At 42.3% G+C, this 72,089-nt stretch overlaps 1 long non-coding RNA gene across 2 annotated transcripts; it reads right to left on the bottom strand.

The window, feature by feature from the left end:
* Positions 1-19,445: 19,445 nt before the first annotated feature.
* Positions 19,446-70,119, bottom strand: LOC132813219 (uncharacterized). 2 transcript variants are annotated; one of them, XR_009644009.1, is made up of 6 exons: positions 70,024-70,119; positions 66,842-66,950; positions 61,693-61,799; positions 59,180-59,269; positions 20,612-20,681; positions 19,446-19,525 (listed from the first exon to the last, which is right to left on the bottom strand). It is a non-coding gene; the product is annotated as an uncharacterized LOC132813219 (long non-coding RNA). The 2 variants fall into 2 exon arrangements; XR_009644008.1 differs by having other exon boundaries at positions 19,449-19,557.
* Between the last annotated feature and the right edge of the window lie 1,970 nt (positions 70,120-72,089).

Here is a 72,089-nt window from a genome sequence, read left to right as displayed (position 1 = left end):
TGTAATTCCACATTTACAGCAAATACTGGATTGAATGATTATTAGGTATGAGCAACAACTGAATTATAAAATTCGATCAATGAATTTAGAAATAATGATAAATCTCGTTTTGCTATGTGACTGAGGAATATGTGCAAACAAACAGGAATTATTGCAGTAAAAAGTAATTGCAGGTCTGTGAATTTAAAGTCTGTGATTATGGAGTTCATTCAAAAAAGCAAACATCAGACATTCACAATTAATGTTGGATGGGAAGTCCTTGGATCCATCGTGGGAAACTTGACCTGAAAATGAAGTTTCATATTGCAGTGTTGGTACTCGGAAACAATTGGTTAAATTAAAATGTGAATTTCACTTTACTTGTTTAAAAGACTTTCTTAAATAATTGTGCAATTATTATCATGACAATGACTTGATAATGTTGTTATATGAGCAATAAAATGATTCAATATTTCAAAAACACTTTGCTGTTATGTTGATTGAATATTTATTAAAAGTGGTAAATTGTGGAATACAATATAGTAACTAGCTTTATGAATTGATGAAAAAATGAGCCATTCAGTGATTATAGAACTTTTTTTTCTTTACTAAATACAGGTAACACAATAAGTATGAATTTCTATCAAATGGTTTCCACATAGAGACATGTTATTTTAATTCAGACAATTAATATTATGATCAGATTTCAGACATTTGTGTCAAAATTTGAAAGAAAGTTAATAGATAATGAAAGTGAACATGAAAGTGAACAAATGATGCAGACATTTGGTACATAAAGGAATTATAATAATTGTGTCATTATTGTACAATGATGGAATAGAAAAGACATAAAGAATCAAGGTGTTCAAAGCAGTCCTTTTCTTACAATTAACTGAAAACAATAATCATTTTGTATAGCACGTGATTTGGAAAAAAAAGTCATTTAAAGTGTTATATAAACTGAAAACGAATTCCATTTTGCAAAAATGGAGACTTTCCCAAATTCAAAGTTTAGGTCTGCTGAATTATACAACAAAAATTGTTGTCATTTGAAATATCTCTTGCACACAAATGTAAAATAAGTAAACTTAAAGATTTTTAGAATGACAAAACGTTTGTTGTTTGCATGATTGTATTACAGTCAATATCTTGATAAAGTAGAAGCATTGTTTTAAGCAACATAAATTATCTTTAACTACTGAACTGAAATAGAAGGTATCAATTGCACTTGTTGCATGGAATAGTAAATAAATGCTCACTGTTGTCATTGGTTTCAGGAACAATAAGGTTCTCAGGTTACTCAGGTTATCCTACTGAACAATAATCAGATGGTGATGGAAGTCTTTGTGTAGCTCTATGTGTACTGTTTAGCGTGGACATTGGTTTCAATAAAATTTAGATATTTTCATGAATTAGGAACAGATTGATAATTGGATGCGAATGATCTGATTTAAAATCTGACAGTTTTTTTTATATTTACTACGATTGCTGAGTGAAACGTTCTTAAACCATCATGCAATCAATGGGATAAGTGAGAGTTGGCAAATCCAACTTTCAAATGAACACAACCTGATATTTTCACACCATTTCAATGTCACATTCAATCTAAATAAATGACTGGAAAGCTAAAATCAAATCTCACACAATTCATAAACTGACCAGTAATTTAAAAATGATAAATAATATCATGTGACATTTGTTTATTTTACTAAAGAATTAATTGATCTTTTCTCATATTTATAGAACTGGAACATAAAATTCTATGTGTCGTTTTAACTAAGATCTACGGAACAAGAGAAAATTAATGACTATCATGATTTTGTATATTTCAGCTTTATGACTGCAACATTCTCAAATATTTTCCGAGGAATGTTGATTGAGTGGAATTAGATACATCTTGCTATTAGTGACCAGAATAAAGTATATAGCAGATACTGTAATTTTTTGGAATGAACAATGATATCTCCTTATAATCTACTGATATTGTGATTGGATATACAGTAAATGTCAGCATCGAAGTAAATTATAATCAAATCAATTCAAAAATGTTTCCAAGTTTAAAATAAATACAATATTCACAATGATTGAGAGATTTCACTTTGCAATGTCCTTGCAGTATTTATTGTACAGAAGCATAATTCCACATTGATACCCCTTACTGGATTGCACAATTATTATATATAAGATATATTAGCAACAAAGGGATTTTAAACATCATATTTGTGAATTTGAGAATAATGAGATATCTCATCTTGATATTAGACTGAGATAATATATAGAAATGAAGAATAATATTGCAGGGAAACATAATTGGAGCTCTCTGAATTTCAAAGGCTGATGTAATTGTAATCTTTCAAATGAGCAAAAATCAGATATTTACAAAGAATTTTGCAAGGGATATTATTGGTCGTTTTGTATTTGGATTGGCCTGAACAAATAGGTATTAATATAACAGCATTGACAATAAGAAATAATGAAAGAAATTTTAAAAAAACACTACAAAGTCTAAGTTAAATTGCTGTGTAATTATTGTAATTGATAAATGCCTTTGTAATCCTGACAGATAAATTAACTTAATATTTTGAAAGCACTTTGCTCTGATGTTGATTGGATATTCATTAAGGGTAAGAAACTGAAAATTAAAGCATAAAACTTAGCTGGATGGTGTGAAAAAATCATTCATCAACAATTGAAAAAAAAACAGATTTTGTTCAAAAATGCGGGCAATGCAAGAGTTATATGCTTTCTTGAAGAGCCATGTTAATTTTGTTAATATAATTTGTATCACAATAAAGATTTCAATATTTATTTCAGAATTAAGAGGAAAAGTTTTAGGCCATGAAAATGACTATTATTGTGAACAAACTGTAGCGTCAATGACATTTGGTACGGAAAGGAATTCTCATAATTGTGTGATTATTATTCACTGCCTAATAACATGGAAGGAAAAGGGAAATTGTCAACATTTCCAAACATTTTTTTTTCTTGTAATGAAACGAAATTAAAAATCATTTTGGAGGGCACATGGTTTGAAAAAAAAGAAAAAGTCACATCACTTGACATTTGAGCGGAAGACTCGTTCCCGTTTCCTCCATTGTAGTCTTCACAATAATTTAAAACTTAGTGTTGGTTGAACTAAAGATCAAATGGATATAATCAAATTGTTTTCTTGTACTCCAAAAAAGCAAATGCAAAGCAATTTTATCATGAAAATTAATCATTTCACACACAATAAATGTTTGTATTGAATTGAAATGTCATCAAAGCTGTAGAAGTGTTTCCCCCTGACAGGGAATGAGGACTCAGGAGGGAGGCTGAGCTCAGGCATGTGGAAGATGTTTACTCATGCAGCAACCAGTTAATGAAGGGATCATCCCCCAAGGCCAATCTCGGAAGGGAGATCCATGACACACTGTAACATGGACATTAAAAATCAGCATTTTTATGGACTTTCTGCATCACAATGACCACATGCAATGTGGTTACAGCTCTCTCCTCCTCATCCCGACACCCCATTCAAACACATAATCGCAGATCGACATTCTAATGGACATTCCCAAATTCCTTTCATGTTGTTTAACAGGTACAATAATCTCCAGGCTTTGCGATCTTTCCACGCATCTTATTAATTCAGATTCCAAAGTTATTCCTGCACTCCCTCGGGCCTCTCAGGATGCCTCATCAGTTGGGACATTTTGAATTCTGCTATTCATTATATTTTATTTTATCAAAGTCAATTACTTCTCATATTGCTCACTGTACTAATTATATATGTACAAAGAAATACAAAAGACAGTTAGTTTTAACTTACTTGCTATAAGATTAGTAATATGACTTGTGTTATAATGTTCATTACATTGTGTGAAATTATCCAGCTACTCTTACTGTCTGGACTTTATAATTAATGGGCAGTCAACATCATACCTTGACGTTAATTCCTAAAACTAGCTAACTGCACATCTAACTCTAAATGCTTTTCTATAATGTTTTTTTTTATAGGCATTGGTTACATGTATCTAATTATGTTACAAATTACCCCTATGATTCTCAGAAATTTGTAATTAGAACCTTTGTTTAATATTCTTAGTAACTTTAAAATAATAACTATTTCTGACAAACGAACTCTTCTATTGTCGCACCAGCTGATTAGAAATCTCATATAGCTGCCCGTCATATGTAAAAATGAACAGCATTTGTTGGAGTGTAATGGATGGCACGGTGGCACAGCGGTTAGCACTGCTGCCTCACAGCACCAAAGACTCGGCTTCAATTCCCGCCTCAGGCGACTGACTGTGTGGAATTTGCACATTCTCCCCGTGTCTGCGTGGGTTTCCTCCCACAGTCCAAAAATGTGCAGATTAGGTGAATGGGCTATGCTAAATTGCCCGTAGTGTTAGAGGCAGGGGTAAATGTAGGGGAATGGGTCTGGGTGTATTGCAGTTCGGCGGGTCGGTGTGGACTTGTTGGGCCGAAGAGCCTGTTTCCACACTGTAAGTAATCTAAACTCAAAAAAAATCAGACGTCACTTAATATGTAAGGCCGAATATTAATCCAATGATTTCTGTGAACATTCAAATTAGAAAGGAACAGATACTACCTGTGAGTGTTGGATGGGGAATCATTAGTTAGTTTGTGTTTGTGCTGACCTGGAATGAGAGAACTATTATTCCTTTTTAATATTGGCACTAAGAAATAATGGATTAAATTAAAATGGCAATTAGACGATGTTTGTACAAAACCTAAACTGAATTACTGTGAGCTTTTTGGAGAGACAATGAATTGATAATTAATTTTAGAACTTTGGCAAAAGTAAATGATTCAATATTTCCATAATGGTTTGCTCTGATGTTGACTAGATATTTCTTAATCTGTCAGCTGAGAATACAAATTCTGGCATGATGATGTGGCAAGACATTAGGCATTCAACGAACGTTGATCAGAAATGGTTTGTCATTCAAAATTCTCAGATCTTCAAGATTTCTGTACTTGGTTTCTTAGCTTTTCTTCTGGAGAAATATAATATATAAAAAGAACAAATACTGCATTGTATTTAATTTATGCAATTTTTCATATCATCAATATTTAGACATATGTGTCAGAATTATAAAGAAAATAAGTCAATAAGGAAGATTTATTTTCACAGAAACATACAGTCAACAGCATTTATAATTTATTTGTTTCAATATTGTCTCGGAATAAACAGATAAATACGTTTAATGGGGATCTGTTGACAATGTAATGAGCCACAATTACATTTTTATCATACTTTTTGGATGGAAACTATCAGAAAAAGATTCCTATATTTAAGACTTGCTTCATCTCGATACATGTTACGAGTAATTTCCTCAGTCAGAAGTAATAAGGTGTCATCACGGGTCTGGGAAAGATGTAACGTGTAAATTATAATAATGTGTCTGTTACATATCTTTGGCTCCGGTGAGACTGTGATGTTTGCTGTGATTATTCATCCTGAGAACAATAAAGCACGTACAAAGTGTTTTTCACAGAACAGTAATTAGGTGGTCTTGAAGAACATTAAGAGTACTTTGATTTCAATAATGTTGAGCTGATTTCCATGATCTGGGAAATGTTTCACAACATTTTACCGAAATTCTGGATTCTAAGAATTCTATGGGTTTCGTGCAAACACCCTTCACTTTACGTCATTCTCAAGCGAGGTGTATAACGCTCAGGCACTGGCTGCAAGTTAAGGTGCCAGGAAGTCTGCTTAAAACTCTCCAAAGCTCAACTCTCGGTCTGGTTGTGACTGGATCTCCAGAAACGTTGTGAGCTCTTTAACCGGGCTTTCCACTGTTTATTGGAACTGGTTATTTTGTCTAATGCTTGCTTTAGTTCGATGTTTTTAGCTCTGATTTCTCAAGCTTTAGGAATATTTAGAATGTTCAATTATGGGCCACAGGTCACTTGACCTTAGTGGAGAGGTAAAATATGTTTCCCTTATTGTTTTAATAACGAATTGAGAATGAATCGTTGCATTTTAACAAATAAAAGTTTCAATTTTTTCAGTGGTTTACAATGACAATGATTAGATACTCATTAAGAGAGATCAACTGACAATTATAAGCTATTTGCAGGATTATTGAATTGAAAAAGGAGACTGACGTGCAGGGATTTTTTATTTGGAAGGCATTGCTTTTTCATTCAAATATCTCGGATGTTCAATAGGTCTATGTAGCTGTTCATTGGTTCTCTTGTCCAGATGCTAATTTATAATTCATATCGCTTTTATTGTGCCCGGAGTTTTGAGATTTGTATCAGATTAAGAAGAAAACGTGGAGCTATTAAAATGAGAACTTGAGTGAATAGAAAGCACAGTAAATTTATATTACCGAGGAAAAAGAGAGTATTTGCTCCAAATAAGCAGACAAATATTTTTTATGTCAAAAGTGCGCTGGTGGAAAAGCACAGCCGACCAGGCAGCATCCATGGAGCCGGAGATTCACGATAGAACAAAGAACATAGAACAATACAGCACAGAACAGGCCCTTCAGCCCACGATGTTGTGCTAAACATTTCTCCTAGCTTAAGCACCTATCCATGTACCTATCCAATTGCCGCTTTAAGGTCACCAATGATTCTGACTCTGCCGCTCCCACAGGCAGCGCATTCCATGCCCCCACCACTCTCTGTGTAAAGAACCCACCCCTGACATCCCCCCTATACCTTCCCCCCTGCACCTTAAATTTATGTCCCCTTATAACACTCTGTTGTACCCAGGGAAAAAGTCTCTGACTGTCTACTCTATCTATTCCTCTGATCATCTTATAAACCTCTATCAAGTCACCCCTCATCCTTTGCCGTTCTAATGAGAAAAGCCTTAGCACTCTCAACCAATCCTCGTATGACCTATTCTCCATTCCAGCAACATCTGGTAAATCTTCTCTGCACCCTCTCCAAAGCTTCCACATCTTTGCTAAAGTGAGGCGATCGGAACTGCACACAGTACTCCAAATGTGGCCTAACCAAGGTCCTGTACAGCTACAACATCACTTCACGACTCTTGAATTCAAGCCCTCTGCTAATGCACGCTATTGCACCATAGGCCTTCTTACAAGCTCTACCCACCTGAGTGGCAACTTTCAAAGATCTATGAACATAGACCCCAAGATCCCTCTGCTCCTCCACCTTACTAAGAACCCTACTGTTAACCCTGTATACCGCATTCTTATTTGTCCTTCCAAAATGGACAACCTCACACTTGACAAGGTTGAACTCCACCTGCCACTCCTCAGCCCAACTCTGCATCATATCTAAGTCCCTTTGCAGCCGACAACAGCCCTCCTCACTATCCACAACTCCACCAATCTTCGTATCATCTGCAAATTGACTGACTCACCTTTCGACTCCCTCTTCCAAGTCATTAATAAAAATTACAAACAGCAGAGGACCCAGAACTGATCCCTGCGGAACTCCACTTGTAACTGGGCTCCAGGCTGAATATTTACCATCTACCACCACTCTCTGACTTTGACCAGTTAGCCAGTTTTCTATCCAACTGGCCAAATTTCCCTCTATCCCATGCCTCCTGACTTTCTGCATAAGCCTACCATGGGGAACCTTATCAAATGTCTTATTAAAATCCATGTGCACTACATCCACTGCTCTACCCTCATCCACATGCTTGGTCACCACCTCAAAGAATTCAATAAGGTGATGAAGGCTTATGCCTGAAACGTGGTTTCTGCTGCTCCTCAGATGCTGCCTGACATACTTTGCTATTCCAGCACCACCAAAGACATATTTCAAATGAACACACTCCGATATTGTCAAAGCATGTCAAATTTACATTCAATATGAATAGGTGAATGGAAAACAAAAAAAAAGAAAATTCACGAATGAACATTAATTAGAAATTTAATTTGATCAAAGGTCATAACAATATTTAGACGAATTGCAATTTTTAATAACAAACGTAGGTAATTAGCTGACTAATGAATAATTGGAAGTGGCATATTTTTTTTACAAATGAAGAAAGTGACTTGTTTTACACGTTTGAAATACTGCAGAATGACAATGTATGTGTTCGAAATGTTTGAATCAAGCTCTTTTGAACAAAATAAAACTGACCATTTACGATCACTTCGCCTTTTCACCTTTAAGACCACAACATTCTCAAATATTTTCCACGGATTTAGAACCAGCAGAACTAGTTAATTTCTTTTGTTGAGAACTGTAAGAGAATAAACAGCAGATACTGTGAATTAGTGATTCCATGCAAGCATTCGACTGAAGACAACATTCCTTCTTTCCAAAAATATATAACTTACAAAAATCCAAAATGTACTGTTATTTTTGAATGAAACAATAAAGAGATGTTAATTCTTTATCATTTGACTTTGTTGTATGAAAAATCCTTAAGTCCTATTGTGCTCCAAACATGATAAATCTTAGCATTGAAGTGAAATATAATTAAATGAATTCAACTATGTTTCCAAAGGTAAAATAAAAATTAATATTAACAATGATTGTGACATTGTACCCTGCAAAATCTTTACAGTAGTTCATGTACTGTGCCGTAATTCCACATTTGCACAATGTACTGGATTGAATGAGTATTAAAAATTATTAGATAATAACAATTAAATCGTCAAAGTCTATCAATGTATTAAGTAATAACGAGAAACCTCATTTTGCTATGGGACTGAGCGATGTCTGGAAATGAACTGGAATTAATTCAGTGAAAAGTAATTACAGTTCCCTGTATTTTAAGGCTGAGATTAAGGCTGATCATTCTAATGAGCAAACATCAGATATTTGCAATGATGTTGGATGGGAAGTCATTGGTTCTGTTGTGGGATAGGTGACCTGCAAAATAAATGCATTTTCACACTGGAGTATTAGTACTAAGCAACAATGGATTAAATTTAAATGTGAATCTTACTATATTTGTTCAAAAGGCTTTCTTAAAAATTGTGCCATTATTGTAATGACAATGTCTTGCTAATTAGTGTTGGACATGAAGAATTAAAATGATTCAATATTTCAAAAGCACTTTGCTGTGATGTTGATTGAATATTTATTAAGATCAGTAACCTGAGGAATAGTACCTAGTTTTATGGATTGAAGATAAAAAATGAGGCCATGCAGTGATTATTGAACAAGATTCTTCTTTTTCAACACAAAAATATACATTATACAAGAATCGTGAATTTCCATCCACTGATCTCCTTGTAGAGATGTGTTACATTGATTTATATGATTAATATTATGATGAATGTTTAAACATTTGTGTCAGAATTAGGAAGAGAATTAGTAGATCATGAAAGTGAACAGGAAATTGAACAAACAATGTAGTCAACAACATGTGGTATATAAAGCAATTTTAATAATTTTGTCATTATTGTACAATGATGAATAACGTCGGAATAGAAACGGCAAAAAACAATCGACCTGATCAAAGCTGTTCTTTTCTTACAATGAAATGAAAGCAATAATCATTTTGTAGCACACATGATTTGAAAAAGCAGTCCTTTAATATGAAGCATACCTTTTTGCAAAAATGTAGGAATTCCACAAATTTGAAATGAAGCGTTTGTTGAATTTGCAACAAAAATGGCTATAATTTGAATTGTCTGTTGCACACAACAAAAAGCTTAAAAATTGTTAGAATGACAAAACGTTTGTTCCCAATGTTCTTGTATTACAGTCAATGTCCAGGATAAAGTAGAATTATTGGTTGAAACAATATAAATCATTGTTGACAACTGGACTGAAATATAAGGTATCAATTGCACTTACTGCAGGGATTGGTAGACAAATGCTTACTGTTGTTATTAGTCTCAGGAACAATAACGTATTTACTCAGTAATCAGGTGGTGATAAGGAACTTTGTGTTGCTTTATGTGCAGTGTTTTGTGTTAACATTGATTTCAATAAAATTAAGGTATTTACATGAATTAGGAACAGACTGATATTTGGGTGTGAAGGATCTTATTTAAGATTAGACATTTTTAAATATTTACTAGAATTGCTGAGCAAAACACACTTAAGACATCATGCAATAAATGAGGTAAGTGAGAAATATGTAAAGTCAATTTTCAAACGAACACACCCTGATATTTTCACAGCATTTCAATCTTGCATTCAACATAAATAGGTGAGTGGAAAACTAAACATTTCACACAATTCACAAACAGATCAATAACTAAAAATTGATAAATGATAGCAAGTGGCATTTGTTTATTTTACTGAAGAAGAACAATATTATTTTCTAATATTTGTAGCACTGGAGCATCAAGTTCTATGTGTTGTCCGAACTAAGCTCTTCAGAACAAAACAAAATCAATGAATATAATTACTTCGTATATTTCATCTTTATGACTGCAATATTCTCAAATATTTTCCAAGGAATATTGATTGAGAATTAGATACATTCTGTTATTAGTGACCTGAAAAAAGTAAATAACAAATACTGTGATTATTGGAATTAACAACAGATGGAAGCATATCGAATATTGATTTGGAAGGCAATTCAATTGATTTTTAGATATTTTCGAATCAGAAAATACCTACTGGTATACCTACTGGTATACCAGTATACCTACTGGTGTGGTAGCAGAGACAGTAACAGAGCTGCACAAGATTCCTTCATAACTTTCCCAACCATAATGGGCAAGGTGACAATCACACGCTTGTTACAAATTCTAAGCTAAAATGTTGTGTAATTACTGTAATTGATAATTGTTTCTAAAATCCTGATAGATAAGTTGACTTAATATTTTGAATGCACTTTGCTCTGATATCGATTGTATATTCATTAATACTAATAACCTCAAAATTAACACGTCAAAGGTGGCTTTAATAATTAAGAAACACTCACCAACAATTGATTTTTTTTTTGTAGAGTCATGTCTATTTAATTAATGCCATTTTTACCGTGACAAATGTTTAGACATTTATGTCAGAATTAGGAAGACAATAATCAGAGCTGAAAATGTGTTGCCAGTTAAAGCACAGCAGGTCAGACTAATTAGGCCAGGAAAGTGAGTATGATTGGGAAGGAAGGGTTTTGTTAATGACATTTGGTCCCAGGAGTCATTTCGTACCAAATGACTGATAATTGTGGGATTATTTTTCATTGACAACTAATGTCGGAAGAAAAAGAAACTATCTCAACATTTCAAAAGCAGTTTCTTTTTCTGCTTATGAAATTAAATAAATATTGTTTTGGAGGTCATAGGATTTGAAAAATAGAAACAGCCATTTAATGTGAGATTTGAGCTGAAGAATCGTTCTTTTCACCCCAGTGTAGTGTTTCCAATAAATTAAAATTTAGTGTTAGTTGAACTAAAGAACAAATGGATGTACCTACATTGTTTTCTTGCACACATAAAAAGTAAAACAATTTTAACATGGAAATTATTTTGCTCTGAAAGTAATAATTTGACAGAAAGTAAGTGCTGGTATTGAACTGAAATGTCAGCATAACTGTATGAGTGTTTTCCACTGAATGAAGACTCAGGAGGCAGACAGAACTCTGGGAAGTGGAAGATGTTTACCTATGCTGCAACAAGTTAACATAGAACATAGAATATTACATTGCAGTATAGGCCCTCCGGCCCTCGATGTTGTGCCGATCTGTCATACCAATCTGAAGCCCAACCAACCTACACTATTCCAGTAGGTCCATATGCTTGTCCAATGACAACTTAAATGTACTTAAAGTTGGCGAATCTACTACAGTTCCAGGCAAAGCATTCCATAGGAGTAAGTGAGGACTGCAGATACTGGAGATCAGAGCTGCAAATGTGTTGTTGGAGAAGCGCAGCAGGTCAGGCAGCATCCAAGGAACATGAGTATTGATGTTTTGGGCATAAGCCCTTCTTCAGGAATGAGGAAAGTGTGTCCAGCAGGCTAAGATAAAAGGTAGGGAGGAGGGACTTGGGGGAGGGGCATTGAAATTGCGCTAGGTGGAAGGAGGTCAAGTTGAGGGTATAAGGCTGGAATGGGGTGGGGAGGAGAGGTCAGGAAAAGATTGCAGATTAGGAAGGCGGTGCTGAGTTCGAGGGATTTGACTGAGACAAAGTGGGAGGAGGTGAAATGAGGAAACTGGAGAAATCTGAGTTCATCCCTTGTGGTTGGAGGGTTTCTAGGCGGGAGATGAGGCACTCTTCCTCCAACCGTCGTGTTGCTATGGTCTGGCGATGGAGGAATCAAAGGACCTGCATGTCCTTGGTGGAGTGGGAGGGGGAGTTGAAGTGTTGAGTCACGGGGTGGTTGGGTTGGTTGGTCCGGGTAGCCCAGAGGTGTTCTCTGAAACATTCCGCAAGTAGGTGGCCTGTCTCCCCAATATAGAGGAAGCCACATCGAGTGCAGCGGATGCAATAAATGATGTGTGTGGAGGTGCAGGTGAATTTGTGGCAGATATGGAAGGATCCCTTGGGGCCTTGGAGGGAAGTAAGGGGGGAGGTGTGGGCGCACGTTTTGCATTTCTTGCGGTTTCAGGGGATGGTGCCGGGAGTGGAGGTTGGGTTGGTGGGGGTCGTGGACCTGACGAGGGAGTCACGGAGGGAGTGGTCTTTTCGGAACGCTGATAGGGGAGGGGAGGGAAGTATATCCCCGGTGGTGGGGTCCATTTGGAGGTGGTGAAAAAGCATTCTATACCCTTACTACTCTCTGAGTAAAGAAACTACCTCTCACATCTGTCCTATATCTATCACCCCTCAATTTAAAGTTATGCCCCCTTGTGCTCCCCATCACTATACTTGGAAAACGCTCTACTTGTCCATCCTATGTAACCCTCCGATTATCATATATGTCTCTATTAAGTCACCTCTCCACCTTCTTCTCTCTCACGAAAACTGCCTCAAAACCCTCAGCCTTTCCTTGTAAGACCTTCCCTCCATACCAGGCAACATCCTAGTAAATCTCCTCTGCACCCTTTCCAAAGCTTCCACATCCTTCTTATAATATGGTGACCAGAACTGTACACAATACTCCAAGTGCGGCCGCACCAGAGCTTTGTACAGCTACAGCATAACCTCATGGTTCCAGAACTCGATCCCTCTATTAATAAAAGCTAAATCACTGCATGCCTTCTTAACAACCCTGTCAACCTAGGTGGCAAATTTCAAGGTTCTGTGTACCTGGACACTGAGATCTCTCTGCTCATCTACACTACCAAGAATCTTAGCATTAGCCCAGTACTTTGCATTACAGTTACTCCAACCGAAGTGAATCACCTCACACTTGTCCACATTAAATTCCATTTGCCACCTCTCAGCCCAGCTCTGCAGCTTATCTATGTCTCTCTGTAACCTACAACATCCTTCCTCATTATCCACAACTCCACCAACCTTATTTACTAACCCACCCTTCTAAGACCTCATCCAGGTCGTTTATAAAAATGACAAACAGCAGTGGACCCAACACCGACCCTTGCGGTACACCATTGGTAACTGGACTCCAGGATGAACATTTCCCATCAACCACCACCCTCTATCTTCTTTCATCAAGCCAATTACTGTTCCAAACTGCTGTATCTCCCACAATCCCATTCCTCTGCAGTTTGTGTAGCCTACTGTGGGGGAACTTTTTTGACTGCCTTGCAGGAATCATCCCCCAAGGCCAATCTCAGAATGTAGGTCCATGACACACTGTAACGTGTACAGTAAAAAGCAGTAATTGTACACACATGCAATGTGGTTACTGTCCTTCCCTCCTTATACAGACACCCGATCCTGTAGAACACCTAATCTCAGAAAGACATTGTTATGGATAGCCCCAGCTTCCTATTGTTTCATGATGTTTAAAAGGTCCTAAAATCTCCTGGCATTGGTATTTCTCAATTTATCTTATTTCTTCAGTTTACAAAGTTAATTATTACACTCCTTCCAGCCTCGCACTCTGCCTTGTCCACAATTCTCAAGAATCTGCAATTAGAAGTTTTTTTTTAATGTTTTGAGCAACTTTAAAATAGTAACTGTTTCTGACAAATGAACCCTGTCTGTTGCCCTGATAGCTGCTGTGAAAGTTAACTGGGCTGTACCCTGCAGCTGGTGTTTATTCATTCACTGGGACAATTATTCTTTCGTTAATGAAGGTCAGGGTTGGTCGTTTTTCTGTATCTGGCATGTTCTTATTACTGTCTGGAATATTACGGTCTGGACTGGCATACTGATGGACTTGGAGTAGGATTTTACAAAAGATTATTTTCTTTCATCAAGATTGGAACAAACTGTTAGTTTATCTCTCCTCCGCCATCTTGTGTTCTAATTCTAAAGCAGGTTGCGTCTTTTTGTGTGTCGGACATTTTGTATGAGCCAACATAGGCCATTCGATTCCAGATGGGGCAGGGCACCCCTCCAACAGCAAACCAACCAGGATTTCAGTATTAAAATACAAATCTGCATTCACTACCATTAGAGAACAATACCGTGCAATATGCCTACGTCACTGAGACTTAATTCCACACTTAAAGCCAAATATACTGGATTTTATCAGTGATTAAATATTAGATATAAGGAAAAATTTGTCTTAAAACAGGTCACTGCAAACTTAAAATAATTAGAAACTTCATATTGCGATCTGTAACATGTAGATATGAACATTAATTATTGGAGTCTAAAACAATTAGACGTATCTTCATTTTAATGCCAAATATTAATCCAATGATTTCTGTGAACATTCAAATGAGAAGGCATCAGATATTTCCTGTGAGTGTTGGATGAGGAATCATTGCTTGGTTCATGGATGTGTTGACCTGTAAAAAAGATCCATTTTCCTTTGTAAAATTGGCACGAAGAAATAATGGTTTAAATTGAAATGTGAATCTCATGATATTTGTTGCTAAACTTAAACAGAATTATTGTGTGATGTTGGTCTAACAATGAATTGGTAATTTATTTTAGAATGCTGACACATTAAATGATTCAATATTTCCAAACAAGTTTGCTCTGATATCGATGACACAGTAATTAGTATCAATGAGCTGAGAACTAGAATGCTGGCATGATGGTTTGGAAATTACATTCGATATGCAGTGATTATTGATCAGAACTGTTTTGTCATTCAACATTCTCAGATACTCCTGCAATCTGTACTTGCTGTCTCAGCTTTTCTTCTGTAGAAATACAATATATAATCCATTCAATTTTCCATGTCATCAATATTCAGACATTTGTGTCAGCATTACACAGAAAATAAATCGATAAGGAACATGGTTATTATAGCGAAATACAGTCAACAGCATTTATAGAGGAAATGTTTCAATCGTGTCTCTGAGTAAACACGTGAAAAGGTTTAATGGGGATCCGCTCACAATGTACTTAGCCACAATTACATTTTCTTAACATGATGACTGGAGGGAACTTATCAGAAAACTCGCCTATATTTAGGAATTCCTTTATCCCGATACATGTTACTATCAGCATCCTCAGTCACAAATAATGAAGTATGATTATTGGCATGGGAACATGTTGTGTGTAAATTATAAGAAGGTATCTATTGCATACCTTTGGGATGATGTGATAGCGTGATGTCTGATGTGTTTACTTATCCTGAGAACAATATGAAACTGACAAAAGGTTTTTCACTGAACAATTATCAGGTGGCCTTGAAGACCATCTTATGGCTTTATGTGCAGTGATTACTTTGAGTTCAAGACCATTGATATATTTTCCATGATTTGGAAAATGATTAGATTACTTACACTGTGGAAACAGGCCCTTTGGCCCAACATGTCCACACAGACCTACTGAAGCGCAACCCACCCAGACCCATTCCCCTACATTTACTCCTTCACCTAACACTACGGGCAATTTAACATGGCCAATTCACCTAACCTGCACATTTTTGGACTGTAGGAGGAAACTGGAGCACACCCACGCAGACACGGGGAGAATGTGCAAACTCCACACAGACAGTCACCTGAGGTGGGCACTGAACCCAGGTCTCTGGTACTGTGAGGCAGCAGTGCTAACCACTGTGCCACCGCGCCGCCTAATGATTAATAACTTTATGACAAATATCTACATGTGGTTATTAGCTGGATTCAAAGCATTCAATGTGTTGGTGCCAAAACCCTTCATTGTTGACATTTTCAAGAGAGATATATAATGCGCAGGCATTGGCTGGAAGTCAAGGTGTAAGAAAATTTGGGTCATCCTGGAACTGATTGATTCTCGCTGCTGTTTGACTTAGTTTGATTAATTTTGTGTTTGTCCCGATTTATCTGGCTGTAGGTGAATTTAGAATGTATAATTTCTGTCCAAGGGTCACTTCACATCACTGGAGAGTGAAAATATAGTTCACATACCGTGATAACAATGAAATGATAATTAAATTTTGTGTTTTAACAGATAAAATGATTTATGCTTTCCAGTAGTTGTTAGATATTGATTAGATATTTATTAAAATAGATAAACTGAGAATTGTAGTCCTGTTGCAGGATTGTTGAATTGTTAAAAGGTACATATGTAGAGTGTTTTTGGAATGATTTGGTGGGGCCAGTGTTGGATTGGGCTGCACAAAGTTAAAAAAAATCAAGCACCACCAGGTTATGAACCAACAGGTTTATTTTGAAGAACTAGCTTTCGGAGCGCTGCTCCTTCATCAGTTGGTTGAAGGAGCAGCACTCCGAAAGCTAGCGCTTCCAAATAAACCTGTTGGACTATAACCTGGTTTTGTGTGATTATTTAACTTTGTTTTTTTGGAAGGAATTGTTTTTTTCATTCAAATATACAGGCTGTTCAAGAATTCTATCTTGCCTTCCATGGCTTTCTTTTAGAGATCACACATTTATAGATTAGATTAGATTAGATTAGATTACTTAGTGTGGAAACGGGCCCTTTGGCTCAACAAGTCCACACTGACCCTCCGAAAAGCAACCCACCCAGACTCATTTCCCTACATTTACCCCTTCACTATGGTCAATTCACCTAACCTGTACATTTTTTGGACTGCGGGAGGAAACCGGAGCACCCTGAAGAAACCCACACAGACACGGGGGGGATGTGCAAATTTCACACAGACAGTTGCCTGAGGTGGAAATTGAACCAGGGCCCCTGGCGCTGTGAGGCAGCAGTGCCACCATGCCGCCCACAATTCATATAATCTTCACTGTAATCAGTATTTCAAATTTGCATCAGATTTAAGATGCAAATGAGGACCAGTTAACGAGTCCTTCCATGAATGGAAAACACAGTAAATTGAATTTACAGAAGCAAATTCAAGATTGGTCCAAATAAGCAAATAAATACTTTGAATGGAAATGATCCGAAAATGTTTACATCTACATTTGGACTAAGTCAAATGACTCTTTTTTTTGAAATGATTGGACTGAAAACCTGTTTGAAAACATGTACAAATCAGGACTATTGACAAGTCTTGCTGTTAGTGCTCTTGGCCAATCGTAATAAAGAATAAATACTACTTTGAGTAACAAGTATCATGTGTAATTGCAGGGCTGAAAAGTAAGAGGATAGCTCTTGTATTTATTGGCAAGAATTATAACCAAATGTTTACTGTGGTTACTGCACTCAGTAACAATAAGATCAAGATCAATGGCTGTTAGATCCCTGGCCACTCGTAATGAAGAATAAACACTGCTGTGAGCAATACGTATCTTGGATAATTACAGAACAGAAATTTCAGAACACACTCATTGTATTTACTGGAGGGAATGATAATCAGATGCTTACTGTGGTGATTGATCTCAGGAACAATAAGACAGTTACTCAGATTATTCCACTGAACAGTAATTAAATGATCATGAGACCATTGTCTGGCTTTATGAATAGTGTTTTGTGTGAGCATTGATATCAATAACAATGCCATAGTATACAAGTCTACAGGTTAGGTGAGTTGGCCATGCTAAATTGCCCATAGTGTTCACGGATGTGTAGGTTAGGTGCATTAGTCAGGGGAAACGTCGAGTAATAGAGTAAGGGAATGTGTCTGGGTGGGTTACTCTTCAGTGGGTCGGTGTGGACTTGTTGAGCCAAGTATCCTGTTACAACACTGTAGGGATTCTATGACTCTATGATTCTTTGATTTAGGAATAGATTGATAAGCGAGTGCTAAAGATACTATTTAAAGTCAATAAAATCTTTATGTTGAGTAGAATTGCTTAGCAAAATGCATTGAAGCCATCATACACAAAGTGAGATAAGTGGAAGTAGTAAGGTATTTTGATTAAATAAAATGAATGTCATTAGTTAGATATTTTAAATTTGAAAAACTACAGTGTCCTCAAATCTAAAATTTAGAGACAATGTAATGTGATACATACATTTATTAATGACCTGAAGATAATAAATTGCAGATTCTGTGATTATTGGAATGAACAACAGACAGAGCAAATCCAAAATTGGATTGAAAAGCAATTCAAAATCTGCCTAGATATTTTCTAATCACCATTCTAAGCTGTTTTGGTGCATCTCTGTTGAAGATGGGAACTCAACGCACACTTCCTGGTCTCGTGGGAGACACTCTACTGGAGCTCCATAGGTTCCTTTCATAATGTTCCCACCAAGGAAGGGTGGGATTATAATTAATTGTGATTACTTAAATGAAAACTAACCAGTGTTCACTCCGATAATTGGGCTGGGAATTAATTCGACTGTTTCGATGCAATGGACTGAGAATGAAATGGTCATTCACAATAATGATGGTACTAAGTATATAGGCTCTTACGTAACAATCAATATCGTGACAATTGAAGGAAAAATAAATAGACATAGAATGCGCTTATTGTAAATTCATGAAAAATACAACTGCTGAATATGTTTAAAGCAATTTTTCTGATAACGAAAAGATAATTAGAATGCTTATCACCAAAAAAAATTCTTTCACTGTGACTATTCAGCTGCAGGCAGCTCCTCTTCCTGACACAAATGTACAACTTCCAACAATTCAAAATGTACTCTGATTGATAAAGGGAAGAACAAACACATGTACGTTTTTTTCTCGTGTTTACGAAAAAAGTCACAAATTTGAATTTTTTTACCTTTAAAATATTTAACCCTTGCTGAGATCAGAAATACAATAAACCTTCACGTTGAAGAAAAATATAATCAAATCAAATCAAAATATACATCGATATTCACAATAATTGGGAGAGTGAACACTGCAATATCTTTCCATCAGTTGATGTACTGAGCTATAATTCCACTTTTATATCCCTTACTGATCAGTTATTAGATATTAGCAATATCTAAATTATTAATATGCTGTCAGTGAACTGAATATCAAAGAGAAATCTCACACTGCTGTTTGAACATACAATGTTCTGGAATAAACAGTAATTATTGGCTAAATGTCATTAGATATCTCTTAATCGATGAGGCTATGGTTAGTTTGATTGTTGAAATAAGTGGCATTCAGATATTCCAATGAGCATTGGATGGAAAGTCACTCTTTTTGGTATAGATGTGAAAAAAATGTTTTATTGGAGTATTGGCAATAAGAAATGTAGGACTAAATTATGATGTGCATCTCACCTTAATGAATATTTTCAAGTTTTCTCAAAGGTTTCTAGTCCAATCATCAGTTTAAAAGTGGTCATTTTCGTTCAGCAGATCAGTAACTGCAAACATTTTCAACACATCTTCATCAAATCTGATAATTCAGAAAAAATACCAAAGCATTACCTGTGTAAATGTCAAACTATATCTTTAGATTAGAGTCAAGTTCATTCTCTACTTATTTTATTCCTATTTTTGATACCAGTGACTAAATATTGATTAGATTATATGTCATATGTGTTAGACATGAGTTTTCTCTCAAAGATCTGTGCAACCCAGGAATGGGCCCTTTGGCCCATAACGTTGTGCGGAACATAATGCAAAATAAACTCACCCCTTCTGTCTACCCTTGGTCCATATCCTTCCAAATTATCTAAATGAACATTTAAAAAGCCCTAATGTATCTGCCTTTATCACCAACCCTGGAAGTTCATTCCAGACACCTACCACTCCCTTTGTAAAAAAAACAAATTACCCATCACATGCCCCTTGAACTGTCTTCCCTAACCTTAAACGCATGTCACATACTTTTGACGTTTCAACTCTGGGAAAACCATTTTGACTGTCAACCCTATTTATGTATCTCCTGATTGAATAGACTTGCATCAATTCTTCCTCCATCCTCCGCTACTCCACAAAAAAGCAACCTGAGTTTTTCTCACGTCTCCAAATCCAGGCAGCATCCTGGTAAATGCCTTCTGTACCCTCTCCAAAGCCACCATACCCGTCCTATAATGTGGCGAATAGGAGTGAATACAATACTTTAAGTATGCCTTAACCAAAGTCTTATAAAGTTGCAACATGCCATCCTGACTCTTGTAATCAGTTCCCTGACCAATAAAGGCAAGCATGCCATTTGCCTTCCTGACCACCGTATCTACTTGCATGGTCACGTTCAGGGAGCCATGGTCTTGAACGCCAAGATCCCTTTGAACAACAAAGCTGTTCAGGGTCCTGCCATTACCTACTTTTCCTTAATATTTGAGCTCCCAAAGTGAAACACCTCACAGTTGTATGGATTAAACTTTGCCTTTAATTTCTCTGCCCATATCTGCAATTTATCTTTTTCCTGCTTCATTCTTTGACAGCCCTCTACATTATCCACAACTGCACTGAACTTTGTATCATCTGCAAACTTACTAACTCACCAAATTAGATTTTAATTCATGTCACTTATATATATTTGTCCCGCAAACAGAAGGGTTCCAGTGCAGATCCCTGTGGGAAAAAGACAGAAAATGAGGAAAATGCAGAATTCTTCAATAAATGAGGTTTCTTTCAATGACAAAACTATTCTGATGAATAATCTCTGAAGGTGTGATTTTTGTTTTGAAATTAACCCAATATTTTAATTCTCAGTTTACTGATCTTATTGAATATCTAGTACAAACTGCTGTGAAAATATTGAATCGTTTTAAGTGTTTAGTTCCAACATTAATTATTCTTTAATTGTAATTTCAATTATCACACCATCATGAGAGTTGAATCTATTATTTCTTAGTGCCAGTATCATGATGAAATATTTACACTCGTTTCAGGTCAACACACCTGCAATCAAGCAAAGTTTTCTCACCCAACACTCATAGTAACTATCTCATTCTCTTTCATTTGAATTCTCATTTTAATTAAATGATCATTAATCAGTCTTATCAATTAAGAGATGACTAACTAGTTTTCACATCAATATTTCAGTTCTTTCCAACATATTGTACAATTACATTGCAGTAAGGGTTTCTCATCATTCTTAAATTTGTTATCAGCTATTTTTGTGTCTGATTTCCAGTATCCACAGTTTTTTGCGTCCTTGTATTAATTGTTTTTCATTTCAATGCTAACATTTCTATATTTCTAATTATTACAATAAGAGCTAAGTATTTTTCATGTTAAACATTGTATTAATTTCACGTGTTTCTTGTGTATACAAACCAGAATTAACAAATGTTTGCTCTATTCTTTTACAATAAATCTTGAATTCTTAGAAATCACAATTTTGTGAAAATGAGGGAAATTATCTTTCGATTAATAGTCACATTGAATGACTAATGCTTTACTTCCAAGTCATGAGCATTACAAAGCAGTTTAATTTTGAGTACATAAATGACTGCTTCAAACATATTTAATTACTTGATTATCATGAGATTTATATTTGTTTAAGATCATTGTCGCTTCGTTCCAACATTTTTATGAATTACTAATTCCTTTTATCAGTCCATTACACACTGGAATTGTCGAATACAACCCAGTCTGATTATCACAATAAATATTTCAGCAGTTTTCCCTGTGAGTAACCACCGTAAGTATGTGATTATAGTCCTGCCCTTCTTGCATAGGAACATTATGTAGGGCTCTGGTAATGTCTGTACTGAAAGACCAGGAGGTATGGATTCAATTCTAAACTTCAACAGAGATGTGTCAAAGCACATCAGAGTTGATTAGAAAATATCTAAGTGTCTACTGAATTATTTTTCAATCCAACATTTTCTCAACTTGTATCCGTTGTTCATTGTAATGTTCACAATATCTTGAATTTATTTGCTTCCGTTCACTGACTAAACTATGAATGTTATTATGCTGCTTCTAAGTACCTCTCAACTTTTAATAACTTTGCAGTCATAAAGATTCTACAGTGTAAATTACATTTAAGGTAAGGAGGAAAGATTTAAAAGGGATCTGAGGGGCAACTTTTTTCACAAAGTGTGTTTGGCTCACATGGAATGAGCTGTGAGAGGAAAGGCGGTGGCTGGTACAATTATAACATCTAAAAGACTTTTGGACAGTTACATGGATAGAAAACGTCCAGAAGGATATGGAACAAACACAGGAAAATGGGGCTAGTTTAGTTTAGGGAACCTGGCCGGGCTGCCTGAATGGCCTGTTTCCGTGCTGTACCAAGCTAGCATTGTACAATTCAAACTTGACTGCGATGGGTAAAGGAGAGAACAAACGGGTGTTGATTCGATTTTGCGTCCATAAAAAAGTGACATGAATTTTAAATAATTTTGTCACAAGAAATAGTTCACTCTTATTGTGATCAGAAATACAATGAATGTGAGCATTGAAGTCAAATATAATAAAAACAATTCAACTGTGTTTATATGGTTAAAATAAAAATTGATATTCACAATCATTGTGAGTTTGTACACTGCCATATCTTCACATTACTTCATGTACTGAGCCATTATTGCATTTACTGAGCATAAATATACCCCCGACTGAACGGAACAATAATTAGATGTTAGCAACACTTAGATTTTCAAAATCTATCAGTGCACCGTGAAGAAGGAGAAATTGATGTAATTTTATCCTGATCGATGATCCAACATTTGTGTCTGAATCAGGAAGAGAGTAAGGAGATAACCAAAGTGAATATCAGAGTGACCACAAGATACAGTCCATGACATTTGATAGAAAAAGGAATTTGCATAATTCCATGGTTATTGAACGTTAATAATTAATTCCCTCCGCAGGTACTGAAGCAGTCCAAGTCCAAGTACAACAAGATCTGGACAATATCCAGGTTTGGGCTGACAAGGGGCAAGTAACATACATCCCACACAAATGCAGGCAATGACCATCACGTATAAGAAATAATCTAACCACCATCCCTTGACATTCGCTGGTGTTGCCATCATTGAACACCCACGATCAACATCCTGGGAATAATCATTGATCAGAAACTGAATTGGTCTCAGCACATAAACACGGTGGCTACAAGAGTAATTCAACTGCTGTCTCCTGAAATCCTGTCCAACAGCTACCAGACACAACTCAGGAGTGTGATGGAATACTCCCCACTTGCCTGGATAGTGCTGCCCTAACAACACTCAAGAAACTTGATACCATACGAAACAAAGCAGCCCGCTTGATTGGCACAGCATCCACAAGTATCCACCCCCTCCCCCCCACCACCACTGATGCTCCGTAGCAGCATGTATACTATCTACAAGATGCACTGCAGGAAATCACTAACCAGTACCTTTCAAACCCATGACCACTTCCATCGAGAAGGACAAGAGCAGCAGCTAGATGGAAAGATAACTATCTTCAAGTTCCCCGATAAGGTACTAATCACCCTGAATTGGAAATATATAGCTGTTCCTTCACTGTCGCTGGGTCAAAATCCTGGAAATCCCCACCCCAAGGTATTACATAGAACATAGAAAAATACAGCACAGTACAGGCCCTTCGGCCCCTGATGTTGCGCCGACCAAAGCCTACCTAACCTACACTCGCCCAATAACCTCCATATGCTTATCCAATGCTCGCTTAAATGACCATAAAGAGGGAGAGTCCACCACTGCTACTGGCAGGGCATTCTATGAACTCACAACCCGCTGAGTAAAGAATCTCCCCCTAACATCTGTCCTATACCTACCACCCCTTAATTTAAAGCTGTGTCCCCTAGTAACAGCTGACTCCATTAGCGGAAAAAGGTTCTCACTGTCAACCCTATCTAAACCCCTAATCATCTTGTACACCTCTATCAAATCTCCCCTAAACCTTCTTTTCTCCAATGAGAACAGACCCAAGTGCCTCAGCCTTTCCTCACAGTTTTGTGCTGTATACCCACAGCAGGTAGAGTGCAGCGGCTCAAGAAGACAGCTCACCACCAATTTCTCAAGGGCAACTAGGGACGGGCAATAAATGCTGGGCCCAGCCAGTGACACCCACATCACATCAAATAAATATTATTATAATGTCTGCAAGATCAAAACAGCTCCACGCTGTCCTAGCTGCAATCTCTGCCCCTTATTGAAAAAGATAAAAGAATCTGACCTTGCTCAACTTTCTCATCAAAACCAAGTACAGTATTCACCCCAGCCCTCTCTTATATGAACCAGCAGCATTTCCACCACCAACAGTAGATCCTCTTAAAATATTTTGTCAGTAACTTTTAATTAACTGGTTACTACAATTACAATGCAATCTGTACAAACAGATTAAATACCTTTAATGCAACAACAAATTTTCTAACAACTTTTCTCGATCTCTGTCATTCTTTTTAGTTCGATGAGGTAGGGAGGGATGGAAACACGACAGTGATGTAAGATATATGTAATACAGTGAGACAGGGAAGCTAGTATGGCTCATGTTGACTCTTAGACCCCACACAGTGAAGCAACACATTCACTGCATAATAAACATAACATAACATTTCAACCCCACTCACACCCGGAGTGACAGAAATAAAATGTGGATCGGTTGGACAGGATAGGTTTGTTACAGTTAGAGTTTGGAAGGTGACTAAGGAAGTGGACGAGGGTAAAGCAGTAGATGTTGTGTATATGGATTTTAGTAAGGCGTTCGATAAGGTTCCCCATGGTAGGCTAATGCTAAAACTACGGAGGTATGGCATTGAGGATACATTAGAGGTTTGGATTAGGAATTGGCTGGCTGGAAGGAGACAGAGGGTAGTAGTTGATGGATTATGTTCATCTTGGAGCGCAGTTACTAGCGGTGTACCACAAGGATCTATTTTGGGACCATTGCTTTTTGTTATCTTTATAAATGATCTAGAGGAAGGACTTGAAAGCTGAGTAAGCAAGTTTGCGGATGACACAAAAGTCGGTGGAGTTGTGGATAGTGAGGAAGGAAGTGGTAGGTTACAGCGGGATATAGATAAGTTGCAGAGCTGGGCGGAAATGTGGCAAATGGAATTCAATGTAGCTAAGTGCGAAGTCGTTCACTTTGGTAGGAATAACAAGATGATGGATTACTGGGCTAATGGTAGGCTACTTGGTAGTGTGGATGAGCAGAGGGATCTTGGTGTCCATGTACACAGATATCTGAAAGTTGCCACCCAGGTAAATAGTGCTGTGAGGAAGGCATATGGTGTACTGGGCTTTATTGGCAGAGGAATTGAGTTCCGGAGTCCTGAGGTCATGTTGCAGTTGTATAAGACTCTGGTGAGGCCTCATCTGGAGTATTGTGTGCAGTTTTGGTTGCCATACTATAGGAAGGATGTGGAAGCTTTAGAACGAGTGCAGAGGAGGTTTACCAGGATGTTGCCTGGAATGGTAGGAAAATCTTATGAGGAAAGGCTGAGGCACTTGGGGCTGTTCTCATTGGAGAAGAGAAGGTTTAGGGGAAATCTGATAGAAGTGTATAAGATGATTAGGGGTTTAGATAGGGTAGATACTAAGAACCTTTTACCGCTAATGGAGTCAGGTGTTACTAGGGGACATAGCTTTAAATTAAGGGGTGGTAGGTATAGGACAGATGTTAGGGGTAGATTCTTCACACAGCGGGTTGTGAGTTCATGGAATGCCCTGCCCGTATCAGTGGTGAACTCTCCTTCTTTATGGTCATTTAAGCGGGCATTGGATAGGCATTTGGAAGTTATTGGGCTAGTATAGGTTAGGTAGGATTCGGTCGGCGCAACATCGAGGGCCGAAGGGCCTGTACTGCGCTGTATCCTTCTATGTTCTATATTCTAAGAGTGAGGGGTGACATGACTGAAGTATCTAACATCCTGAATGGTTTGATAAGGTGGATGTGGAAAGGATGTTTCCACTTGTGGGTCGTTCCTGAACTAGAGGGAACTGCTTTAAAATTGGGTTCACCCTTTCAGGACAGCGATGATGATATTTGTTTCCCATCAGAGGGCTGTGCAAATTTGCAACTCTCTGCCCCAGAAGGTGGGCTCACTGAGTATTTTTAAGACACAAGTTGATAGATTCTTGTTAAGGGACGTTGGCAGAAGATGGAATACAAATCACTAACAGATCAGGCCTGGCCTTATTGAATGGTGGAGCAGGCTCGAGGGGCCGAATGGTCACCTTCTGCTTCTCTCACACATGATCCCCGGACTGAGAGCTTTGTTTCAAATTCATTCACTGGGATGTAAGTGCCACTGGCTGAGGGCAGCATTATTCCCCAGAGGGCAAATAAGAGCCAACCACATTGCTGTGGGTCAGGAGTCACATGTAGGCCAGACCAGGTCAGGATGGCAGCTTCCTTCCCTAAAGGACACCAGTGATCCAGATGGGTTTTTCCTGACAATCGAGAATAATTTCATCAATAGACTCATAATTCTAGATGATTATTAAATTGAAGTTCCACATCTGTCGTGGTGGGATTCGAATGAGGGACCCCAGAATATTCACTGGGTCTCTGCATTAACAGTTCAGCAATGATACCACAGGACTGTTCCCGAGCTACAAAGGGTGGGAACCAAAACCTTGATCAAACTGGGAGAATTAAGGAGCGTTGAAGGGAATGGGGGAAGAGAATGACCAAGTTTAGGTTCAAGGCAACTGAAACTAAAGCCACCAACAGGGAGGAGAACAAAGTAAGAAACCCTCACACAGCTGGAATTGGATAAGTGCAGATACCCCAGGGAGGTGTGGGACTACACAGGGAGGACAGGGTGAAGGCACGGGTAGGTTTAAAAGCAGTGAACCAAATTTTGAAATTTTCTTCATGAACATAATGTAGATCGGGTTAAAACTGAGGTAGGTGTCTGACACAACTTGCTGCAAGGACACAGACAGCAGAATCTGAGGTGACCATGAGGTAATGGAGGTAGAATGTGGGAGACAAGCTGGGACTGTATTGGAATAGTCACGGTGAGAGAGAACAAATACTGGATACAGGGTTTCAGCAGCTGACGGACTGACGCTGAGGTGAGCCATCGGAAACTGAGCAAGTGAGCCTCACAGCGCCTGTAGACCCGGGTTCAATTCCCGACTCAGGCGACTGACTGTGTGGAGTTTGCACGTTCTCCACGTGTCTGCGTGGGTTTCCTCCGGGTGCTCCGGTTTCCTCCCACAGTCACAAAGATGTGCGGGTCAGGTGAATTGGCCAAGCTAAATTACCCATAGTGTTAGGTAAGGGGTAAATGTAGGGGTTTGGGTGGGTTGCGCTTCGGCGGGTCGGTGTGGACTTGTTGGGCCGAAGGGCCTGTTTCCACACTGTAAATCTAATCTAATCTAATCTAATAGGACAGAGAAACTGATCCATCAGCCTGAAACTGACTGACCACGTGGCTGTCAGTGACTCCAACACAAGTGAATGGAAACATTGCTCAGAGCCTGTTTCTGTAACATTCAACACAACCAGGAAATACAAAAAATGAATAATTAGCTGAAAACAAGGCAACTGCTCTGTTAGAGTCTAAACTATTCAATGTTCAGTTATTGAACATTATTGATTCACAGAATATTCTAACCTGCACAATCACAGTAAAAGGGGAAAGTAAACAACATTCTTGGCAAAGACATAATGAAGCTACTGCTTGTATAAAACAGCTGAGAACAAAGGGGCTGAATTCTCCACAAACTGACAAACACAGGTACCATCGGTTTATAGATAGACAATGAAATTCTTCAGAAAAACACTTCCCTGCCGATGGTGTGTGAACTGCCACTTATTTCCTTTGAAAAGAGTCTCTGTTTCCCCTCAGAAAAGCAGGTATGTCGCGCACTTACAGACTGACTTACAGACAAAGGAAACCTGATCTGAGATTCGCAGGTTAATGAAGCTATTAGTGACAGCCCATTGCACACAACAAGAGCTTAGACCACAACAGATTCTAGTGAAACCAACAATGCAATGAAAAAGGTGAATTAGTCTTTATAATCATGCAGCCTCTCTCAATCAAATAATCCTAGTCAACCTCCAAACATTTTTAAACTATTAATCCCTAATTTCCTCCAAAAATATATCTAATTATTCTCTTCAAAGTACATTTTAAATGGTCAATTCATAATCACATTTCATTTCCAGTTATTCTTAGAGCCAAACAACTTGCAAACTAAAATAGTTTTCATGTTAATAATGACACTGGAAACTTTGTTATGTAGTTTAACCATATTTCCAAATATTGTTTTGGTTCATTATTGCAGTGAAGCTAAAATTAAAGTCTTATTTATTTTCTCTGATATCCTTCCATTACTTTATTCCCTAATAACAATGCCCATGGTGTAATGGGTGACAAGCATTAAAATAAAATCAAATTTTCATTGCAAGAACTGGTACAAATGATCACATATTATTCAGTTCATTCATTGTCGTTGACGTTAAGAGTTATTTTCACTGTATGATCATGTTAAATTCACTTAAATAATCACAGTACAATTCTCACCTCTATAGATCTGTAAAGTGAATGTCAAGTTATAAATATTTCAAGTAAAACCAAATTCACATTTTGTTCTGTGTTATTCCTGGAAGGACAGAATGTGTTCCATTATTATGGGGAACAGGAACAAGTGAAGGTGGTGCCTCTCAGACGTGAGGCCTTAAAGCCAAAGGGCCAGCTGGCAGTCACAGTGGGGGATGTACCCAGTGCCCCGCTCTCCTCAGAAGGCAGTGAGGATGGTGACACTGGGTAGAACAGGTTAGATGGTGAAGCGCCCACGTATGGACAGAGGGACGGCAATGGGTGGGATGACCCACTGCCCTGTAAGGCCCAGAAGGCCGTGTCCATGGCACCGCTCGGCATCAAAGCTCAACGTGGCTAGACAGTAGGGAGCAACAAAGGGAACTGACAGAAACCAAACCTGAACCGTTTACCCGGCTGAACGACAGGTGTTGGTGAATGACCACCCAGCCTGATAGAGAAATGGTATTAATGGGCCTTATTGAGACAATATGGATTATTTAATTGAGGTACACAGTCTCACCGATGATGGTGTCAGCCAAGATCTCTCAGGCCAAGATGCCCTGACGTGTACATCAGAAGCTGTCCCTGCAATGAGAGGGTGAGGGTGTGAGCCGGTTCCCCCCAGTGCACAGCTGACCAGTGCCTCCAGGCATTTACAGATATTGCAGGGACACACTGGGGAGGGGACAGGCTGAATGGTCTAAAATAACCTTGGTGACTCATGGAGCCAAGGGTAATATCAAGAATCATACAGAGAGGAAGCCTGAGGTGTGTAAGGAACACGGGGGATTACCAAACCCCAAACTGTGATGATGAAATAGGTTTGATGTGTTTAAAAGATGACATGGGACCCCATTTAACTGTAATTATAAACATGGGACTCCCAGTGGGAGATAATTCTAACCAAATGCTGAATTGGTCATGAGAACTGAGGCAAACGCAGAAACACAGAAGAATAGCTTCAATACAGGGAGGGTAATCAGACCCACAATGTTACAAAGGAAGCAGGAAAGGGCACATAGCCAAGGAACGTAGGCAGAGAGAGGGAGATAGATGCTCACATTGTGTGTGGCCCATGTTCACGTAGGCACATGCATAGCCCATGAATATTTATTAATGCTGTGTTTGCTGTATTAATAAATATTAATACAGGAGCAGCTATATCAGTTACCGATATGGATTTGCCCCCACCCTGTCAATTCCTAAAATGAGAGCATTTGGAGAGGGAATCGAGGAAGCTGGATAAAATAATCCGATGCAGATCACTGATATGGCAAAATATACTCAGATATGGGAGTGTGAAACTGAGGAAGGGACCATTCTGGGAGTTGCCATTTTAGAACAGTTCGGAGCAACTATTGATGTAGAGACACAAACTGTAATATGGAACAACCTGGCCAGGCCCGGGACAGGAAGCAAAGGAGAGGCGACATCTCCAGGGTAGTTACCTTGCAGGGAGACTGGAACAGTCAGGGAATCTGGGGAGTTATAGCTAGGACCCAAACAGCAGTGTGGGGAACTCAAACAAGAATGTGCGTTATTATCTGTGGATCCTGTAAAGATCGAGGGCCCTCTCACTCCCCACACACACAGGATCCCATTAAAGCTGGGGCTGAGTAGGCAATAATTATGACAGTGACAGATTGAGAGAAGCAGGGAACAGTCAGACCGACAGTATCCCAGACTAATTCACTGAATCCAGACGGCTCATCCCACCTCACTATTGATTATACCTCCCTCAGTAAATCCGCCTCTAAAGAGTATCCTACAGTAGCAAACCACACCACTGTATTTAATGGATTGAAATCGCAACAGGATATAGTCTCAGCCCTTGATATTGTGAATGGGTTCTGGTTCATAATGGCAGAATAAGCTGATGTTTACTATCAAAGGAAAACAGTACACCTGGATCCAGTTACCTCAGGGATCCCATAATATTCCAGTATATCCCACCGATGTATGGCTGATGGAGTTAGTCTATTTAATCTTACCAACACCTCATTACCTCAGTTGGTGAGAAAGAACATATCCAAATATTAAACATAGTCAGTTCAGGCAGGCCGGGCTTAAAATTAACCCACAGAGAGTGCAACTGGGAAGGTAGGGAGAGGCGTACCTGGGACATCATATCAGGGAGATCAAATCAGGAAGGCAGAGGTGATAATCCCATTGGAACGAAAAACCATGATTTTAAAACTATCCATCTGCACATCGCGAAGGGGTAAGGCAAACTTTAGATTGTTTAATTATTGGAGGCCTTTTGTGGAGGCCAGAATTGGCAGAACCATCACAAGCCCTGACAGAAGCACGGACATTAGCCAGGGGTCAGGGAGTCAGCATATACACAGACAGTCAGCATGCCTTTGGTATTGTTCATGACCATGTGTTGGTCTGGGCTCGGTGAGGGTACATCACCCTGTCTGGGGGCCACATAGAGCATGAGGAACCGGTCAGAGAGTTAGTGGAAGCAGCTAACTTTCCCAATGAAGCAACAATAATAAAGATTAGAGCTCACAGGAAAGTCGAAACCCCACACCAACAGGGCAGTGAGTATGTGGATAAGGCAGGTAAAATACTGACTGAAACAGTGCAGACATTTGAGGAGATGGCAGTGGCAGGAGCTGCAGAAGTGAGAGAGGAAGATTTAAAGATAAATCCAGAAACAGTCCCACAACAGGAGAAAGAGGAATGGGAAAAGGGTGGGGCAGTAATTGGACAAGACAGAGTCTGGATGATCCAGCAGTGCCACCACACTGTATAAGACAAACATTATTAAAAACATATCATGGGTCAGCCTATATTGGACAGGATACAATGCAATATCAGATGCTCCACTACAGGGGAGGCCTGGAACAGGGAGAAATACAGCAAGGTTTTGTCGAAGGTGTGTAGTGTGTTCACAGTGTGAGCCAGTGAAAGCAATCAGGATAAACTGGAGGCAGCAGCAGGGACCCAGAGGCCCATGGGAACAATTACAGATGGATTTGACACAGACACCCATCCCAATCTCAGGGAAGGAAATCTTGCTGGGTCTTAATAAACAGGTTTACGCAGTGAGTGGAAGCATTCCCCTGCAGATTTTGACCAAGGGACACATGTTACAGGGAACGTAGTTAAACAGCTCTGTGGCCTGTTTGGTACTGAACAGAAACCCCATCTCCCATCCCACCCCCAGAGCTCAGGGACAGCAGAAGGAATGAAGCAGACACTGAAAGCTAGTCTGACTAAGGCCCTCCCAGAGACAGGCAGAGATGGGTTAGAGTACTCCCCACCATCCTAATTAAATTGACATCAACCCCAGCAAAGGGAACAAGGCAGTCCCCCTTTGTATTAGTGACCGGACGGACTACGCAGGTGCCACAGGGTGTGGCAGTGGGAGTGCCCGAGATGTCCAATGGCAAGGATAGGGTCAAACAATTCTTGAATGAACTGGCAAAGCAACTGCATGAGCTGAGAGGGGAAGTTGCAGAGGGACAGCGAATCAGAAACTGGGAAAGGGAGCACAGAAATATCCGAGCTAACATCCCAAACCCAGGAGATCAGGTCGAGTGAAAATATTAGCGGAAAGCATGAAGGAAACCCAGCTGTACTTGGCTGGGGAAGCCACAGAGTTCTCGAGAGGGAGCTCTCCCACCATGCTTAAATGAGGAGCGCTGAATAAAGGTCACACGCGCTGCTAAACTCAGGCTCCTCTTTGATACTTCTCCCAGCAACAGTTGTGCAGGGGCACGTTGCTGGCTGGAGGTCTGTGGCCAGTGCCTCTGTTCCACAAGGATCAGAACGGGGACATCTGTTGTTTGCAACATATATCAGTGATTAGCAAGAAAATGTAAACAACTGAATTAGCAAGTTTGTAGATGGTACAATTGATGAAGCTGTGAACAGTGAAGAATGTTGTCAAAGGACACAGCAAGAAAGATCAGTTAGAAGGTTATACGGAGAAAATACAGATATATCTGATTTGGACAAATGTCTGGTGATGCATTTTGGGAGGCACATTGCAAGAGGAATGTATACACTAAACGGAAGGGCCCTGAGCAGCATTGATATACAGAGGGATCTTTAGGTGTACGTTCACAGCTCCCTGAAAGTGGTGAAGGAGGTGGATGGCAGGTTCGCCTTCTTCTGTCAGGGGAGTGAATATAAAACTGTAATTAGGCCACCTTTGGGGTATTGTGTGCCGTTTTGATCACCACATAAGGAGGATGTGGAGGCTTTGGAGAGGTTGAAAACAGGTTTACCAGGATGTTGTCTGGATTGGGAGAGGTTGGAACATCTTGGGTTGTTGTCACTAGAAAGAGAGTGGCTGCGGGGTGAACCAAGAGGCACAGAGTGAATAATCTGACTCTTTTTCCAAGGTGGAAATGACAAATTCTAGAGGCCGTAGGTTTAAGGGGAGAGGGGGGACGTTTAAAGGAAATGAAAACCAAAACAAGTGCAGATGCTGTAAACCAAAAACAAAAACATTTTTGTGAAAAGTTCAGCAGGTCTAGCAGCATCTGTGAAGAGAAATCAGCGATAACGTTTCTGAGGAAGTGTGACCAGACCCGAAACATTAACTGATTTTTCTTCACAGATGCTGCATGACCTGCTGAGCATTTCCAACAATGTCTGTGCAGGTTTAAAGGAAGTTATGTCGGGCAAGTTTCTTCTCCAGGAGGTGGTCAGTGACTAGAATGTACTTGCCTGAGAGTTGGTAAAAGCAGAAACAATCACAATGTTTAAGAGGCATTTGGGCAGACACATAAGCAGACATGGGTTGGCAGGGATATGGACCATATACAGGCAGATGGAATTAGTTTGGAATGGTATCATGATCCGTACAGACATAATGGGCCGATTATCCCACTGCTGTCCTGTTCTGTTTTCCGGGGCGTGTAGAATGTGTCGAGCAAGAGATAATATTTTGAGTGGAATATGTCTCTTCATTAGAACACACAGTAAGTTGATGCATTTTGAGAGAAGCAGTGTAGAAAGGGAATATATATTTGATTGGAACAGACACAGGGAGCAGGACAGCAGGATGGGGGACAATGTGTACAAATCATTTAAGGAGAGAGAACATAAAGTGTTTTGAGTAAATGTATAGGATACTGGGCTTCATTAATAGAGGGAATGATAACAAACTCATGGAATAGATGCTGACCATTGACAAAGCTCTAGTTAGGTCACAGTCAATCATTGCATCCAATTCTGGTCACCAGATTCCTGGTCAGAATGGGGAATTTAAAATACCACAGAGGGGCCAGTTCCATACTTTGCTTTCTTTCAGGATGCATTGGCGACTCAAGGGTTAAACATTCTCCTGCCAAAAGCCTTACTGCTGCATTGTAACAGTACGAGGCCTGTACTCTTACAATACAGACAGAACACCTCAGTAGGGGGAGGCGGACTGTACCTTCAAAATAGAACGCATTGCAGCCACACATGTGGATTCCCCCGTAACCCCAGACAGAGGAATTTGCCCTTTCCAGACAAGACTGAGAGCCCTGGGCACAACCCTGTTAAACTGCCTCCGGCTCCCATTGTCTTACCTCCCCTCCATATTAGCATAGGTAAGTGAATCCCCCATTTACTGAAGGAAGAACCCTTCTGCCTTAATCTCTTCCCATCAACACATAATCATGAACAATACGATAATCAGTTTCTGTCATCCATTCACACTTTACCACAGGACATCGCCATTCATCAAGCTTTGTAAGGTCATAATTACCTGCTTTAAACTATGTAATGACAATCGCCCATGTGACTGATATGCCTTTGTCTAATTCCTATTAAATATACTGTCTCTGTGGGTAAGGCAGAGATTCACGAAGAACAGTCTCTGCAAGTAGACACTCGGCTACTTTAGAGACATTTTGAAACTCCCGCCAGCTGTCCAATAATAAAACTACTGCTGTTGTGCAGAAAACTTGTCTCGTCTGGATTTGTGGAACAAATTAGACATCAATATTGAATGATATGAGTGATCTTCAGAGTGTGGAGTACAGACTTACTGGTGTGGTTCACTGATGAAGAAAATGCACTCAGTGAATTGATTTGAAGAAATTTGTATTTTCTTTGAATTAAACAAGTTGAATATATTTTTGATAGAGCTATATAAGATTATAACACACCTAGATATAGCAGACAAAAAATATCTGTATTCAATAGGTGATCGCACAAGAATTAAGATCAGATGTAAAGTTTTGATACAGCGGGAGATGAGCAAGTGTTTCTGCTGACTGTATTGGCTGGAAATATGCAGAACATGCTGCCTATTATGGTAGTGCAAGCAGAGAAGATGAATGATTGATAAAAACAATTAGATCAGATCCGAGGGAAATAAAATTGCAGAGTTTGGGGGACGTATGGGGAATGAGAATATTGGATTCTGCTACAGAGAGCCAGCTTGGATTTGATGGGCCTCTCTCTGTGCTATAATGAATTTTATGTGGACTTGCTTAACTTGCTCTGGTCACCGATTAAATTGTCATTGAGGTAAATCTGCTCAGTGTTCCTACTCAGTCTAAACACAGGCTGTCCTTCCACAGCAGGAGATAAAGTTTTACTGCTTTATACTGGGTTCTGGGAGGGGGGAAGGGAGGGGGCGGTGGGTGGGGTGCGTAATGGTGTGTATAACAGTCTGCCAGCACTTATCTGAAATCAAAACACTAGTGCAGCCACACTAGGGACAGACTCTGGAAATGTGGGGAATGCCAGAAGGGAATTCTTTACCCATTCCCACCTGGAAACGGGCCAAACCAGTCAGACGGGGGAGAAGCTGTTCACCTGCTGTGTGTGTGTGCGTGTGTGTGTGTGTGTGGGGGGGGAGGGTAAGGGATTCACTCAGGCAGCCATCCTGCTGAGACACCAATGAATTTACTCATAAACACAACTTGAAGGACTTTTTTTTCTCTTTTCACACCAAGTAATGAACAATGGTATTGGCAGTCCTTCAAGTTATTTTGCGTATAGAGAACTTAGCTTTGGGAATGTTCACAGCATTGTGGAACATGTACACATTCACACTGGGTAGAGACTTTTATTTTCCTTTATTCATTCACAGGATGAGGGTATCGCTGGCCCGGCAGCATTTCCTGCCCATCCCTAATTGCCCAGAGGGCAGGTATGAATCAACCCATTGCTGTTTATATTGATATTAATCAACACGAATGTCAGACTAGATTAATTATCATCAAACTCAAATCCATTTGATATTCATATATTTACAATCAGTGTTCAATTCACCAAATGTAGCTGAAGATAATAATCTTCAAGTAATTCTAACAGAGAAGATACCTGAATACTTGTTCAGCAAATTAAAGCCTGTTGTGTTTAGATAGTAATAATTTTTAAAAAGTTACTTGAGAATAATGAAAGAAGTTGATTGTTGGGTAACTGATAATCTTGTTTTAATCTGAAGTTAATTTAGGATTAGTTAACAAATGGTAGGGAATCCCAGCCCCATGGAGTGCACATCCAGTTCCATGTGGGAAAACCAGGACACTTCTTGTATCAGCGACAACCACAAGAACACGGAGGTGACACTGGAAATGTCAGGAACACAAGTTAATCCATGGTTAAGGTACTGCACTCACTCCGAGTCCCCACGTTGATGTGTTCTCACCAGAGAGGGTACAGAGGAGATTGATCAGAATGTTTCCATGATTGGAGAATGTCTGCTCTGAGGAAAGGTTGGATAAGTTGGGCATGTTTTCCGAGGAGGATGAGCTGAGATTTAATTGAAGTGATAAGATGCTGAGGAATCCAGATCGAGTGAATAGGAAAGAGCTATTCATTAACAGAGAGGTCAGAAACTGGAGGTTTTAGATTGAAACTAATTCTCAGAAAGAAGGGGAGTGGATGGTGGGGGGCAGGAACTCACTGATGGGCTTGTAAAGGCAGTAGCCAGCATCACATTAGAATAAAAGGACATGGATGTAACTGAAACGCTGGAACATGCAGGGCTATGGACTAAAGTCTGCAGAATGGGATCATTGCGATTTATTTGACACTTCTCCAGAATATTAAACTCAAGTAAATTTGTCAGTAAGTTACAGCACAGATTGAGGCCACTTTGTCCATCCTGTATGTGTTGGCTGTAATAGAACGATCCAGGTTTTACAGCGTTCTGTACTCACCAATGACAGCAACAATTTCAGACTGTGTACTCTGCCCTCTATGTGATTATGATCTGTTTTTTCAATGTATTTCTTTGGCAGCTGCTCACCTTGCTTCCTTGTTTCTTTCCCAGCCCTAACTCCATTCCCCGTGGCCTTGAGGGATTACATTTCTGCTGCTTAATCTCTCCGGTCTTCCCCCGAGTGACAGACTGTCCTTTTGTCCTTGTCTCACCCCCACCTTGCTCACAACCTGTTACATTTCTGATGGTTCCCAGACCTCTAACTTTCACTGCGCCCCCTGGGTCAATGGCATGAGTTTTGAATTCTCTTCCTCATGAGATAATCAGAAATCTTTCCGGTTGCAGTTGCCCCCAGATTTTATTTTGGAAAAAAAAAGAGCATTTGTGTCAGAGTCAAGTGTTTGTGAGCCTTCATCCACAATCCTGAGCACTTAGACATAATATGTGACCCTCCCACAGATGTGCAGGTTTGCTGGATTGGCCATGCTAACACGGCCTGTAGCGTGTAGGTTAGGTGGGTTGGGCTAACCATGGAAAATGTGGGGTTATGGAGGTAGGGTCATTGCAGACTCGATGGACCAAATAGTTTCTTTGTGCGCCTCAGGGATTCTGTGATTCTAACTAGTTGTGATTGTCGACACGTTTTCCTCATGCCAGGTTCATTCAGCTCAGGTACACACGCTGCCTTTGTGTTTCTGTTGGTTCTCACTCAATCCTTTCCTTCTGGTTTACAGCAATTTCACACTGTATGTGAGGGTGAGAATGAATTTGTCAATACAAATACTCCAACCGAAACCCGCACAGGTCAGGACCTGTTTCTGCTGCTGATGTCGCTCACAGGGAACAGGAAAATAAAGGTTCAGTCATACATCTTACAAGGACACAGAGGTTACAATCACCAGGAACGGGTACACAGCTTAAACCTCTTTTCTCAAGAAATAAAGGACGCTGGAGAGACTGCCTGGTACAAGTAGGAAGCTTTGTGTCTGTATTTTCAGAGATTTGAGGTTGAAATCATTGGATTTGATTCATGTTTCATTGCCCCAGGTCATCAAAGGTGCGATCTAAATGTGCAGCTTTCTTTCTGTCTTTTTGTCTGAGTTAACAATCTGAACCATCTCCTGGGCAGTTAGAATGGATGACAAATGCTGCCCCAGCAAGTGATGCCGTGATCCCATGAACAAACAAAACAATCCAATCACTGTGGTTAGTTGTGAACTCGCTGGTGTTATTGGAATGTTTATGGGGTAAAGGGAGAAGAATGGCATTCAGTGAGGTGTTCCTTTGGAGAGCTGATCAGCCAATCAGCCTCCTTTTGTACAGTAACAATTCTGTGAATAATTAATTCTGAGCCCTCTAAGGAAATATCAGAGCAGGGTTTGTAAAGAGGTCAGATTGAATGAGTGTCTCGGTGAGCACAAGTGAGACACAGGTACAGAGAGGCTTTGGGATGGATTAAATTAAATTTTATACATTTGCACCGTCATCAACATTACAGCAGTGAAAAATGGGAGTGATGGAGAGAGTGGAATTAGAGCAGCAAATAAATCTTCAACATTTATGTAGCTAAAGGGGATGCTGGGGTAAAGATACTGTAGTTAGTGCTTATTTTATTCCAGGCACACCCGCCTAGGAGCACATCCTTCTTGTATCTAGCCTGTCGAGCTCTTGACGATTTTGTTCATTTGAAGTGTTTCATGTTTAGATACTTCAGAGAAGACAGCTTCAAGCTCCTCAATCTCTCCTACCAGGGCAATGCTGCTGTTAGAATTCAATTCACTGGGGCATGTAACTGGGTGCTTCATGGACTGGAACTGGCAATTGAGACTGAAAGGTAACTGAGTGGTGAGCACTGCTGCCACACAGCGTCAGGGACCCAGGTTTTATTTCAGCCATATGCGACTGTGTGGAGTTTACACGTTCTCACCATGTCTGCGTGGGTTTCCTAGGGTGCTCGAGCTTCCTCCCACAGTCCAAAGATGTATAGGTTAGGTGTATTGCCTATGCTAAATTGCCCACAGTGTCCATGTATGTGCCGGTTAGGCCATTAGCCATGGGAAATGCAGGGTTACAGGGACAGGGTGGGTCTGAATGGGATGCTCATCATAGGCTGGTGTGGACTCGATGGATGAATACCCTGTTTCTGCACTGTAGGGAATCTATTCTATTCTCATGAAGAAGAATGTACTTGTCTCAATGTGTTGCAAATTTGTGGCATTCCCTCTTCAAAATACGGTGGATGCCAGGACAATGAGCAGATTTAATGAAGAGATACAGATGTTGAATTTGCAATGAGATGAAGGGTGAGAGAGAGCAGGTGGGAAAACCCAGCTGAGACCGAGGTGAGCTCAATCATCACCGTATTAAATGGTGGGGCTGGTTCGAAGGGCTGCATTGCCTCTCCTGTGCCCAGTGCTCATCTTCTTACGGTAATAACTGGAAAGCTGCATCCAAAACTCACCACCTTCACCAAAGGAGATTTTGGAAAAAGCAGGCTAGTCAGGTGGATTAGCGTTCCAAACTTAGATAGTGAGGAAGCGTGTAGGAGATAATGATTTTGCAATTTTAAACTGAGGGGAGACAGTGATTTATGGTTTTAGACTGTGAGGACATTCACACCGTCCAGAACACTCTGTTGTGAACATCCATCCTATACTTTAATACGACAATGTAACACAAAACACCCAGGAAACTTCGCCTCACCTCGTAATCTGGTAAAAGACTTCTGATAAATCTGGTTGAACTTAGAACACAGCTGGAAAGCTGGAAGATTAAATCCAATCCCAAGATCCAGTGCTTAGACAAAGGAGACTACAATAGGATGAGGCAGGAGTTGGCTAATGTAGACTGAAAGCAAAGACTTTACCATGGGAAAGTTGATGGACAACGGGGAATTTTTCGAAGTGCTCAGCAAAAGTATATATCAGTGAAAAGGAAGGACTGTAGGAAAAAGGAGTAATCTGCCATGAGTGGCTCAGGAAATAAGGGAGTCTATCAAATTGTAATAGAAGGCATACAAATTGGCAAAGACTACGGAGAAACTAGGAGATTAGTAAAACTTTAAAGATCAACAGAAAGCTAGATGGGATTGGGGGAGAAAAGTGATGAGTAACTGTCCCCAGGGCCGGAATAGCAGTTTACACTGCTACAGAGGAACCTATTGTGTGGGGAACATATGGTCTCTGTAATTGTTGAAGCACTTAACTGTCACCATAGAGATAATCCTGATCAAGTTACAAATCACAGCACACTCCAAAAGCTTGTACTTCCAAATAAACTGTTGGACTATAACCTAGTGTTGTGTGATTTAGAAGTTTGTCCACCCCACCCCAACACCGGCTCCTCCATATCAGAATCCTGATAGACAGCCCCACTGAAACTGAAGTGCCTGTCAGATACTTGAGGGAGCCGCAGGGGTGTATGTTTTAACCACAAAGTGCGAAACTGAACTAGACTTTCTAACTGACCGTTGCCATGGAGATAATACTGAGAGAGACTCTCTATTCAAAGTCCCAAACCACAAAAGGTATAAAGAATGGGAGCTTTACATCGGACAGGTGGGGAGTTACCTGATGCTGCTTGGAGGTGTTCTGCATGTACACTATCCAGGTAACTGCCATATCTCATCAATAAAGACTCAAAGAAGACCTCTCAGAGTTCTGTACCAAGTTATTCTTATCCAGCAGGGTTTAGGAATGAGTACACCGCAGTCAGTCTTCACAGTGGAGGATACGAAGAACATGCCAGTAATTGATAAGGAGACTGAGGAAGGTGAGGACCATGAAACAACGATTATCACCAAAGCATTAGAGCTGGGCAAGCTAATGGAGCTAAAGCTAGATAAGTCTCTTTGCCCTGATGGAATACATCCCAGGGTGCTACCAGAGATAGCCGGAGAAATAGTAAATATACTTGGAGTCAGGGTCCTACAGCAGAGACAGGCCCTTTGGCCCAACTGGCCCATGCCGACCAGAATGTCCATCCACACTAACCCCATTTCCCTGCACTTGGCCCACCTGCTTCTGACCCTTTCCTATCCATGTATTTGTCCAAATGTCTTTTACCTGTTGTTAATGTACCCGCCTCAACCACTTCCACTGGCAGCTCATTCCATATACATACCACCCTCTGTGTAAAACAGTTACCCCTCAACTTCTCTTTTATTCTTTCCCCTCTAACCTTCAACTGATGCCCTCCAGTCCTTGATTCCCTGGGAAAAAGACTGAATGCATTCACCTTATCCATGCCTCTCATAGTCTTACACACTTCTAGAACAGTACCCACTCAGTTTCCTCTGCTCTAAACAAAACAATCCTCGCTTGTCCAACCTCTCCCTATAACTCAAACCCCTGAGCCCTGACAACATCCTTTAAATTGTTCTGCACTTTTTACAGTTTAATAACTGAAACCCTACACTGCATTCATCATATTTCCAGTATTTCCCCACGGCGCTGGAACCGACGTGACAACGCCAATGGATTACAGTCCATGATCGAGAATGAACTCCTTTACAACAATCCCATTTTCATAGTATTTCCCCTGGTGCAGATATCCTTGTGTCTTTCTGGTTGCATGGTTAATTAAAGTCTTGTCCTTCTACAAAGCAAAGCTGTGGCTTAATTTTTCCTGGGAAACATGCCATGATTTTTCAGACTTCTAAAAACAAATGAACTCTTTCTCCACAGTCACCACCCTAACATGGACTTGGCTGTGCCTCAGTAGTTTTTCCAGTCATACTGAGATTTGGAATATTCCCCCATGGACAGAATACACACCTTTCCTTCCACATGAAAGGCCAATGAATATTCAGATCGGCACGGATCAAGTAACTATCAGATCTGAACATGAAGTTCAATTTGAATTTCTCATCCACAAATCCACCCTTTCAGTATCCTACAACTGAGAAAACAACTCACCATATTAATACATGATGGATCTTTATAAGATAATTATAGTATTAAATTGTAGTTTCATGTTTCCCAAAGTTTTAACTCTCAATCTAACAATTTCTTTCTTCTGTGAACTGAAATCCAAACCAACCTCCTCACTCCTTTCCTCCACACCTGGTTCTCACACACTCTGTCCTCTCTTTGAATTCAGTTTCCTAGCTCTTGTCTACGGACTAAGAACCAAACCAATGAGTCTGATTCTGAGTCCACCGGGGGGGGGGTGGGGGGGGTGGTGAGGGGAGTTGTTGGTGAATCCTCTGATGACAGCCACCCTGCATACACTGCTTCCTGCACACTCTGGCCAAAACCCGTCTTACTAAAATGAACCATATAAGAACTCAAATTGCAGGTCCATCCTTGTCACTTTCTACAAAAACCCTGAATCTTCACAAAAAAGAGTTCTGATAACTTTCTGCAAAATGCTGCCCCACTGATAGTCTGATCACATGGCAGGATACCAGGAAACAGGCCATTCCCCTGGGTCCTGCTCCGGAAGATGCCAATGACAGATTAATCCGATACACCCAGAGCCTCCTTCCCAGGCACTGACCCGTACTGTGCATACTCCCACAATAGGCCAGCACTGTGCCCATACACTGGTCTCCCCTCCTACAGCACGTGCTCCCGATCATACAGGAGTCCGGGTGATTGACAGCAGCTGCTGCCCAATATATCAGAATCCCTACAGTATGGAAACTGGCCCTTCGGCCAAACAAGTCCATACCGACCCTCCAAACAGTAACTTGCACAGACCCATTCCCCTACCCTATATTTACCCCTGACTAATGTAACTAATATTATGGGCAATTTAAAATGGCCAATTCACCTGTCCTGCACATCTTTGGGATTGTGGGCAGAAACCGGAGCACCCAGAGGAAACCCGCTTAGACACGGGGAGAATGCACAAATTCCAGGTTTGGCTGGAATCAAAACCGGGTACCTGGTGCTGTGAGGCAGCAGTGCTAATCATTGAGCCGTCTCTATGGACAGGAAGGGGCGGAGCTGGAGAACTGGGGTAATGAGATTGTAAACAATGAATGAATGTGGAGGACACTGGGGGATGGACAGGTCAGTGAGGGACAGGAGCAGTGCAGCAGCAGGAGGGGATCCTGGACAAACTGAGCAATGGGAGAGACTGACAGGAGAGAAACTACAGGAAGGTTCTGTTTAGAGGCTGAGGCAGGGACAGCTGGGAGACAGTATGGCCTGGTGGCTTGGGCAGGTTTTCTAATCAGCCTCTTCAAAGATGCTGTTCCTCAACTCTGAGCTCGATCCTCCTGGTCCAGAGGTAAGGACACTGCCACCATTTCCTGGTGGGCAAGGGATACGGGGACCGCCTTTCAAAAAGGAACTCAATTGTGTTGGTGACATTAACAAGACTCAATACACAGTCACAGACAAAATGCTGCCGTACTTGAACTTCATCCCGAATATTAACACCTATAACTGGGTAACGCAGACCCCGATGTACAGAGTTAAATCCTGGATATTAATAACAGCTTTGTGCATGGGATATCATGTCTCATGAATCTGACTCAGTTTTTTTGAAGAAGTAACAAAGAGGATTGCTGAGGTCAGAGCATGGACATGATCTACATGGACTTCAGTAAGGCGTTCGACACGGTTCCTCACGGGAGACTGGTCAGCAAGGTTAGATCGTATGGAGTACAGAACTGGCCCAAAAGTAGAACGCAGAGGGTGCTTTTCAGGCTGGAGGCCTGTGACCAGTGGAGTGTCACAAGGATCGGTGCTGGATCCACTACTTTTCGCCATTTATATCCATGATTTGGATGTGAACATAAGTATTGTAAGTAAGTTTGCGGATGACACCAAAATGGGAGGTGTGGTAGACAGGGAAAAAGATTACCTCAGAGTGCAAGGGGATCTAGATCAGATGGGTGATGGGCTGAGGAGTTCAGTTTAGAAAAATGTGAGGTGCTGCATTTTGGAAAAGCAAACTTTAGCAGGCCTTTACAGTTAATAGTAAGTTCCTGGGGAGTGCTGCTAAACAAAGAGCCCTTGGGAGTGCAGGTTCATAGTTCCTTGACAGTAGAGTAGCAAGTAAATCGAATAGTGAAGGCGGTGGTTGGCCGGCTTGTCTTTATTGGTCAGAGCATTGAGTATAGGGGTTGGGAGGTCATATTGCGGCTGTACTGGACATTGATTCGGCAACTTTTGCAATATTCCATTGAATTCTGTTCTCCTTCCTATCATGTTTAAGAACATCCATCTGAAAGAGGTCAGAATAGAAGTATAGCATGTTGCCAGGGTTGGATAGGCTGTTTTCTCTGGAGCTTCAGAGGCTAGACAGTGATCTAAAAGAGATTTTAAAAATCAGGCCGGGCATGGATAGGGTAAATAGACAAGATATTTTCCCTCCAGTGGGGGAGTACAGAACTAGGGGTTTGGGAGGGAGGGTAGGCAGACAGGGAGTGGGTGGATTGACAGGGGTGGGACAGCAATGGGTAGGGAAAGAGAGGGGGGATAGAGAGGGGTGGCACAGAAACAGGTAGGGACAGAAAGTAGGATTAGAGAGGAGGGGAACAGAGGGGGCGACTGATGGTGGGGGGAAGAGAGAGACGCGGTGGGCGACTGACAGGAGGGGGCAACCGACCGAGGCGGGTGTGCGACCGACAGGGTGGGGGGCGCGACCGACAGGAGAGGGGGGAACGACCGACAGGAGAGGGGCAACCCACTGGAGGGGGCAAACGACAGAGAGGAGGGACAGACCGAGGGGGCGACAGATGGGGGATCAGACCGACAGAGGGGAGGACGACCCATGAGGGGGTGGGGCGACGACAAAGAGAGGGGGGAACAGACAGAGCGGGGGGGGGGGGGGAGACGGGGAGGAAGATGGAGAGTTATTTTATAGATCTACAACTCAACCCTGTTTGTGTTTTGTCCTCACCTTAATTCCCTCTGAAGGGCTCAGAACAACTGCATAGTTCCTGGAAAGTTTCAGGGAGATCAGGTGCTGAACATGGAATTTGGGACACTAACATTGAATGGAATGTGCTGGTCAATAAATGGACTCTGGTTCGACTCCACTGTCTGTGTGGTGTTTGCACATTCTCCCTGTGTGTCTGCGTGGGCTTCCTCTGGGTGCTCTTAATTTCCTCCCACAAATCCAAAGCCATGCAGGTTAGGTGGATTAGCTTTGGGTAATGGTAGGTTACAGAGTTAGGGTGGAATGCTGTTCCGATGGTTGGTATGGTCACATGGGGCGAAAGGCCTGCTTCCACACTGCGGGGATTCTGTCACTGAGTATAGGGATTAGGAGGTCACGTTGTGGCTGAGTAGGGCATTGGTCAGGCCAGTGTTAGAATACCGCATTCAATTGTAGTCTCCCTGATTTCAGAAAGATGTTACCAGTATATGACTCAACCTCTTAATGGCAAGTTCTTGGGAAGTATTGACAAACAAACAGACCGTGCAGTGTAGGTTAATAGTTCCTTGAAAGTGTAGTTGAAGGTAGACAGGTCAGTGAAGGTGGTGTGCGGTATGCTAGCTGTTATTGGGCAGTGCATTGAGTACAGGAGCTGGGAGATCATGTTTCGGTTGTACAGTTTATTGGCTTGGCCACTTTTGGAATGCCCGCTGCTTTCAATTCCAGTCTCCCTGCTATAGGAAAGATGTTGGGAAACTTGAAAGAGTTCAGAAAAGATTTACAAGGGTGTTGCCAGATTGGAACATTTGAACCATAGGGAGAGTGTGAATAAGCTGAGGCTATTTCCCTGCAGCACTGGACACGTTAGGTGGCTTTAATCGAACTTTATCAAATTATGAGGATCAATGATAGGGTGACTAGTCATGGTTTCTTTTTTCCCAGGGTAGGGGAATCCAAACGAAAACGTAAATCTTTTTTCCAAGGTGGAAATGACAAATTCTAGAGCCACACATTTAAGAGAGGGAGCAAGTTTAAAGGCTATGAAAACCGGAACTGCAGATGTTGTAAACCAGGAAGAGAAACAGAAGCTTCTGGAAACGCTCAGCAGGTCTAGCAGCATCTGTGAAGAGAAATCAGCGATAACGTTTCTGAGGGTGACCAGACCTGAAACTTTAACTGATTTTTTTCACAGATGCTGCATGACCTGCTGAGCATTTCCAACAATATCTGTGCAAGTTTAAAGGGAGTTGTGTCAGACAAGTGTCTTGTGCAGAAGGTGGTCAGTGACTAGAATGTATTCTCTTGGGAGATGGGAAAAGCAGAAACAATCACAGTTTAAGAGGCATTCGGACAGACACATAAGCAGGCATAGGTTATCAGGGATATGGATCATGTTACAGGCAGATGGAATTAGTTTGGGATGGCATTATGATCTGCACAGACACGATGGGCTGATTACTCTGGTGCTGTAACTGTTATGTTTTCCAGGGGTTAGAATGTTTTTTGAAGTAACAAAAATGATTGATGAGGGCAGACTGGTCGACATGATCAACGTGGACTTTAGTAAGGCATTCGGCAAGCTTTCTCATGGAGACTGGTTAGCAAGGTTAGGTCTCATGGAATGAAGCAGAAACCAGCTATTTGAGTACAGAACTGGCTCAAAAGTAGAAGACAGAGTGGTGGCGGAGGGATGCTTTTCAGACAGGAGGCCTGTGGAGTGTCACAAGGATTGGTGCTGTATCTATTATTTTCCGTCATTTATATCAATGATTTGAATGTAAACACAGGAGGTATTAGTAATTTTGCAGATGACGCCAAAATTGGAGGTTTAGTGGACAGTGAAAAAGATGACCAAGGCTGTAATGTTTCCTGCAGGTGTCACCGCTTCAGATGCTGCCCGACCTGCTGGGGATCTCCAGCACTTCTTGGGTTTGTTGCAGATTCCCACCATTTTGCTGAAGCACTGGAGACAGAGCTGTACAGCTCCAGATTTTGTCGACTCTGATTCCTGGGATGTCAGGACTGATGGATGAAGAGGGACTCAATCCTCGTTTAATCCTCCTTTCCTTTGGTTTTCGGAGCCGCTGACTACATCACTAATATTCTACCTCCCACTCTCTGTCCTGAATCTGACCCATCTAACCTGACACTTTAGCTCCCACCCCCCTGCCAGACTAGTTAATACCTCACCAATGGAACTGGCAATAGCACCCCCCCCCCCCAGGAGATTTGACCCAGCTCTGCCCAGGGGTAACCGGTCAGGCTGGTACAGTTCCCACCTAACCCAGAAACGCTCCCAATGCCTGAAGAATCTAAACCCTTCCATGGTACACCATTTCTCCAGCCACATATCTGGCTGATCTACCCTCTTATTCCTGCTCTCACTAGCACATGGCACTGGGAGCAAGTCTGACATCATTTCATTTCAGCAGCTGCATTATAATGTGTCCCTGCTCTCCCAATATCCAGCTTTCAAACACTCAGCCCTTTGTTTCATGCTGTCGTTGGTATTGATGTGTTCTCCAACCACGGGCTGTTTACCCTCCAGCTCCAGAATGTCCTGTAGCTGCACCATGATATCGCGGATCCTATCACCAGGGAGATAACATACCATCCTGGATTCATGGCTGTGGCCAGAGGAGTGCCTGTCTGTATCACTGACTATTGAATCCCCTGTCACTATCTTTCTTCCCGTTCTGGGCAGCAGAGCTATCTACGGTGTCATGAAATTGGCTGTTGCTGATTGCCTCTGAGACCAACACATATGCACACACACACACGAATCCCAAGCGGTATAAAGTATCTGTTTGGGAAGGGAATAACCACTGGGAACTCCTGCACTTCCTTCCTGAGCCTTTTACTTGATCTGATGGTCCCCCATTCCCTTTCTGCCTGTGTAACCCTCACCTGCAGTGTGACTAATTCACTGAACATGCTGTCCATAACATTCTCAGTATTGCAGATGCTCCACAGTGAGTCCACTCACAGCTCCAGGTCTGAAAAGCAGTTTCCCAGTAGCTGCTGATGGGCACATTTCCTGCACACATAGCCCGTCAGGGACACTGGAAACATCCCTAATTTTCCCACATTGTACAAGAGGAGCACACCATGGGTCTGAGGTCTCCTGTCACACAGGCTCTCTAGATTCAGCTAGTTACTCCCATTTAGAGAATTTAAATGAGCGAGCAATCTTCCTACCCTTCAAACATTGTAATCAAAATCCCGTATTCTTTACTTAAGTTGATACGTTATACCTTAAAAACTGTTACAAAATTTCCACAGGTATCGCTTACAAACTGGCTGTTACCTTTGGGACCATGTGAATTTCTGAATGGGCTGAAACAAAACGGAGTTTCAGCTTCACATTCTCCCTGTCCCACCTCGCTCTGTTTACACCCAACTCCAAAATACTCATTGAGCCAAGCAGCCCTCACAGTGCAGCCCTGTCATTTTCATTGTCTGCTCACCCCTACACTGCCCTCAGCCTCCTGTACTGTTCCAATACATCTCAATGGGAGCTCAGGAAAAGCATCTCATCTTTCAATTCAATCCTTTGTAGCCCCAGAGTCAACATGGACCTCAGCAGTTTCTGGGTGAACAGACAGTTGTTAGAATCTGGAACATTCCACCTAAAACGGTACTGGAATTTGTGTTTATAAGGAGCTGCAGGGAATTGAAAATAAGGAGTTTACAGGTTAGCATCATGAAGTGGGTGATTGGGACTAAATCTGACAGTCCCTACAAAGAGACGAAGTGCAATCTGGACAAATCTATGCTCCCCCTCAGACCAAAACAGACTCTGAGCTTCCAGTTGCCTGCCACTTTAACACACGAGCCTGTTCCCTGGCCAACATCTGTCTCATTCTTAATGCAGTGTTCCAGGGAAGCTTGATGCAGAACACTCCAGAACATACCAAATGGCCCTGTATTTCAAGGACAGCAATTTCCCCTCCCATGTGGTCAACAATACCCTTCAGTGTATCTCCACCACTTCCTGCACCTCTGCTCTTGAACCCCACCCCTCCAACCGCAGCAAGGATAGAACCCCCAAGTCCTCGCTTTTCAGCCAGATACAACACATCATCCTCTGCCATTTCCACCACCGACAATCAGACCCCACCAACAGAGATATCTTTCCCTCCACACCCCTTTCAGCATTCCTCAGAGACCATTCCCTGTGACTTCCGCATTAGATCCATGCTCCCCACCAACCCATCCTCCACTCCCAACACCTTTGCCTGCCATTGCAAGAGGTGTGAAACCTGTGCCCACACCTTCCCCTCACCTCCATCCAAGACACCAGAGGTCCCTTCCACATCCAGCAGAGATTTTCCTGTACATTGAATAACCTCATCTATTGTGTTCATTGCTCTCTACAATGGGGAGACAGGACGCCAACTTGCAGAATGTTTCAGGGAACCTTTCTGGGAGACGTGCACCAATCAACCCCACTGTCCTGTGGTCAACCATTTCTACAACCCACCCTCTCACTCTGCCAAGGACATGCATGTCCTGGGCCACCTCCACCACAAAATCCTAGCTACATGACTCCTGGAGCAAGAATACCTCATCTTCTACCTTGGGACCCTTTAAGTACAGAATCAATGTTTCATCATTTCCCCTCCCCCCACCATATCCCAGATCCAGCCCTCCAACTCAGCACCACCCTCTCGAACAGTCCCACCTGCCCATCTTCCTTCTTAATTACCCACTCCACCCTCTCACCATTACCCTCCACCAGCATCTTCCTATCGCCTTCCCAACTACCTTCTCGCCAGCCCCACACACACATCCTATTATCTGTCAACCCTCTTCCCCACTCAGAATCCTGCTGAAGGGCTCAGGCCCAATATGTCAATTCTCCTGCTCCTTGGATACTGTCTGACCGGCTGTACTTCTCCTGCGCCAAACTTTAACGTAAGCTGGAAGAACAAACCTCATTTTGTACTTGGGGGACCCTTCAGGCCTCTGACCTTAAAACTGAATTCATTAATTTTAGGTCCTAAGTCTCCCACGTCCTTGCGCCCTAGTGCCCCACCCCACACACCAGGCCTTGTTATTACATAGCCTGCCATTACACATTACCTATGGTTAGTCACTAACAGTCTCCATTAACATCTATTCACCCTCCACCAGCCAGATCATTATTCATTCCTTTGTCCAATTGCTGCTATATCTCTTTTTGGACTATATCACCACCTATCATTTACTCCTTAACCCCTACCTTCTGCATATAAACTGACATTTTTTCTCAGTGACATCAGTTCTGAGGAAGGGTCAGCGGATCCAAAATGTTAACTCTGATTTCTCTTCACAGATGCTGCCAGACCTGCTGAGCTTTTCCAGTACCTTCTGGTTGTTGTTTCTGATTTAAGCATCCACAGTTCTTTTGGTTTTCATTTACTGGGAGTTTCTAATTCAGGTCTAGCAGCCTACATCATGAGTTTATAAACCCTCCCAGTCCACACTAACTCCATTTCTCTCCCACTCCCTTCACACTCACTGGGTCTCTTCCCAACCCCTGCCCAGTGACACTGCACGTGCACAGCTCATGGTCACATGCTGGCCTGTTGGCAACACCCCTCATTCACTCCCATTGGCTGGAGGATTACACCTAGTCTCCTATTGTTCTGAAGCTGCCGTCAATCAGCCAGGCCCCTTTGTGACATGAGTGGTGGGATCCTCCCAGGAGTGTGGGAGGCTGAGGGGTAACCTCATAGAGAGGTTTATAAAATCATGGGAGGCATTGATGAGATAAATAGACAAGGTCTTTTCCCTGGGGTGGGGGAGTCCAGAACTAGAGAGCATAGGTTTAAGGTGAGAGGGGAAAGATATAAAAGGGACCCAAGAGACTACTTTTTTCATGTAGAGATGGTGCATGTATGGAAGCTACTGTCAGCGGAAGTGGTGGCAGCTAGTACAGTTACACCATTTGAAAGGCATCTGGATGGGTATGAATAGGAAGGGTGTAGAGGCATATGAGCCAACTGCTGCCATATCGTACTAGATTAGGATAGGATATCTGGTCGGCACGGACGAGTTCGACTGAAGGGTCTGTTTCCGTGCTGTATATGTCTGTGGCTCTGCCCTGGGATGAGCTTCATCATTCACAGTGAATGGGGCAGTATCACAGAGCACAGGGGTTGGGGGCTATTCAGCCCATTGCGGCTATACTCTCTCCCTCTGGACATGCTGCCAATCTGCCCTTCCTCCCCTCCCTCCCCTCCCATTTACCCGTAGCACTCCAAATTTATCCTCAAATAGTTAAATTCCGAGATGTACAGCACAGAAACAGACCATTCAATCCAACTCATCCATGCCACCCATTTATCCCAAATTAATCTTGTCCCATTTGCCAGCACTTTGCCCATATCCTTCTAAACTTTTCTTAATCACGTACCCAGTCAGATGCCTTTCAAATGTTGTAATTGTACCAGCCTCCACACTTCCTCTGGCAGCTCATTCCATATTCAGCTTGAAAACATTGCCCCTAAGATCCCTTTAAAATCTCTTGCCTCACACCTTAGGCTTGTGCCCTCTAGTTTTGTACTCACTTAACCTTGGGAAAAGACCCTGGTTGTTCACCCTATCCATGTCCTTCACGATTTTATGTACCTCGAAGGTCATCTCTCAGCATCCAATGATGCAGGGAAAACAGCCCCAGCCTATTCAGCCTCTCCCTATAGCTCAAATCCTCAACCCTGGCAACACTTTTGCACATCTTTTCAGAATCCTTTCATGTTCTGTAATATCACTCCTACAGCAGGGAGACCAGGACTGAAAGCAGAATTCCAGATGTGGCTGAATCAATGTCCTGTAGAGCTGCAAAACAATGTCCCAACTCCAATACTCAATGCACTGACCAAGTACACCAAACGCCTCCTTCACTACCCTGCCTATCCATGATTCCACTTTCAAAGAACTATCAACCTGCACGACAAGGTCTCTTTGTTCAACAACACTCCCCAGGACCTTCCCATTAAATGTATAAGTCCTGCCCTGATTTGTTTTTTCAAAATGCAGCACCTCACATTTATCTGAATTCACTCCAACTGCCACTCCCCAGCCCATTTGATTGAAGTCCCATTGTACTGAGGTAACCTTCTTCCCGATCCACTTCCTCCAGATCCAATTTGGTGTCTATGTAAAGTCACGAACCATAGGAATCATTGATATAAATGATGAAAAGCAGTGAACCCTGCACCGATCCTTACACCATATTGCTCATCACAGGCTTCCAGTCCGAAAGGCAACCCTTCACCACTCCCCTCTGTCTCCAACCTTACAGCCAATTTTATATCCAAATAGCTAGTTCTTCCACCTTGAATGTCTTTCTGAAGTCCAAGTTAGTGATTTCCATACACAAAGCCATGCTGACTGTCCCTAATCATTTCTTACCTTTCCAATTACATCTAAATCCTATCCCTGAGAAGCCCTTCCAACAACTTACCTGACTCCAGGCTCACCAGTGTATTGTTCCCTGACTTTTCCTCATCACCTTTCTCAAATAATGGCGCCAGTCTTCCAGCACCTCGGTGATACAAATATCTCAGCGAGGGACCCAACTATCACTTCCCTAGCTTCCCACAAAGTTCTGGGATTCACCTGATCATGTATCAGGGATTTATCAATCTTGATGCATTATACAAGGTTCAGTGCCTCCTGACTAATATGGACACTTGTCAAGTTATCCCTATTTATTTCTCCAAACTCTCTCACTTCCATATCCTCCTTCAGTAAAAGCAGACATGAAATACGCAGATAGTATCTCTCCTGCCTCCTGCAGATCCATAGACAATTTTGTTGATCTTTGAGGGTCCCTATTCTCTGCCTGGTTACTCTTTTGTCCTTAGTGTATTTCTAGAATCTCTGGATTTTCCCCAAACCCATTTCACAAAGCTCTCTCGTCCCCTTTTTGCCCTCTTAGTTTCCCTCGAGTATACTCCTACTGCCCCTATATACCTCTAGGTATTCACACAAACCCAGCTGTCTGGACTTGCCATATCCCTCCTTCATTTTCTTGACCAGAGCCACAATTCCTCTTGACAGCAGCATTCCTTACACCTCCCAGCCTCGGCCTTAACAGGAACATACTGTCTATATACTCATTGTCGCAGGCCTATGGGGGCAATGGCAGATGAAGACAGAGAAACAATCAATCATTCTCAGTAAAGAGGCAGTGCTGGGAAAGATACCAGCCGAAAGGTAGATGGGTCTCCTGGCCGTGATGGAATGCATCCCCGGGGACTGTAAGGAATGGCAGTGGGTAAATAGCAAATACACTCGTGATAATTCACTAAAATTTGCTGACTCTGGGACGGTTCTAACAGATTGGAAAGCTGCAAATGTGATGCCAATATTTTAAAATGGACGTGTTAGCATAACTTCTGTAGTGGGGGAAATGTCTGATCTCTCAAGAAAGAAATAGTGAGCTATGTGGATAGAAATTGTCTCATCGAGCAGACACAGCATGGATTCATGAAAAGTGGACGACACTAAGATGAGTGGTAGAGCAATGTGTGCAGAGGCCACTGTCAGTCTGCACAGGGATACAGAGAGGTTAATTGAGTGGTTAAGGGTCTGGCAGATGGAGGACAATGTTGGGATATGTGAGGTCATCCATTTTGGTCGGACTAACAACAAACTGGATGAGGAAATGGTGAAAACATGCAGCAGGCTGCTGTGCAGAGGGAGCTGGGTGTCCTTGTGCATGAATCACAGGAAGCTGGTTTGCAGGTACAGCAGGTAATTAAGGCAGTGAAGGGAATATTGTCCTTCATTAGAGGGATGGTTATGCTGCAGCTGTACAGGGGGCTGGGGAGGCCACACCTGGAGTACTGTGTACAGGTTTTCGTCCCCTACTTCAGGAAGGATGTAATGGCGCTGGAGGGGGTGCAGAGCAGGGTCACTAGTTTGAGTCTGGAGTTGAAAGGGTTGCCTTCTGAGCAGAGATTGACAAAACTGGCATGATCCTCATTGGAATTTAGAATAATGGGAGATTGTATAGGAAAAATATAAAATTATGAAAGGAGTAGATAAGATAGAAGCAGGGAGGTCATTTCCACTGTGGACTGGACAAACTATGGTGCATAGCGACAAAATAAGGGGGTATCAGATTTAGGACTGAGTTCAGGAGAAACTTCTTCAGCTAAAGGGTTGTGAATCTGTGGAATTCCCAGCTGATTGAAACAGTTGAGACTTTCATCTTGAATGTCTTTAGGTCAAAATGTAGATTTACGAACAGGAAAGGAATTAAAGGTTATGGGAGAGAGCAGTAAAGTGGAGCTGAGATCAGCCCTGATCTTATTGAATGGCAGAGCAGGCTGGAGGGGCCAGATGGCCTCCTCCTGCTCCTATTCCTTATGTTACGTTCCCACTTTTCAGCCGTCCCTTTACCTGGGAATAGCAAAGAAGTATTGAAAGATTTTATCTTGTTCAATCACAATGCACCTTTATCCAATTTAGAACAGCAACTTTTAGATCTGGTCTATTCTTTTTTGGAACTATTTTAAAACTATTATAATTATCAGAGAATCCAGACAGTGGGGAAGCAGGTCATTCAGCCCATCACATCCGCACTGACCCTCAGAGACTCCCACCCTACCCATGTAATGCTGCCTTTCCCATGGATAATCCACCCAACCTGCACATCCCTGAACACTGTGGGTAATTCAGCCTGGATAATCCACCTAACCTGCACATCCCTGAACACTGTGGGTAATTCAGCCTGGATAATCCACCCAACCTGCACATCCCTGAACACTGTGGGTAATTCAGCCTGGATAATCCACCTAACCTGCACATCCCTGAACACTGTGGGTAATTCAGCCTGGATAATCCACCTAACCTGCACATCTTTACATAGTGGGAGGAAACCAGAGCAATCAGATGAAACACACGCAGATATTAACAATAAGGTGATCAATCCTTTCTTATTTCCCAGTTCCGTCCAAATAATTTCACTGAACTTACTCCCATGAATATCGTCCCCAAGCACAACTCTAATGCTATCCCTAACCAAAAACACCACTCGTCCTCCTCTCTTGTCCCCCTTTCTATCCTTCCTATAGCATCTATACCCTGGAACATACAGCTGCCAGTCACATCCATCCCTGAGTCATATTTCTATAATACCGATGATATCCCAGTCCCATGTTCAAACCATAACCTGAGCTCATCTGCCTTCCCTGTCAGGCCTCTTGCATTGAAGTAAATGCAGTGTAACTGCTCGGTTCTACCGCGTTCTGCCTTGACTGTTTGATTTCTGAACTGTACCAGCCTCAGACTTACCTCCTTTCTCACTATCTCTTTAGGTTTACCCCCACTCCCTCACTGGTTTAATGCCTCCCGAGTAGCACTAGCCAATCTCCCTGCCTGGATATTAGTCACCTTCCAATTCAGGGACAATCCATCCCTCTTATTCAAGTCACTTCTACTCCAGAGGAGAATTCAATGACCAAAAGATGTGAATCCTTCTGCCCTACACCAGATCTTTAGCCAATCATTCATCTCCTCCATCCTGCTATTCCTACTCTCACTAGCATGTAGCATTGGGAGTAATTCAGATATTACGACCGAGTATCTACTTTTTTATATTCCAGGCTAATTTGCTATATTCTCTCATCAGGACCTATCTTTTTCTCTTCCTGTGTCATTGGTACCAATGTCCAATGACCTCCCACTGGTTATTCTACCCTTTAAAGAATATTCTGCCACCAATCTTTTCTGAACCTTTCAAGTTCCACAACATCCTTCTGATAGGTGGAGAACAGAATTGCACTCAATATTGTAAGAGTGGCCAAACCAATGTCCTGTACAGCCACAACATGACTGCCCAACTCCTGTACTCACTGCTCTGACCAATAACGTAAATCATACCAATCACCTTCACTATCCTATCCACCTGCGACTCTACTTTCAAGGAATTATGAACCTGCACTGTAAGGAAACTTTGCTCAGTAACACTCCCTCGGACCTGACCATTAAGTCTATCAGTCCTGCTAGGCTTTGCTTTTCCAAAAAGCAGCACCTCACATTTATCTAAATTAAACTCCATCTGCCACTCCTCAGCCCATTTCCCCATCTGATCAAGATCCCATTGAAACCTGAGTTACCCTTCTTCACTGCCCACTACACCTCCAATTTTGGTGTCACCTGGAAACTTACTAACAATACCTCCTATGTTCACATCCAAATCATTTATGTAAATGATGAGAAGTAGTGGACCCAGCACTCCAGTGGTCACAGTCCTCCAGTCCGAAAAACAACCTTCTACCACCACCCTCTGTCTTCTACCTTTGAGGCAGTTCTATATTCCAAATGGCTAGTTCTCCTGGTATGGTGAGATCTCATCTTGCTAACTAGTCTTCCATGGCGAACCTTGTCGAACGCCTTACTGAAGTCCATATAGATCCCATCTACCGCTCTGCCCTCAAAAATCCACTTTCTTACTTCTTCATAAAACAGCTCAGTCAAGTAAGTGACATGATTTCCCGCACACAAAGCCATGCTGACTATCCCTAATCAGTCCTTGCTTTTCCAAATACATGCAAATCCAGTCCCTCAGGGTTCCCTCCAACAACTTGTCTGGCACCAACATCAGGCTCACAGGTCTGTAGTTCCCGAGCTTGTCCAAACCGCCTTCATTAAACAGTATCATCATATTAACCAACCCCCAGTCTTCTGGCACCTCAGCTGTGACTATCGCTGATACAAAAATCTCAGCAAGGGGCCCAGCAATCACTTCCCTAGCTTCCTACAGAATTTTAGGACACACCTGATGAAATCCTGGGCATTTATCCACCTTTCTGCGTTCCCAGACATCCAGTACCACCTTCGCTGTAATATGGACATTTTTCAAGGTGTCACCATCGATTTCCAACATTCTATATCTTCCATATCCTTCTCCACAGTAAATGCTGATGCAAAATACTTGTTTAGTATCCCCTCCCCACCCCATCGCCTGCAGATCCACACACAGGCTGCCTTGCTGATCCTTGAGGAGCCCTATTCTGTCTCTAGTAACCCATTTGCTCTTAATGTATTTATAAAAACCCTTTGGATTGTCCTTACCCTATTCGCCAAAACTGTGTCCTGTCCCCTTTTTGCCTTACTGATTTTCCTCTAAAATATACTTCTATTGCCTTTATACTAGAAGGATGTTCTGGATTGGAATAAATGCCAAATATTTCATCTTGATAAAAGGGCAGGACTTACACTGATTAAAAGTCGGGCCTTGCATAGTGATATAGAACAAAGAGACCTCGGGGTTCAGATCTTTGCAGTTTATGTCACATGTAGACAGGGTTGTTCAGAAGATGTATAGCACACTTGCCTTCATTGCTCACACCTTTGAGTATAGGAGTTGGGACATTACATTGAGGTTGTACAGGATGTTGGTGAGGCCTCTTCTGGAATACTGTGCTCAGTTCAGGTTGTGCTGTTATAGGACAGATGTTATTAAGTCGGAGCGGGTTCAGAAGAGATTTACCAGGATGTTGATGGGAATGGATGCTTTCGGTTATAAGGAGAGGCTAGGTAGGCTGGGACCTCTTTCACTGGGGTGTAGGAGGCTGAGGGGTGACCTTATTGGAGGTTTATAAAATCCTGAAGAGTATAGGTAATGTGAACAGCAGGTGCCCTTTCCAGGAGGGGGCGCGATTCAAGAGTGGGTGAGAAAAGGAAGACCCTAAAAAGACGTTCCGGATTTTATTTTTTGTTTTTGTACAGAGAGTGATTCACATGTGGAATAAACTAGCAGAGGACGTGGTAGCTGTGAATACAATTACAATTTAAGGGTGGCACAGTGGCTCAATGGTTAGCACTGCTGCCAGGGACACAGGTTCAATTCCTGCATTGGGTGGCTGTCCATGCGGAGTTTGGATCTGCTTCCCTGTGTCAGCGTGAGTTCCTCCAGGTGCTCCCGTTTCCTCCCACAAGCCACAGATGTACAGGGTAGGTGAACTGGCAGTCCTCAATTGCCCATAGTGTTCAGGGATGATTGGGTTTAGTGAATTAGTAAGGGGTAAATGGAGAGTAAAACGGTAGGGGAATGGGATTCTAAGAGGAAAAAGCATTTGGACCTGTATATCGATAGGGAATGCTTGGATGGATTTGGACTAAGTGGAGGTAGATGCGATTAGTTCAGTTCGAATTTATGGTTGACACGGACTGGTTGGAACACAGGGTGTGTGTCAGTGCTGTATAACGTTCTGACTCTATCGCTCGTTATCTCTGTAAATTCCTCTATGCTCGGAACTCTCCGTCAATGCCACCTCATCCAGTCTTACAACTCTTCCTTATCTCGATAATTCCTCTCCAGCCTCAAAACTCAAAAAAGTCTATCAGAAATATCTCTATCTCTGTAACATCCTCAATCCTCAGAATCCTCTCCAACTTTCATCTCCTCCAGCTTCATTACTCTCCCTATCTCTAATCTCCTCCAGTCTCTCAAAGCTCTGCTATATGTGCCTTTTTTATTTCCAGCTTTCAGGATTCCCAATGTTTATTTCTCACTTGATGACGGCCCTTTCCGATTCTGTGCTGAGCTTCTGAATTCTTCCTTAAACCTCTCAATCTCCTTTTCCTCCCAAAACATCGGCCAATCATCTGTCATCTACTCTAGTATCACCCTTTCTGACCTGAAGTCCAATGGAGCCTGTCATATTCCTATAATAAACATCTTAGCGGTCTACAGAACAGAAAAAGGCTCTGGTAGTACATCGGGTCTGTGACAAAGAAAACTACCACCTAACTGTCCTCATCTATTTTCCAATAATTGTGGAAAAGTCTCATCTATCATGGCATTGCAAGTGCACACTAAATACATCTCAAATGCTACCGGGATTTCTGTGTCTCCCACCCTTACAGACAGTGAGGTTCAATGCAACTGTTGTTCGATGATGACATCACCCCCAGGAACACAGAGCAGCTGGGTCTGTGCAAACCAGAGATCACCCACACATTGGGAAGGATGGCAGAGTCCCTGAGAGGGGGCATAGGAGATTTACCAGGATGGTACAAGGAATGGGGGATTTTAGTTGCAGAGACATGGGTGTTGTTAATACATATCAAGAATATCCATCTACAATAGATGGACTCTTGTTCTCAACCTCTCCCCTTGCCTGGGCTGTGGTAACCTTCAGGTTAAACCCACCACCAGACATTTCTCCCTAATGAGACAGCAGCCCTATGGTCTGGTCAGACAATGCTGACTACCTTTTACACAGTGATGCCACTGTACCCTGGGGATGGGGAGAGGGAACGCTGAAGGTGGTGGATGGGACACCACTCAGGCACAGTGCTTTGTCCTGGAGGATGTTCACTTTAATATTGTTGGTGTCTGCACTGATGCAGGCAAGTGGAGAATGTTCCAACACAATCCTGATGTGTGCCTTACAGGGAGCAAACAGACATTGGGGAATCAGGGGTTTGGGGAAACAGATTGTTCTCCTTGTAGCAGAGGAAATTGCGGGTGCCCTGTGACAGAGGGGTTTACAGATTTAGAATAATCCACCTTACACTCATGAGTTCATCAGAAAAGGATTACAGGACACATATTGAAGACTTGGGGGAGATCTACTGAGAGTGTGGGGTGATTCAAAAGAGGACATTTATGCAGCAAATGGGAATGAGCTGGAATACAATACTCACACACAATGTGAATATCCAGCTCCTGATGAATTGAGTAATTTTGTCACAGTTTGGCGTTACAATTACTGAGATTACCATCTGAATGTCCACCTGTAATACACGTTTATAAAACTGTCACTGTCAGTTCATTTAAGAAACTCTCACCACCCCCTCCTCCTGGCCCAGGATGACTGGACACATTACCCCTTGTGGGGGTCAGCAGTTAGTTCAGGGGGAAATCTGTATGGGTTTCTGTGAGTTTCCACACTGGGTCTTCATGTGACTGAACAGGGCAGATCTTTGACACATGGGACACAATGTTTCAAGAGTCAGTGCGATGTGGAGAGCAGGATGTGTGCTTCCTTTTCTTTCCTTCCGTGCTGCTGCTGTGCCTCATCAATTAGACGGGGGGGGGGGGTGAAAGGCTCATGCAGCTCGATGGGCAAGTTGTCTCCATTCTGACCCATGAGCAGCAAGCTCCTCCCACTCATTCCAAAGAGTCTCTCTGAAAAGGTAACAACTGCTTCCCACTGCCCAGTGCTCCCAGGAAATGTTTAGAAGAATGAGCGGGGAAATCTCTGAGAAAAGGCAGAACGGTAAAGTTCCAAAAGGATCATAAACAGTTTATAGAGAGGGATTCATTGGAGAAGTGGGCAACAAGTTAGCAAATGGAGCATAATTTGGGAAATTGTGAAGTTGCTCATTTTGGAGGAGATAATAAAAGAACAGAGTGCTATGTAAATGGTGGAAACTGTCGAAAGCTGCACCACAAAGGGACCAGGGGTAATTGCGTAGGAAACACAGTTATAACAGGGAATCAGGATGGGGAATGGAACGTTGTTTCTTATTACAAGGAGTTTTCAGTGTAAGTGTTTGGAGTATATACCTGAGAGTAACTTTACAAAGTGCGGGTGAGACCACATCTGGAGTAATGACAGAAGTTTTGGTCCCTTTATTTAAGGGAATACATAATTTCATCCGAGGCATTTCAGAAAAGATTAACTGGGATGATCCCTGGCTTGTAGGGATTATCTTTTAAGAAAAGGCTGAAAATGTTGGGACTCTACTCACTGGATTTGGGAAGAATGAGAGGTGATCTCATTGTAACATGCAGGATTCTTAAGGAGTTTGACAGGGTAAATACTGAGAGGATGTTTCCCATCATGAGGGATCTGGAATCAGATACTCTGATAGTAACGGAATCAAGGGTTCTGTTTTAGATTCGTCAAGTTTAAGGCAACATCAACACGGGTCAGGGGTTTCAGTAGCAATGGAGCTGGGGTGAAGGGGGGGGGGGAAGCAACGTTTTAGAGATTGGAATTCCTGGTGTTTGTGATTGTGTAGATACCTGATCAGAAGGTCACCTTGGTATTACAGATATGAGAGCAATATTGTGAAGAGTGTAGTTCTGCCTCAGACAGTTCCCAGGGAGAGGGAGGGGCTCAGCAGTAAGGGAAAGGAATTTGTAATAGCAACTGAAGGCAATGGGTTTAACCATTTCAATGTTCCGTTGCAGGAAATTGCAGCCAATCGCGTAGTGGGAGTGTGATGAGCAGTTTGATAACTGAGTAATGGAGAGGGATGATGGGGAGGGAGAGCTAGGCATTGTCAGTGTACATGTGAACCCTCAGACGGTGCTTTTGGACGATGTCACCTCCTGACAGTATGTGGGTGAGAAACAGGAGGGACCAAGAATCGATCCTTGAGGGACACCACATACAAGGAATTTAGAAAGGAATGGGAGAGTGGGGATGGAGTAGGTTTTTCCAACAACGGTGAGGTCAAAATATTACTTCGTAGCAGAATGGGAGAGAAGGACATAACCAGAAAAGACAGACAGACAGACAGAACAAGGAACAATACCTGTGATTTGGTGAGGGGAGGGAGGTGGGGGTGATGTGGAGGAAGAGCCCAACTCCAAAAACACACTTTCTTCATTGGTGACATCACCCAACTCCACCCTAGTCTCAGCTCATTTACTGAATGCAGGGATGGACGAGTATTTATCTCCAGACTTAATTATCCAAACACTCTTGGCCAGCCTCCCACATTCAACTTACATGTAATCTCAAGAGTATCTTAAACCCTCCTGCCCAAGTGCTCACTTGTACCAAAACTAGTTGATCCATCGAAAGGCTCCTATTTACAGGCAACAATTTAAAATTCTCACCCTGTGAACATCCCTGTCTCCCTGCACCACACACCCTGCAAGACCTTGACAACTCATTTGTGTTTATTCATTGCTTCACCTGTCTGGCTGTTTCTACTGTTGCCAAGGCAACACTGTCTGGAATTCCCACCTGAACCCTCTCAGACCTGCTTTCCTCTTTTAAGGTGTTCTCGAAAACCTGCTCATTTGGCAATGCTTTTGATCACTTGACCTCGTATCTCAATCTGTGGCCTTATGCCAGAATTTTTCAATAGTATTTCTGTGAAATTATAAACATGATTAAAAAAAACAAACTGTTGCTGATTTGCACATACATTGTCAACTCTTCAATATTGCTGAGTGTATAATCTATAACAGCACTTACGCAACCACATTGTGGGAGCACCTTCACCACATGAACTGCAGCTGGACAGGGAAATCAAACATCACCCTCTCCACAGGCAATGGGGCTTTGGCACTGATCACTGGGATCTGTGGAGGGAGAAACACAGTTGCTATTTCAGGGAGTGCAAAATGCATTATAAGGAGGGAAAACGGGGCAGAATTTGGGATTTTCAAATTTGTGATTCACAATGTGCACTAAGTTCTGTAAAACCTCTCATCCCATACCATGAAAATTTCCTTCTCTTTCTGGTCTATGTCTTTCCTTTCCCCTGCCCTGCACCTTCACACATTTCCAATGCCTTGGTCACAACTACACTGGATTGTCAGTGAAGTTTATCACGTGGTTGAGTATTGTCCCGCCCCTCATTCACTCCGATTGGTTGAAGGACCAACTGGCACATCCTGGTCCTCGAGTCCCCGTCCCCCGACTCTTATTGGTCCTGCGCTGACATCAATAATCCGAGGCCCATTGTGGGCTGGAGCATGCTCAGTGCTTCCTGCTTTTGCTGCTGTTCATCAGGTGTAAGAGAGAGACAGGGCTCATCCCTGTTTCTCCTGATGTTAGACAAAAACAACAACTACCTGCATTGTATGGAACCTTTCACATTGACAAATCTCCTAAAATGCTTCACGAATGATGGAAACGTTGATTAAAGAGAACGATTTTTAGATACATCTTTAAGGCGGACAGAGGGGGTGAGGGAGGATATTCCAAAGGTTTGTGTCCTCGGCAGCTCCAATCGTGCAGTGATATAGGTGGGCAACAGCTTATGGTTAACCATTAACTGTCTCCATTATAAGTTAACAACCTCATGTCCTAGCCCCCTACTCCACACACCAGGCCTTGCTCTCACAGCCTGTCATTACACACTACCTATGGTTAGCCACTAATAGTCTCCATTAACAGCTAGTCACCCTCCCCCAGTCAGATCGTTATCCACTCCTTTATCCAACTGTTCTTCTCACTCTATCCCCACCTATCCTTTACTCCTTATATTCTCCCCCCACACTATCTTCTGCACATAAACGGACTTTTTTTTTCTCAGTAACATCTGTTCTGTGGAAGGGACACCGGATCTTAAACTTTAACTCTTCACAGATGCTGCCAGACCTTTTCCAGAACCTCCTGGTTGTTGTTTCTGATTTACAGCATCTGCAGTTCGTTTGGTTTTAATTTACCGGGGTTTGTAATTCAGGTCCGACAGCCTCTGTCCCAGTCTCTGCTGTCTCTCCCACCCCCACCCAGTGACACTGCACCTGCACAGCTCATGGACAGGTGTCGTCTTGCTGGCCACACCCCTCATTCACTCCATTGGCTGCAGGACCACACAGACTCTCCTCCTATTGGTCTGGAGCTGCCGTTAATCAAGCCGGCGCCGATTGAGAGGTGAGCTCCTCCCTCTCTCTGCTCTGGGATGAGCTTCATCATTCACAGTGAATGGGGCAGTATCACAGAGCACAGGGGCTGGGGGCTATTCAGCCCATTGGAGCTGTCCTCTCTCCCTCTGGAGATGGTGCAAATCTGTCCCAAGTCCCCTCCCATGTGCTCACAGCCCCCCAAATCTTTCCTTAAAAAGTAAAATTCCAAGTCTGTTTCAAAATACCTGCTGAATCTGTGTCGTTCAGACTGTTCCAGATGCTCAGAACTTGCTGAGTAAAATAGTGTTCACATTTTCACCTTGTATTATTTGCCAATTACTTGAACGTAGTTACTAAAAATTGTGACAGGGTTAACAATTCCTCTCTCTCTTTGCAAATTCAAGACCTTGGAACCAAATCTGCACCAGGTCAAAATCACTGCTTCACCTTCTCAGCTCCAAGGATAATTATCTGTGCTTCAGCTAGCTCGAAACAAAAGAGAGGAATGCATCTTAATTTATTAAGATCAAAGAAACAGACCTCCGGTCCAATTCGTCTGTGCCAACAAGGAATCCTAAACTAATGAATTCCCATTTACCATCTATTGGCCTGTATCCATCAAAACCCTTCCTATTCATGTACCCAATTGGAAGCCTTTTAAATGTTGTGATTTTTCAGCCTCCACTACTTCATCTGGTAGCCCCTCCCATACACACACCACACTCAGCTTGAAAATGTTGCCAGTTCGATCCCTTTTAAATCTTTGCCCTCTCAACTTAAACCCATGTGCTCTAGTTTTGGACCCACCTAACCTGAGGAAAAAGGATGCCAGCTGCTCACCTTATCCACGCGCCTCGTGATTTTATAAATCTCAATGAAGTCACCTCTCAGTCTTTGACTCTCCAGAGAAAATAGCCCCAGCCTATTCAGCCCCTCCCTGTAGCCCAAATCCTCCAATCCTGGTAACGTTTTTGTAAATCTTGTCCAAACCTTTTCAAATTTCACAACATCCTTCCCAGAACAGGGAAATTCAAACTGAAAACAGAATTCCAGAAGTGGCTTAATCAACGTCCTGTCCAGCCACAATATGACGTCCCAGCTTCTGTATTCAATGCATTGACCATTAACGGAGAGCGTTAATGGAGTCCCATTTGCCAGCGGTTCACCCTTATCCCTCTAAAACCTCCCTCTTCAAGTACCCAGTCAGACACCTTTTAAATGCTGCAATTGTACTAGCCTCCACCCCTTCCTCTGGCAGCTCATTCCATACTTGCAATGCCCTCAACATGAACACGATGCCCCTTAAATCCCCTTTAAATCTTTTCCCTCTCACCTTAAGCCTGTACCCTCTCGTTCTGGAGCCACCGAACTTGGGAAAAAGTCCCTGACTGCTCACCTTATCCATGCCCTTCATGACTTTATAAGATCACCTCTCAGCCTCCAAATCTCCAGGGAAAATAGTCCCAGCCTATTCAGCCTTTCCCAATAGCTCAAATCGTACAACCCCAGGAAAGTCCTTGCGAATGTTTTCTGAACCCTTTCAAGTTTCTCAACATTATTCCAAGAACAGGGAGATTGGAACTGAAAACAGAATTCCAGAAGGGCCTTCATCAGTGCCCTGTCCAGCCACAATATGACATCACAACAGCTGCATTCAATGCATTGACCAATAACGGGGAGCGTACCAAATGCTGCATTCACTCCCCTGCCTACCTGTGACTCTACTTTCAGGGAACTATGAACCTGCACTCCAAGGTCCCATTGTTCAGCAATGTTCCCCAGGACTTTACCATTAAGTGCATAAGTCCTGCCCTGATTTGCCTTTCCAAAATATAACAGCTCACATTTATCTAATTTGAACTCAGTCTGCAATTCCTTGCTCCAATGGCCCATCTGATCAAGATCCTGTTGTATTCTGAACTAACCTTCTTCACTGTCCACTACACCTCCAATTTTGGTGTCTTCTGTAAACCTGACCATATCTCATATATTCACATCCAAGTCATTTATTTAAGGGCCCAATATCCATCCCTGCAGCACACTGCTGCTCACAGGCCTCCAGTCCGCAAAGCAACCCTCAATCATCATCCTCTGTCTCCTACTTTCAGGGCAGTTTTGTAATGGCTTGCTCTCCCTGCATTCCATGTGATCTAACCCTGCTAACCAGTCTGCTTTGTGGAACCTTGTTGAATGTCCATATAAACAACATTCACCGCCTGGCTTAATCAATTTTCTTTGTCACTTCAAAACACTCACTCAAGTTAGTGAAACACAATTGTGCATGTACAAAGCCACAGTGACTCTCCCTGATCATTCCTTACCTTTCCAAATAGATGGATATCCTGTCCCTCAGAATCCCTTCCAACAACTTGCCTGCCTGACTTCAGGCTCACTGTTCTCTTGTTCCATGGCCTCTCCTTACCACCTTTTTTAAAATAATGGCACCTCACCTGTCACTATCAACGATACAAATATCACAGGAGAGGCCCAACAATCACTTCCCTAGATTTCCAGAAAGTTCCAGGATACACCTGATCAGGTTCCATGGCTTTATCCACCTTGATGTGATTTAAGACATCCAGTCCCACCTCCTCTGTAACATGGACACTTTTCAAGTTATCATTGTTTATTTCTCCAAACTCTCGAGCTTCCATATACTTCTCCAGTAAAAATGACGTGAAATATTTGCATATATTTCACACCCTCTGTGATTCCATAGACAGCCTTGTTGACCTTTAAGCGGTCCTATTCTCTGGTCCAGTTAATCTTTTGTCTGTGATATATTTGTTTAATCTCTTTGGATTCTATTCCAGGACATCCCAGAAAGGCCTACTTCAAGGACCGTAACTTTCCTCCGACTTGATCAACAATGCCCTCCGACACATACCCTCCACTTCCCGCACCTCCACCTTTACCCCACCCCTCCAGCCACAATAAAGAATACAGCCCTGCGGTCTTCATCTTCCACCCCACTAATCTCCAGATACGGCGCATTAACCTCTTATTTCTGCTACCTAAAGTCAGACCCCACCATAGACATATTTCCCTCCCCACCGCTATCTGCGTTCCACAGAGACCATTCCCTCTGCACCTCCCTTGTTAGGTCCACACCCTCCCACCAACACATGCTCCACACCTTTGACCTTCCCTTACCACCACGGGAAATGTAAAACGTTCAGCCACACCTCACTGAGCTCTGTCCAGGACCTGAAAACGATCTTTTCACATCAGGCAGAGATTTGCCTGCACATCCCAAAACCTCATATACTGCATCTGGACACTATGGGAAATTTAACATGGTTCATCCAACTAACCTACACATCTTTGGACTGTAGGAGTAAATTTGAATATCCGAAGGAAACCCTCACAAACACTGGGGAGAATGTGCCAACTCCAACACAGACAGTTGCCTGAGGCTGGTATCAAACCCAGGTCTCTGTTGCTGAGGAAGCAGCGCTAACCACTGAGCCACAATACTGTGGGATCTTTGGTGCTGATGTGCTGCCCCACTGATACCTCAGTCACTCACCCTGCCTCATTTCCTAAGAGGCAGTGATGATGGAGTGAAATTATCACTAGACAGTTAATCCAGAGACCCAGATAACGTTCTGGGGACCTGGGTTTGAATCCCATCACGGCAGATTTTGGAAAGTGAATTCAATAAATATCTGGAAAAAATAATCTAGTGACGACAGGAATCCATTGTCAATTGTTGAAAAAACCCATGTGGTTCACTCATGACCTTTAGGGAAGGAAAATGCCATCCTTACCTGGTCTGGTCTGCATGGGACTCCAGACCTATAGCAACGTGGTTGACTCTTAACTGCCCTCTGGGTAAACGCAGCAATAAATGCTGGCCGAGCCAGTGACAGCCTCATCCTGTGAATGAATAAAGGAAACAGGTCAGGTTTTGTTCCTTCTCTAGTAGGTACATCCTACAAACTCAATCAGAAATGTTCTCGTACACACTGAACAAATACATTTCCATCCAAGCCCTTAACACTACAGCACTCCGAGGCCATGTTGGTAAAGTTAAAACCCCTTATCATTGCAACTATATTTTTACAGATAACTGAGGTCTGCCGGTAAAATTGTGTCTCAATTCCCCGCTGACTATTGGGAGAGAGTCTATAATACAATCCCAGTAAGATGGTCATCCCTTTCTTATTTCTCAGTACCACCCAAATAACTTGCCTGGATGTACTCCCAGGAATATCCTCCCGAAGCCCAGCCATAATGTTATCCCTAATCAAAAACACCTCTCCCCCTGCTCTGTTGTCCCCTTGCTATAGCATCTATACCCTGGAACATTAAGCTGCTAGTCCTATCCATCCCTGAGTGCTGCCTCTGTAATTGCTGTAATATCCCAGTCACATGTTCAAAACCATACCCTGAGCCCACCTGCCTGACCTGTCAGGTCTCTTGCACTGAAATAAATGCAGTGTAACTGGTCCGTCCCACCTCATTCTGTAGCTTGCTCTTGCCTGCCTTGACAGTCTGATCTGGTGAACAGTACCAGCCTCAGACTCACCTCTTTGCTCACTATCTCTTTAGGATTACCCCCGACTCCCTCACTGGTTTAATGCCTCCCGAGTGGCACTAGCAAATCTCCCTGCTCCTCAGGACCCCATGCTTTCCCCTTCCTATGTCATTGGTACCAATGTACAATGTCCTCCCACTGGTTATTTTCCCCTTTGAGAATGTTCTGCTCCCTCTGAGAGATATCCTTGACACTGGCACCAGGGCAGCACCACCCCATTCTGATCTCTCACTGTCAGCTGCAGAAACGGCAGACTGTGCCCCTGACGAGAGAGTCCCCTATCACCATCGATCGTGTGGAACTGGATACACCTCACATTATGTTAGAAGCCAGTCTCAGCACCAGTAACTTGGCTGTCAGTGCTACTTTCCCTGAAAGTCTATTACCACCTACATTTTCCAAAACAGTACACTTGTCTGAGATGGGGATAGCCACAGGAGACTCCTGCAGTACCTACCTACCCCTCCTAGCTTTTCTGGAGGTAACCCACCTACCTGACTGTATCTGCAGTATCCTGAGACTGCCGCCTATCACACTCCCCGGCTCCTGTCAATTCCTCACTGCCTTTAATCACTCCTCCACCAATCCATGTGATCCAATAGGATTTGCAATCACACTTCTTGCAGACAAATCATCAGGTTCATTGAAACTCTCCCTAATCTTCCGCACCCGACAGGAACAGCACGCCACTCTACAACAGGCCATCTCTCCGCCTTAACAACCTACAGACCAAGACAAAGGCACAGTCTTACTGCTCGAAAAATACTGCCCGAGAATAACTTAATGCTTACGTTTTATATCTTAAACTTTCAATCAAGAGACCGTAAGACATTAAAAAGAAATCCTCACCTGACTCATGATTGTAGATTTAATAAAATAAAACTGACTAAGATTGATGTTTGAAGAGACTGAAACTCACTGAGCTGATCCCTGGCTCTGAGTACTTCCAAGGGTGAGGTCTCTCTGAGGGCAGCTGTGAAATGTCACTGTTTCTCTTCTCTGCCCACTCCATTTCCAGAGAGGTTTTTAACTTCACAGCAAGTCAGCTCAGAGAGGTCTCTGCTTGGTTTTATTCACTGGGGGTCCCCTTTGCTGCCCAGACCAGTATTTATTGGCCACCTTTACTTGTCTTGGAGAAAGTGGTGGTTAACCGCCTCCCTGAAATGCTGCAGTCCATGTACACCACAGTGATGTTTGGACAACAGTCCCCCTCTGGCCCCACAACCCTCCCTGTCTCTGTAATCCCTCTCTGGCTTCATACATGTCGGGACATTAGATTTTTATTTGGATTCATTTTTGTTTGGTAAACCCCAAACAAAAGTGAAATATTTCACCCCCAAACAAATTTCTGTTGATTGACCTTTTGGAGAGGCTGACACGTGGACATTGCAGTACTTTATCTCACATTGTACACGTAGAATGATGGAACTCTCTTTTAAACATTGCTAAAAAGGGAGGCAATGGCTTAATGGTATTCCTGCAATATGAGTGACATGTGCAATGTTCCAAGAATTAGGGTTAGAATCCCAACATGGCAGCATCGGCATCCAATACAATCCCGAATGAAAAGGCGAATGATGACCATGAAACTATTGCCGATTGTTAGAAAACCCATCTGGTTCACTCATGTCCTGTAGGGAAGGAAACTGTCATCCTCACCTGGTCTGGCCTACATGTGACCCCAGACCCACAGCAATGTGGTTAGCTCTCAACTGCCCTCAGGAAAATACTTTAATAACTGTTAACAAATACTCCGCAGGTTTCACTTAAAAACTGGCTGTTCACATTAGGACCATGTGAATTTCTGAACGGCCTGAACTAAAACTGAGTTTTAGTTTCATCTTCGCCCTGTCTCACATCAGTCTGTTTACACCCAACTCCAAAACACACTCATTGAGCCAAGCAGCCCTCACAGTGCAGCCCTGTCATTTTCACTGTCTGCTCACACCTACACTGCCCTCAGCCTCCTGTACTGTTCCAACGCATCTCAATGGGTGTTCAGGGACAGCATCTTATCTTTTGATTCAGCCCTTTGTAACCCCAGAGTCAACATGGACGTCACCAGTTTCTGAATGAACAGACAGTTGTCAGAAGCTGGAACATTCCACTTGAAAAGGTACTGGAATTTGAGTCCAAAAGGACTTTAATGGGAAGTTTGCAGTTAATTGAAAATATGACGCTTACAGCTTAACATCATGAAGTGGGTGATTGGGTCTAAATCTGAGAGTTCTTACAAAGCGACGAGGTGTAATTTGGATAAATCTGTGCTCCCTCTCAGGCGAATATCTCCTTCCTCAGCTGGAGGGTCCAGACCAGAGCACACACCCAAAGGGTGATCCAAACACGAATTTGTACATCTTTCTGCTAAACAAAAATATTGGAGATATTTTCCCACAAACAGAACTGACAAACCTTTCTCCGTCCACAGTCAAATGCAAATGATATTCAGATCCCGATGACTCCATTGACTGTAAAAACTTGCTTTTGAGTTTCTATTATTCTGATTTAATATCCTATGAAACAAATTCACAAAACAAAACTCACAGTCAGTGCAGGTAGAATATAAAGACATACTTTTCTCTTGGTATGTGCTTGATGTGTAAATGCCTCTCTTCAAATCACACCCCCCCCCCCCCCATCCTTGGAAGAGGACATGTCCATGACCCTCACTGTACCTTGCCCCCAATAAAGATGGAGCCCATGTCCCAGGACCTATCACCACCTGAGGGCCGCAGCCATTTTTCCCATCTGCTGCAAACGCGGGAAAGAGTTTCTAATTCAGACTTACCGCACAGAGTGTAATTAAAACTTCGCAGTCTAAAGTGACTCATTATCTCCCTGTCTCCGAGGCCACTCTCCCCTTCCCTGTTTGCCTGTCCCACACTCACCAACGGCCGAGTCACGTGACACTGCACAGGCGGAGTTACTGGTGACGTGTCATCCCACTGGCCACGCCCCTCATTCACTCCCATTGTTTGGATGACCATCTTTATCACTTCATCCACCAGTCCCACCACCTTTTCCTATTGGTCCGAAGCTGCCATCAATCAGCTGGACCCCATTGTGAGGTCAGTGGTGGGATCCTCCCCCTGCCTGAATCAAACCCGGAAGGTGGATGGATGGTGTCAATCAGGAACAACAAGCAGGAGGTGCTGGGAAAGCTCAGCAGGTCTGGCAGCATCTGGGAACAGAAATCTGTCCAGTGGCCCTTCCTCAGAACTGATGGGAGCTGGGAAAATTAGAATCCTGAGTGTGGAAACAGGCTATTCGGCCCAAAAAGTCCACAGCGTCCCTCCGAATGGTATTTAAAATATAAAAATATACCCTATTACTGTATATTTCTCCTGACTAATGCAGCTAACCTACACATCCCTGAGCGTTATGGGAAATTTAGCTTGGCCAATTCAACTAACCTGCAGATCTTTGTACTGCAGGAGATAGGGGTTAAAGAGTAAATAATAGACAGGGACAGAACCCAGAGAGAGACCGGAACATTTGGAAAGACAAAGGAGTGGAATATGACCTGGCTGGGAGGGTGCATAGCTGTTAATGGAGGGGACGGGAACCTGTGTCTGGCAGCATCTCAGTGGAGGTAGCGGAAATGGCGACTGATGATCGACGTTCTGCTGCAAAAAACACAGCCCGAGCTTCCAGCTGCCTGTCACTTTAACACACGAGCCTGTGTGGAATGAACTTCCAGAGAAAGTGGTAGCTGTGAATACAATTACAATATTTAAAAGACATTCAGATACGTACATAAATAGGAAATATTTGGATGGATGTGGACTAAGCGGAGGCAGATACAATTAGTTCAGTTTGGAATTATGTTGGCATGGACTGGTTGGATCACAGGGCCTGTTTCCTTGCTGTATAACATTATGACTAATCCTCACTAACTCTAAAATTCCGATTTCACAAATCTCCCGATCACTATCACCTCATCCAGCTTCACACTCTTCCTTATTTATATAATTCCTCACCAGCCACAGAACGCTCCCTAATTCATGTCCTCCAGTTTCTCAAATCTCTGCGATAGGTGCCTTTCTTTAGTCCAGCCTTGAGGATGCCCTCATTCACTCAGATTGGTTGGAGGACAAACTGGTATGATCTGGTCCTCCAGTACTGCCCTCTGCCCCCTATTGGCTGTGCTGACATCAAGCATTCAGGGCCCATTGTGAGGGGAGTGGTGGGATCCTCCCTCTCTCTGCCCTCGAATGAGCTTCAACATTCACAGTCAATGGGCAGTGTCACAGAGCACAGGGGCTGGGGCTATTCAGCCCATTTGGGCTGTACTCTCTCCCTCTGAGATGCTGCAAATCTTTCCAATTCCCTTCCCATTTGCCCATACCCCCCAAATCTTCCCTTAAAAAGTAAAATTCCAAATCTGTTTATGAATAACTGCTGAGTGTGGGTCCAGCTGCCATTCAGACTGTTCCAGATGCTCAGAACTTACTGAATAAAATAATGTTCAATATTAT

The sequence above is a fragment of the Hemiscyllium ocellatum genome, unplaced genomic scaffold (assembly GCF_020745735.1).
Source record: "Hemiscyllium ocellatum isolate sHemOce1 unplaced genomic scaffold, sHemOce1.pat.X.cur. scaffold_346_pat_ctg1, whole genome shotgun sequence".
Lineage (NCBI taxonomy): Eukaryota > Metazoa > Chordata > Chondrichthyes > Orectolobiformes > Hemiscylliidae > Hemiscyllium > Hemiscyllium ocellatum.
Note: the sequence above shows the minus strand (reverse complement) of the source record. Positions and strands in the feature narration are given on the sequence as shown.